Genomic DNA, 69,873 nt, shown 5'->3' with positions numbered 1-69,873 from the left:
TGCGATCAAAAAAAAATTACACGCAATGTTTTACGGTGAAAAAAAGACGCGTCTTTTAAATGCATTTTTCTATACACAGGTATACGGCGCACAAAGTGGAAGCAACACGTCCTCCATTCTATTCTAACCGCAACACTGTGCGTCCCTTTCGATCCTTATCTACAAACCATTCGCGTACACGGGCCTCAAACATTTCCTATACGCGTTGTTCACGAGCGAATATTCCATCTTCGAATTTTTCTCCTAATAATATTTTTCTCCTTGAACGCGTTTCAATAAAAAATTCACACAAACGAAACGATTTGAATAACACAATATTTAAAAAAAAAAAAAAAGTTTGTAATGAAAATTTCGCAGAAAGCGAGAAATTATTATCATCATCATCATCATCATCACTTACGACTAGGTTAAACAGAATCACGTTCACAGGGGTCCAGAGTATCTGCGCGTCCTTGACGATCACGATCGCCACCAAGAGATTCGCAGTGAACCCGAAGAATCCTATAAATCCCAACGCGATCGCGGCACCAATGTACATCACCGGACTTACTTGATCCTCGTAAATAACATGCTCCATTGTGCTCCGGTTCAAAGACATTCCTTCTCTCCTTCCTTCTCTCTCTCTCTCTCTCTATCCCTTCCTTGCCACCTTGCTTGCGCGAGTAGTCGAATGTGTATCGAGGCAAATCGAAAAAGAGAACAAAGGGAATGGATGGGCACCACGTGTTTTCCCGTGATTGACACCACACCAGTAAATTGGAAGGTATTTTCGTGTTCTGTTTTTTCTTTTTATCTCTCTCTCTTTGTCTCTGGGCGGAAGAGCAGAGATCGGCTCAATCAAAAACAAATGTATGGCCAAGTTTGAAAGTCTACCTACCCTTATATAAAGCCCGGATGAAACTACCCTCTTTCCTCCGACCGCACTGGTAGCCGCCTCCTCCTCTACCTAGTTCACAGCTGCCGGCTAAAACCAAGCGTACAGAGAGAAACAGCATGCGCGGCAGACCATGCCACTGTATCGTAGAATACCCCCCGTTTGTACGCCAAGGGCGTATAGTAGATTGTGATTCCATTGTCGAGAAATCAACGAACCACGTGCTGAGATATATATATATATATATATATATTTCTTCTTCTTCTTTTTTAATCCACCAGATCAATTTTCTCCCTATATTCCTTTTTCGATTATTCGATTATTGTCTCTTGGTTCAAGGATATTCCCTTTTGAGGATAGTGATAATGGAGTGTAAATCTGATCAGGCCAAGCGACGTTGGCTTTTACGTAAAAGCGGTGAAAGAATGGACGATACTTCTTCGAGTTTTGGATAAGTGTTTTAGAATTTGAAATTATTCTATGAAAAAAAAAGAAAGAAAGAAAGAATGAAAAAAATTATGATTCGATTTATGTAATGCATGTTTTCGGGCATGTTTCAATTTTTAAAGAAATCGTTTGTCGGCCAGCTGAAAAGTTTGTAAATCCGATTAATCTCGGTAAAGGGGATTATATTCATTATTCGTGGATTATTGCGAACACTTGGAAATTTTAACGTTAAATAAATCGATATGATAGAGGATCGCATCGATATAACACAAGGTTTGCAGGTTTTTCTTTTAGCGGATTAAAAAGTTACGTCATAATTCGGAAAAAAGATCATCTTTTTGTAACGAGACGAAATTGTACGAAACGAGAGAAACAAAAAAAGATTGTGGTGAAAAAAAAAAAAAAGAAGAAAAAAGAACGATATAATTTGGCAATTTTATAAAGAACAGACAATATTTTTTTTATTTAATCGAGTCGTGATGACAATTATTTTGCTGTAGCAATTTGTATATATTTAAATTATAACTTACAATATAAAAAGTATGTTTAGTACTATTCGAATCAATTTACATGTCTTCCGTATCACTGTCTGAATCTTCTGCCATTGCTTGCTTCGCTTTTGCCTCAGCCTCAGCTTTTACATTCGCTGGTATACGTTCGTGTTTTCCATTGGTATGCTTACCAACCCAACTCATTTCAAGTTCAAACTGCTTGTCTTTCAATTCGTCGTGAACTAAATAGATTATACGCGCAGCTTCTTTTACCAATTCATTGCAAGTCATCTCGGATAATTTTAATTTTTCTATTTCCGTTTTTGCGGACTGTTTCGCTTTGCCTGTGAAACAATATTTTTAAGCAATAGAAATATATTTTAAAAAAATGGAGAAAGATTAATTATTTAAACGTATAAATTAATTACTCACCAACAGCGCAACCATAATATCCGTATGAAACACCAGAAGGATCTATCATGTACATAGCTGGACCGTCGTGTTCATAAGCACCAAGAATTACGGAACAGCCATACGGTCTAACTGCCGAATACAATGTATAAGCGTGCATATACATGGAAACTCTTTCGTTTAAATACTTTAAAGGGATACCAATCCCATATTGGGATTTATAGCTAGATGCTTCGGATCTAGCGATTTCTACAATTTGTCTAGCATCGGAAATCAAACCAGATACTGCCATGCCAACGTGCTGGTCTATATTAAATATTCTTTTATTTGTTCCAGCTTCGTAGAGCTTCGAAGTAACTATTTTTTCTACTGCAAATACAATGCCATCCTTTCCTCTTAATCCTATAACTGTTCTATAAAAACAAAAAGTATGTAAATATGATTTTCAAAGAAATGAATGGAACGACGATAACAAAATGACGTAAGAGAAATTTAGAGATTCTTTGTTATAACGATATTCTTAAAGATTGAATAGATAAATTGATAAAGTAAATCGATAATCGAGAAATAAAAACTCACCCTCCATTTTCGACAGCTTTCTGTGCATATTCTACTTGAAATACGCGTCCGTCCGGTGAAAATTGAGAAGCAGACAAGTCATACTGAAGATCATAAAGAGGTTAGCTTTTATTATCGTTATTAATTAATTAATTTTCGAAATTTTATTCGAAATTATATTTTAAATATTTACCCCTGTGCCTATAGAGCTCATTTTTCACTCGGTCGTAATTACAAGTACTTCAATACTTTTAAGTACAAAAATTGTTTATACACTTTACGGCGTGAATAGGCGAAAATCAAAACTTGATCGTCAGCTTCGTGTGTTTGGTTAGGTATCAAACTATCGGTACCGACATCTGACGGCGATTACGAAAACTTTCAGTAATTTTCAAACATTCACAGTGATGGCACACGATTTCTTTGAAAAGTGAATTAAAAGGGGGAAAAACGGATAAAATAATTGTTTCTTTATTAAAGTTTTAAACGTACGTGCCGTTTAAGATAAGATTTTTTCCCTCATTATCTTTCGTCAATGTGTTTTTTTGAAAAAGTATGTTTTATTTACGGAAGAACATCAAAACATCATTAAAGAACATAAAAATGGCGCATAAGTAAAAAATTCGAAATTAGAAGAAAAGAACAGGTAATGAAATTTATAATAAAATATTAAATTATAGAAACCATTTATGACCTTTATTCTTCTATTCAAGTAATATTACAGGTTCTTTCGAAATATTAAAAATTATTTATATATCCCTATACTTTCACTTTCTATTTTCTTTCAAGAAATTCTTAATATTCTCCTTTTTACAAGTATATTCAGGCGGACAGCCATCTGTAACACCATGTTCGATGGCTTTTCGAATTTCTGCCAATGTTTTCTCGTGCGTTCCTTCAATTGACAAACCGCTAAAAATATATTCAATTATTAATAATAAAAATTAAATTACTTTGTTTAAAAACATTCACACTAATTATTAATTAGAAGAAGGAAAATTTAATTTAATTTAACAATTATTACTCCAAGCTACGTACTGCGGCAACAATTTCATTGTTTCGATGATTATTTCTGCAGCTCTTAAATATTCCTTCGCAACGTGAGGTTCTTCACAAGCTGCTCTATACAGGCAAGTGTCTCCCATCAAATATCCCAGTGCAAGCGTAACCTCACTTTCGGACACTACGTTTTCTGAAAATAAAGTTGTTAATTTCAATACATGAAAATTCGATTATTCGATCCCGATTATTTATTTATAAAAGACCTTCTTCCAATTCACGCCCTTTGTAACCATGATTTCCTAAATATCCTGCACCGAAAACTACCGCTTTCAATACCAAAAGCAATAACAAATTCGATAAATTTAGATTCAACACCTGAAACAATTATATTGATTAATACTTTATTTATCTTACAATTTCTGACGTGAGTTTATTTTTTTTTTCTCATACATTCTTTCAATAAATTTCCTACATCATCTTACCTGGCTGCTTGTCGAAGATCTTTGCACGAGCTCCTTCGCTATTTCCATCAACATAGATCCACCATGTTTCTTGTTACTCGTCTCTTTAAGGAATTGAAACTCACGATTGCCGTCTGCATTTCTGGCAAAAACTCCGTAAAAACTCACCAATCCGAATATAATCAAAATTCTCGCGTTCAACATTTCTTCTTCGTCGTTTTAATATAAGACTAATTAAATTATTCTCGTTAAAGAATTTAAAAAAAAAAAAAAAAAATTCTACGCGATATTTCAAACCAAATTGTTCATCCTACGAATATATCGTGCAAAAAAGTTTCTTTTTTTTTTTTTTCCAATTTCTTATGGAGAGAAGGATACCACGACACGATGTATCGAAATGGCATCGCGCTCGACGGGGACGGTAATTTTTATAAGGCCGCATTTTGTCTCGCCGTCAAACCGTAATAACTCTTATCTTATTGTGTATCGAGCAAACAGTGGCTCGTGCCACTCTCTTTTCTCCCATTCTTGATGCTTTTCCGCACAGAATCGTTTAATAACGTTTATTAACTAAACGGACTTTCTTTCATAAAGATCGACGGAAATAAATGGTGAAAGCTTTACGACTTTTACTTTATCGAGACATCTTTTGCGAGACGTTTATTTAAGAAGAAAAAAAAATATCCTTCTTGATGTTGGGGTTCAGAAATTTCAGCGAATGTTTTCGTGACGAATAATATTTGTAATGAAAATAGATGGGTAAAAGTAAGTAGTTTTTAATCGACGATACGTAGATTCGTTTGATATCAAGTATTCATCATGGCGTGTCTACGGTTTATCGTACGTAAACGATCGATTGAGAGTCGTTCAAATATTCGTCCAAAGTTTATCGAGAAGAAGAATAAGAAAGAAAGAAAGAAAGAAAGAAAATTATATCTTCGAGCTTCCTCGAGAGAACGAATTTTATTACTTAAAATATTCGTATAATAACATCATTGAATGGATAATTAAAAATATATATTTTTCATTCAACGTTTTATTTTATCTTTTACCGCGTATAGAACGGAAAGATAACGCATCGAAGTTTTCAAGACCTGGAAATAAATACAAAAATGTTCCCGCGACACAACATATTGATTCTTTTTTCTTTTCTCAAAATTGCGAAATTAAATTAAATTATAATAAATATAGTATAATAAATGTTGGTAGAGGACGACGTAAATGTGTACGTTATGTAGACGTGTTTCGTTCGCACACTCACCTCGGAGAACAGTTGCAGAGTGAAGGAACAAAATCTGCCCGCTGTTACGGTTAACGGTGACTTGGCACGGCACATGACAATAATAAGCATTTTTGTGATATTTGTGGGCAGAGTGTACCATTCGGTATTGTACGCGGCGTTAACTATTTCCATGCTCTGGAATCGCAAATTTCCTATGAATATTCTAAACTATAATACTCGTACACTAGGTGTCGAATGATTTTTGTAAATTATTAAACAGGGAAATGTCGATTTAATTAATTTCTTTCCCATTAGGAACGTGTATGTACCTCGACTGAAAGTCTCTCGCCCACGTAACAATACAAGTATAATTGCAACATCACGTAAAATACATAGACGAGCAGGAACATTAATTGGAAAAATAAGTATTCTTGCGCCTCTCCACCGCCAAATGACTATAAGTGAAATTAAAAGAAAAAAAAAAGAAAAAGAAAGAAATATGTTATTTTACAATATTCAATCACTTTTTTTTCTTCTCGTATCAAATTATATATTTCTCTTCGTACCATAATAGCCTGGAAACATTGAAAGCACAGTTGCACGGTGCAACCCAGTATCTGAATCAGAAGCATCACGTTGAAACAATTTTCTATCGTTTCTGCGAACCTTGACGAAAAGCAATAACATATATTCTCCTTATATATATATATATAAAACTTTCAGCAATAACCTTATTTTTTTTCTCTTTTATATAATATAATTTACTAATTTGAAAAAAAAGAAAAGAAATTTTCTCAAAACTTTTTCCAATAAAACGAACCTATTAACATACTCGTGCTTCTGAACGATTTCTTTCAATCTCCTCTTCAAATCTTTTTTATCGTATGTCGGTAATCGGCTGAGCTCATTTTTTATCCCCGACAGTTGTCCGCACACGTGCAAAATCAACATGGCCACGAAAGTATCAACAGCTGTATACGAAGTGGCCGCGTAAAGGGCGGCCACGAATTGGCCGAGTATTGTCAACTCGTAATTCGGGCTTACTGTGGTGTCGTAAGGGAAATATGCACGGAAGAGTAATTTGTTTTCGTTGTATTTCATGGAAATGTATCGTAGGAATACGTAAAAGGCGACTACGGTATGGCACATCACTGTACTTTTTATTATAGTGTTCCTAGTGATGCTCGCGATCCTCGCCATTGTCTCTTGTTCGGTTTTGCTTGTAACTTTGATCCAATCGTTGGCCATACAATTTAGGAGAGATTTCAGTGCTTGAAATATAAAAGAAAAAGTGGTGAATAGAATATACCTTGTCATGTAAGTTTTATATATATATATTTATATAATAATTTTGCAAGAATATTAACTCGTGAAATATAACGTGAAATATAATACTTACGTTTACCATTGATCCAAAAAGCGATAGTTTTTAAAAGGGAAAGCGTGATAGTAATATTACCCATAGACAGATTCTCGATCACGAGATTAAAGTCGTTCGAAATTATCGTGAGATTGATGGTTTGTGGGGCGCAAATGAAACAAAGTATCATTAAGAACGGTATCAGAACGAGGTAATTCGACGCTTGATTCCATTTCCTCTCTTCTGGCCAAATACCGATGAACTTCATCGTGTAATAGTTCCATCCGTACAAATACTTTAAATCTAATCGTAATATTTGAGAAATAAAATTTTGAATTCAACTTTCGAATCGATTATATAAGATACAATGATAAAATGAACAAAATTTTTTTCGTATGAGAGAAAATTTACAATTTTTCTCTCTTTTCTTTTTTTCCCCTGAATATTTAGCTATCAATTAATATGAAAAGTTACCTTTTTGAATATTCATCGAAGTTTTTTCCCGTAAGTGAACCATATTCTGCTCTCATATTCAAAAGGTACTCTGTCGCCGTGTTTCTTAGCACATATCCCCTTCTCGCGTTCAGAAAATGCATCGGGATATCAATTATTCATGAATATCTAGTTTCCAACTGCACGTTTAAATCGAATTTATCGTCATAACACGTTTGATCGTTGCAAATATTCGTTCGTAATTATTCATAAGCTTGTACCTTGAAGTAATAATAATAATAATGATAAAAAAAAAAGAGCATTGCTCGCATTTTTTTTCAACTTTCTTAGTCCAAATCGTTCTCTTATCTTGAACGAGCTTTCGTCGTCGATGGAAAATGATCGAACGTAAAATATTTCGATAGAATTACTTTTCAAGTTAGCGATATTTTAAAGAAATGGAAAGAAAGGAAAGAAAACGATATAAAAGAATAATATAATTTTTTTTTTTTTAAGCTTTAAGTGGTTCGAAATAAGAAAAGGTAATCTTTCATAATTTTAAATGTTATACACTTTTTTCACTTTTTCTTTTTTTGCAGAAGCAAAGATTTAAAGATCGATTAAAGACGATGAATCGATCGAACGAAGAGGAATCCTTTAAAAACATTGTTATTAAAATGTGAGTCACGTTTCTTTTTTTTTTTTTTTTTAATATACGAATCATATTTATAATTATTTCAATACATATCAAAATGTTTATTTTCATATAATCAGAGTGCTGTGTTTTTTTTTAATTATCGTATAGAGACAAGAAGAAGCAATCGTTTCGTGTTATTTTCCCTCAACCAGCCTGTCTTTCATGGCCAGTAACACGGAAAGATATCCAGCGGATGTTTTCAATACCTGAATGAAAAACGTTGATTGAAATTGAAGATTTGAAATTTTCAAAGAATCTGAGGAATTTTTTTTTTTCTTTTTCTTTCCACTCACAGCGTTGAAAAATTCAAGGGAGAACGGGCTGAATTTTCCAGCCGTTATTTGAAACGACACGTTCGCACGGCGTATCACGATCATTAATAAAACCGCTCGCCTCGACGGTAAATCGTACCAATTGCAATGATACGTAGATAGGCCGATACCCGTACTCTGAAAAACCAAAGTATTCCATTTTTTCTTTTTTTTTTTTAGAGAATACCAAAAATACCAATTGGACAACTCGGTTTTATGAAACTCGAAATCGAAACTCAACTTGGCCGAGAAGTGTCTCTCCCACGTAGCAGTAGATGAAAAGATGAAGCATGGTGTAGATCACGTGTATGATGAAAAATATGATTCCGACTATCGGCACGTCCGCCTCGTCTTCCCGGTCCACGGACTGGAGGAAGGGAAAATTTTATAGGTAAAATTTTGTAGGAAAAATTTGAAATTATTAAACAATTAATGCGTACGGTTATCATGCGATATCCGGTCAAGCAGAACATCGCCGTGCAGATCAACGTTTGCACGAGCAACGTGATGTTGAAACAATCCTCCACTATAACGGCGAACCTTCGAAACGAATCGTTTCCTTCGTAACAATCTTTCGAACTTTGTTAATCGAGGGACAAAGATCTCGAATTTATTATTATTATTAAAAGACTTGGAAAATTTTCTGAAAGTTGTGGAATCTCTTGCGCGATTTTTTAGAAGCTCGCACAATTATTTAGAGCTTCCACTTGCTAATTCTTTAATTTTAATTTAATTTAATCTCTTAAACAATTTTATAGCAAACCTGGACAAATGGTTATGCCTGTTCACGATGGAACTGAGACGTTGCTCGAACGTTTTATAATCGTTCCTCCTCGTGGCGTTGACCAGATCCTCGAGAGCGGTTCCAAGAACGGTTAATTGGCCGCACAAGTGTAACACGAGAACCGCAAGGAACGTGTCGAAGCAGGAATAGCATATCGCGGTTAGAACGGTGCCCATCAATTGGCCCAGCCAGGTGATCTCGTAATTGGGGCTTTTGCTGGTCTCGTAGGGGAACGTGGCCGGGTGAAGCAACCCCCCAAGATCCGTTTCCGACGCGTTCTCCGCGTTACTCCATACTTGAAGGGAGACGAAGGCGAGAAGCATGAAATACGTGAGGGTGGAGCAGACGATAGATATAGCTCGACTGAGTCTCGCGTTCCTCAGCATCGTTTCACGATCTTGGTCGCCGATCGGCCCGCTCCAATCGGCCAACATTTCGCCCAGCAGTTCGGTAAGAGCTGAACAAAATATATCGTTTCGATATATCCGAAATACGTTTCCGGTTAAACGTTGTGAAACGTTGTTAAAATTGTTCGATTGCGCAATAGCTGATTGATGTTAATTTGTAAATAATTTTTATAATTTATAATATTTATAATATTTATAATATTTATAATATTTGTAATTTTGAAGAATTTAATTAAAAAGTTAGAAAATAGAAAATTAAAAGATTTAATCAAATTATCGAGTTAAATTAAATCATTAAATATGGTATATTTTTATTCTAATTAGAGAAAAGTTTATTTCGACGTATCCAAGATATTGGTTAAACGTTGTGAAACGTTGTTAAAATTGTTCGATTGCGCAATAGTTGATTGATGTTAATTTGTAAATAATTTTTATAATATTTGTAATTTTGAAAAGTTTAATTAAAAAATTAGAAAATAGAAAATTAAAAGATTCAATCGAATTATCGAGTTAAATTAAATCATTAAATATGGTATATTTTTATTCTAATTAGAGAAAAGTTTGTATCCAAAATATTCCCCGTTAAACATTGTGAAACATTGTTAAAATTGTTCAATTGCGCAATATTGATTAATGTTAGTGTTAATTTGTAAATATTTATGATATTTGTAATTTTGAAGAGTTTAATTAAAAAGTTAGAAAATAGAAAATCAAATTATCGAATGTTGAATTAAATTAAATCATTAAATATGGTATATTTTTATTCTAATTAGAGAAAAGTTTGTATCCAAAATATTTCCCGTTAAACATTGTGAAACATTGTTAAAATTGTTTGATTGCGCAATAGCTGATTGATATTAATTTGTAAATAATTTTTATAATATTTGTAATTTTGAAGAGTTTAATTAAAAAGTTAGAAATTGAAAATTAAAAGATTCAATCAAATTATCGAATATTGAATCATTAAATAGTATGATGGTATATTTTTATTCTAATTAGAGAAAAATAAACTTGGATATATCTAAGATATTTCTGATTGTAAAATTGTTGTTAAAATTGTTTAATTGCAGAATAAATGATTAAAGTTAATTTGTAAATAATTTTTATAATATTTGTAATTTTGAAGAGTTTAATAAAAAAGTTAAAAAATAGAAAATCAAATTATGGAATGTTGAATTAAATCATTAAATATGATATATTTTTATTCTAATTAGAGAAAAACAAACGTTTGCTTGGATATATCTAAGATATTTCTGGTTGTAAAATTGTTGTTAAAATTGTTCAATTGCACAATAGCTGATTAAAGTTAATTTGTAAATAATTTTTATAATATTTGTCAATCAAATTTTTTTAATCTAATAATAAGTTTTCTTGGATTTATCCAACATATTTCTAGTTAAAAACTGTTCAAATTCGTGTTCAATAAAATTTAATTTATAAATAATTTTTATAATATTTACAATTTCGAAGAATTGATTAAAAAGTTAGAAAATTAAAAAATTTAATCAAATTATCGAACATCGAATCATTAAATAAATAATACAGTGGTATATTTTTATTCTAAATTATATATCAGAGAAAACAGTGATTGAGTCAAATAGCGGGTCAAATTGTATAAAGAATTTGACAAATGAACAAATTTAATTATCGGATGGAAAAGATCAACACTCACCTTTTTTATAGTATCGCAAAACAATCTGCTTGATCAGTGCAAAGACGATCGGTATATTGATCGACAGATTTTCGATTACCTCGTCCAAAGATGTCGATTTCAGTATCAAATTGGCCGTTTGGGGGGCGCAGATGAAGGTGAACGTAACGAGTGTGGTGAACCAGAATATCAGACTCGACATCAATCGCGAGTTTCTCGACATTTTCCTCGGTTCCGGGTACACGCCCAGCAACGTCAGATTGAAACGGTTCCATCCCATCGCGAAGTCCATCCTTACTTCCTTCCCTACTTTCAACAATCTTCTTCTAAATCTATCGAACGATCAAAACCAGCTAACCATATCTTCACGAAAGAGAAGAGAAAAGTTAAAAAAGAGAAAAATCTTCACGAAAATTTCTTCGCGAAAGCTACAAGCTGCGAAGTTCGTACAAAGTTCTCCCAAATTGCGAAAATCTTCGAAAATAGTCACGGAAGGGTGTATCGTTCGCCACGCTTCGACGCGAACACGTTCATTGGCCGAGCGAATCCTCCGCGCAACCCTTTCGTCTCGCTCATTACGCATTCCCGCGATCCGAAAACCTTTCCCCTTTCTTTCGAAACTTTTAATAACTGGTAATCTGCAAGTTTTGTTTCGAGACGATGCCTGTAATTCGAACCGTCTTTTCGATTCGACGAAAGAAAGTGAAAAAAAATGAAAAAAACTTCGTCCATCTTACCTTTGTTCTTCGAGACGCGCAGACGAAACAGGAGTTGGAGTTTCGCGTCGAGAGATTGATTGAAAAGAAGAAATTTCGGAGAGATAATTTTTTATTGGAATTGATGAATTTCTCTATTAAGAAAGAGATATTGAATTTCTCAAGGAACGAAGAATCTTAAGGTATTTGTTATAATATTTCTGTTTCATCTATCTTGCTAAACAATATCTCTAATCAGTATTTGATTAAAAAAAGATTCGCCCTATCATTGTTTTCAGGATCTAAAAATTAACAAGATTCGATCGTTGCTCTCTTAATTCGTGCGAATTATTTCGAAAATGTGTACAACGCTGAATATTTTCATGAAAAAAGTGGTGAATTTTGAACTCGCGAGATGAAGTGTTCACGATGAACACTTGGCTTCGTATGATGGAATTCAATTCGTATGTGCAATCGTTCATTTCTCTGCTCTGAAAAATTAATTCTTTTTTTTCCAGCCAATATTGATTAAAATTTCCAAATCGAGAATATGAAAATTTATCCGAATTTCTAAATATTAAAATATTTTCTTTTCGTTTAGAACAATCGGCTGTAAAAAAGTTGAACAAAATCATTGAAGACATTCATCAATTGAGACACTCACGATCAGGATACAATTTCTTTTGAAACTCGTTTCAATATTTTGAACCACTCTACTTCTCAAAATCTGAAATTGGCCGCACCATCAACTGTGGTTCCACTTTGGTGTACTTGAAATCCCGTTATTTGACTAACAGAACAAGGTTTCATGGAAAGTATCCATCAGGATACATAACGACTTCCCTCTCAATGTTGTGCACCATCTTCAACATCGCAGTATCCAACCCAATCTTACATAGAACAACTTTATGACAGGCTTGAAAAACACGAAGATCTTGATCTAATATTGAATATTCGATTCGAAACTATATTTACCAATCTTTATCAAGCTTCATCATCAGCTTCATCATCACACTGTGGACAGATTCTCAATAGTCAAGATCCTTTCATATGAAGAGAAGATTGGCTGTTCCAAACAAGAATATGACGGACAGGTAGGTGAAGGGTCAAATCAGACCCGTGTTCCATCAATTTTTAATTTTAAAGAACCGTTTTTAATCCTGTGAATATGTTTCGCTCTCTCTTTGATACTCTTCGAGGCGATTACCTTGATCAATCGCAGCCAGGCTCGTTGAAAACTGCAAAGAAACTCACCCCTCGTGGAAAATGTTGCAAACTATTCGAGTTTCAAATTTCTCCCTTTTAATCGACCCAACGAATGGAATGTCTTTGATACCGCTTATTAAGACTTGTTGTCCGAGAAGAGAGTTGTAATCTTGGATATTTAATCGAATAACTTTTACTACAACTTCTCTTTCTTTTCCTCAAAGCAAGAAGAAATTTGGGGAAATTTATTCCCTCAGAATTGAACGAGGATAGAAATAGAAGTTGTTTTTATTGGAGAGAAGAAATTGAAGAAAATGGAGATATTTTGTGTAATATTATAAATTAGTTTATTCGATAGATATTGAAAATTGCGTACAAAATCGGGTAAAGTTTCTTTCTCGTATACGATATAATATTTATCATTTATAATACCATTATTGAATTATTTACAATCGAAGAATTAAAGAATTAAGTAACGAATCTTGGTTGATTGGAGAGAGGATGTGATAATTTATTTTTTTATCACGCGGATTGGAAAAAAATGGATGAGTAAAAAAACGTAAAAATAAATACGTCGCTTAAGATGATGCACTACAAACCGTACTTGCCCGTCGATTTTCTCGAGAGATCGGATTTCTCGGTCCCTCGAGAAAAATCCGTAGTTTAGAAAAAGAAAAAAGACAAGATCTCCAAAAGTACTCAAGTACTCAAATTTGACCTAAACAAAAAGGATATGCGATATAATAATATGAGAAATACATATCGAAATGATTTCGTTCTAATAACGTGTGTAATAACAAGCAGAGAATTTAGGTGAAATTTGAGATAACTTACGCGATCAGGTCCTCCGAGTAAAATGTATCATTTAATAAACGTTTCTAAAAGTCTCTTAAATTACACAGGATATTTATATTAAATAATATAAAAGTGGTGAATATGTACATATTTTGGCTGGTGCGATTTCGACTCCGTTTTGCCCCCACGAATTTTTTTTTTTTTTTTCCAAAAATTTTCTTGCGAAACGAAAAATCCTGCGATTCTTTGCGATCGAGGAGAAAAATTTCGACGAGAAATTTTCGAGAACGGCGATCTGGAGAGCAGGTCTGTCCAAGTGTTCGACGCTTTCACCGAACGCGTTCGTGAAATCGACGATTTATCATTTCCGCTTTCCTCCAGGAGGTGGGAGAGTCGAAGATCTAGAAGAGGGATCTAGAAGAAGACGTTCCCTGGCCTGGCCTGAGGGCAGAGGAAGCTGGAACAATCGTGTCTTCGCACCGCGTCCATCACCTGTTGGAAATGGCTCGACACTTGGACGGCTGCGCCTGGTTGAATTCTGCGAAAAAATTCCCATCGTTCAACGAATTTATTGATAATGGCTGGTTGAGAAAATGTTGAGAAAAAATTCATTGGAAAAGGAGAGAGGCATCGGTATTCGAGGTAATGGAACGAGGATATGTGATCGATATTCGATGAAAAGATGTGTTATATAAATAGTTGGAATCGAAAGTATTATTCACTGTTAAAAAGAAGTCTGACAAGTACAAGAAGAATCCTTTTCTAAGATCGTTTATCCCCATTTTAAACGCTTTGTTGACAATTCTTTGTTGACACCACACGTTACACGAATATTAAAAATTATTTTCATTTAAAACTAGAAACTGAAACTATCTATAGTACTATCTAATTTATTCGTACGATTATTATCTTATTAATTAATACTTATAAATTAATAGAAATTATAGTTTATAAATTAAACACTCATTACGAATAATAATTCATCTATGCTAGTCTGAGATTATGAAAAAATAAAAAAAATTTTTATATTATATCGACATACCTTAGAATATTCTGGATTCTGTGTCTACGCTAATGCATCGACGTTTGGATAGAAACAATGATGGGGAAAATTTAATAGTGGAAATTACGAATAAAGTTACTTGGATAATTTATCGTTCGAAACATAATAATAATTGGAAATAATTATGTTATTCAAGCATTTTAATAAGTAATTATTCAAAATAATTTTATTTGAAATTTTTAACGAGTTTATTCTGGAAAAATATCGTCGATTGTGAATTAGACCTGTGACGAATATCACATGTAGAGACAAAAATGCGTATGAAAATAGGCCTTTTACGTTAACCAATCAGATCCGCATTCCTTCCGCGAGACTTCTTTTCACCAGTGAACAGTAGTTATTTCTAGAACCGTAACGATAGGTTAGAATTACATCGAATCGTACGAAATTGGCGACTTGAACGTACTATTTTTCCATAAATTCAAATCGTCGAAAAATCAATTCAAAAATTAAATTTTTCGATAATATATTATCGATAAATCCGACGAGAAAGAAACGTTAATAAGCGGTTAGAGTCGAAAATAATTATTTCTCGAATCGTGACGGGTCAAAGTTGCATCGAATCGTATGAAATTGATAAATCGAACATCGTTTACATCGAGTGTGTGTGAGATGAATGATTCAAACGTAATTAATTCTCCTCAGAATTTTCGATATTGATAAATCCGACGAGAAAGAGACGTTAATAAATAGCTGGAATCGAAAATAGTTATTTCTCGAATGGTAATGATAGGTTAGAATTGCATCGAGTCGTACGGAATTGATGGTTTAAACGTAACTACCTTTTTTCGAATTTTTCGATAATATATCATCGATAAATCCGACGAGAAAGAGACGTTTATAAGTGATGGGAGTCGAAAATAGTGTTTTCTCGAATCGTGAGAATCAAAGTTGTATCGAACCGTACGAAATTGATAAATCGGACACAGTTTACATCGATGTGAAACGAATCTCGGCGATGATTCGTACGTAATTACTTTTTCTCAAATTTTTCGATTTCTCCTGTTCACACGAAACTCGAAACTCGAAGTTTGAAGAAAGACAGTATAGGCAGACGTGTGCGGTAGTGAAGGAAAGAAGAAGCGGTTGGTCGGAAGCAACGGATAACTTTCTTCTCAGCTTTCGCCGGCGACGTCCTACTGACTGATTCGACTTTTACCTCTTAGCACAATTTCACTTTGTGCATATACGCGTGCACGCGTGTCGTGAATCTTCGTCGTGACAGGTGACGCGCGTGTTCAGAAAAAACTAGAGAAAGAGTACGATGATAGGAAACCGATCTCGAATTTAAACGTCAAGTCTCGTCCTCGAAATATCGATCATAAAATGATTTCTACTCGAGCACCGAGGTTTCACCATGAATCTGCAATCTACTCTCGTCGAATTCGCGATTCACCTGTCGTTCTTGTCCGAGATTAAATTTGACTAGATTAGATAGGAGGTGTATTTACAGATACGACATCTTACAAAAAAAAAAAAAAAAGAAAAGAAAGAAAAAAAGAAGATTACGAAAGATAAAATGCCGAACGTAGTCGACCAATGCGTAACGTAATGTGCTAATCACGTGCATTATTATATCACACGAGTGAACGAGTTCCCATGTGTTTTGTAACCGTACAACTTTTTTTCAGGGAGGAAAACAATTCTTGGAAAGTATCGGTTGCCTCGATAACTCGTGAAGTGATACTCACAGGCCCAAAAGGGCGGCCATTTTCTTCTCCATCGTAATAACAGCGTCAGGCCCTCTCTGGATCATGGTATCGCAAAATATCCTCTTTGCACAAGGCGTATTCGTCCAGTCTCCATCTATGTGGGCCACCTCCGCTATCTCGGCGTTCTCCAAATTCTGAAGCGCATCCTCCAATTCCTGATCGCTTTCTACGCTCCTCCTCCTCCTTCTCCTCTTCCGTCTCTCGTCCCTCTCGTCCACCGAATTTCTCGCCTCCACAGAGTTCTTCGAGTCCGAATCTTTCGAATCGTTGCTGGACAGAAATTTAGCCAACGTGGATCCATTGTCGATTATCAAAATGGCGGAATCCTCCTCCTTCCCCCCGTTGGGGGAGGACTCGATCTTTCTCCTCGGGACGAGAAATTCCGTCACGTCCACGCTTCCCTCGCGCGCTGGAAGATCTATCTCCACGATCTCGCTGATCGAATCGGCTCCCTTTCGTTGAAGACGTTTGTTCCTGATCAAATTTTTCAAATTTCCCTCGGCCTGGAACACGTCCAAGTAATTGAGGCTCCGTCTCCTTCTTAAACTCCGTTTCGAATCCATCGTTTCGTCCCCGTTCTCCCTCCCCTTCCCCCCATCCTCTTCCTCGACGATCAACAAAACTCCGTTTCGATCTCCGTTTCCAACCTTCTCCCCCTCGCCCTTCCTTCCCCCCTCCTCGAACAAGTATACGCCCCCGTCGTACGTCGCTCCGCTCGAGCTCTTATCATCGTTCCCTCGCTCCCCGCCCCCCATCGCCTCGTCCAAAGCTCTTCGATACTCGACCTCGGTCCCGGCCAACGCGTCGCCCGATCTTTTCAACACGTCCACGTCCAGGTATCTGCCGACGGCGACCGCCCCGATCCCGAGTGCAGCGCCCGATGCGACGAGGCCAAGCGCCGGTATAAGGATGCTCGTGGTGCCTGATGCGACCGTGCCGACCTTGTCCTGCGCCTCCTTGCCCCGATTCGAGAGGCCCAAATTTTGGGAAATTTTATGGGTCGCCTCCACCAGTGGATCGATCACCGGTTTCGTGAATTGCGACATCTTCTCCACGCCGTTCGAGAATTGATTCTTCAAGTTCTCGGAGATTTTCACCCAGAACGGCGCGTCGCTCGGCCTCTTCAACCCGTAGAAATGTTGATTCGGATAATAGTTCTTGGTCGTGTAAGTGTCCACGATATTCTTGTCGTTCAACACGTATTTCTTCTTCTGCCTTTGCTCCGTGAACGAGTATTGATTCTCGGGGAAATTGTCGGGCCGTTTCTTCTCGTTCTTCACGATCTTGGCCGGTTGGACGCCCAGTTCCGGATGGGCGTATTGGAGGACGGGCGCCCTCGCGCCCGGCTTCAACGCGATCGGCGCTATCTTCTGGCTCTCGGGCGTGTACAGTTGGGACACCGGGTAGACGGACACCCCGTCAGGGTGGAGCATCCGTTTCCGACCGTTGCTTCGATAGGTGTCGGACCTCGCCTCGTACACCTCCGCTTTCAACGCCTCGTTCTTGTAATTCTTCGGATCCCACTCGAAGAACACGTTCTTCCCTTCCTCCTCGTACTCTTTGCCGTACCTGTCGGTCCATCCGAGATTACAAAACGATAAATTATCCTTTCGTCTCGATTTAATCTATATTTCTAATAATTGTATCTATGAAAAATTTCTATGATCCGTCGTGGAACAAATTGTTTAAATTTATCGATAAAGAAAAAAGAGAGAAATTAATATGTAAATAAATAAGTTAATAAAATATCACTTATTACAGACGTATTTTATTAAAATTATGTAATTATTTAGAAAATTAATCTTCAAATGGTATTTAAACGCGTATTGTAAAATTAATTTCATTCCATAAAATTCAAATTTTTACGCGCTTGAATACATTGATTTATAGTGGGTTGTTTCTGAGAGTAATTTTCTTTTCTTCACGCGAGTGTCGCTAGTCGAACGTTTATCCGGCCAACTTCATTGTAGACTGGAAATTATTCGGTTGGTCGGAGAGTAATTTTCTTTTCTTCACGCGAGTGTCGCTAGTCGAACGTTTATCCAGCCAACTTCATTCGAAACTTCATTCGAAACAGTATTATTATATATTTCGAGAATTGACATTTCATAGTTTATTTATAAGAAAAATTGGTTCGATTCTGTGCAGTTGTGTGTGTTTTTTCGTGTGTGATAACAAGATGCAAAATCAAAAGAAACGTTTGTATATTTTTACGTTAAATTACATTTTTATTGTTACGGAGAAGGTAAGAATGTCGTTCAGGCAAGAAAAAAGTTGTACGAAGTTTATGAAGAAGGTATATTAACAGTGTGAAAAGTAATTTTCAAAATTTCTGACAATTTCAATGTTAAAATGTGTTCTGATCGAAATTGAAGACAGTTGAAGAATAAAGGCATCTGACTTTCGTTCGTGATTACGTGAAACGACTTTCGGTTTCGTTTCGAACAAAATTATCCTCCGAACAGCTCAATGTAATGTAAAAATTTTTAATTCATCGAAAACAGGTACGAACCTATTACCTTTCGCAAGTTTACAAGTGTGGACAATATATAATCCGAATTAAACGATCTAATTAAAAACTGTACCTTCTATTCACGTTCTGGAAAAACCTCTCGAACCTCTGCCTCTCCAAAACGTTCTCCGTCGGATAAAAGTTGAAACTAGGATCCCCCATCGTCCCATCCCCTCCGCTAGCTTCCCCATCGTGGACCAATTTATTGTTGATCACCCGAGCGTTCCGCCATGTTTGAAGCTTGTCGATCGGCTCGTCGGGGACCCTTTTCCCGTGGATCACGGGTGTACCATCCCCGTCCAACGTCATCGCCGACCTCTTCGGGTTCGTTTTCACATTTATCTCCGACCTGACCATAACTTCCGCCGGCACGTTCTTTCCATCCCTGTTCTTGGACGCGTTCGCCCCGATGTTGGTCCTCGACGAGCGTATCTGGTGCGTCAGGAACGCGTACCGCGCCCCCTCCTCGCTCTCTCCCCTCTCGCTCAACTCCAGCTTCCTCTGAGACCTGTCTTGAAAATGACGCGACAACAGCAATCCACCGGCAGGAAAGACGGGATCGAACCTCGCGTAGTTCGATCTCTCCTCGTTGGTCGCTGCTGTGGTTGCGGCGGTGCTCGTCTTCGAGTTTGCTCGAAGTGGTTTCCAATTCTGATACTCCTCGGTGCTGCTCGATTCCTCGAGACGGACCACGGCCCTTCCGTCCATACCCAGGGGCGTCCAGTTCCCGTAATCGATATTCCTCTCGCCGATAGGCGGCCGATCGTTCTCGTCCGTCTCCTCCCTCGCCGATTCGTTGCCAGCTTTCGACGAGCTCCTCCGCCCTCCCTCCGCCCCTCCGTCCGACAGTTTCGCCCTCAGTTGCTCTATCTGCGCGTCCTCCAGCCTCTTCACCTCCTCCTTGCTCCTCGCCTCGGATCTCGTCGTCCCGTTCTCCGCGTTTTTTGTCGCTGTTATCACGTCCGAATTGCGGGAATTTTCGAGATCCTCCGCGACGCCGGCCCTCGTCTCGTTCGTCGCCGATTTCTCCCTACGTTTCACGATCAGCGTGGCCACGTTCCCTTCGCTCGTGCGCACCTTCAACTCTTCGGTCTCGCTCGGAAGGCTTCGCGACACCTTCAGCATCGTCCTGGCGTAGCTCGGCCTCGGTAGATCCGCGGTATCGGTGCTCGAGGCGACCAGCGTCATCGCCGTCAGTATGAACGTTATCTACGATAAGGAAAGAAGAAATTTTATCGCTCGAGGGGAGGATAATCTTTATTCTCGATAAATTGCATCTCTCGACTCATTTTTTTTTTTATTCGATTGAGGCGCTCGGCAATTTTACCGAGCGCATACGAATAGACCAATGAACGCGCGAATTTATTCCGGCAAGGTTTTCGAAAGTCGATCTCTGTGCACGTTCCTCCGTGCAAAAAAAAGAATCGATTCTCTATCGCGAGTGAAATTTCACACGCGTGGAATCGATTTGAAAAATAAAATGCGTGTTACGAGGAAAAAGACGAGGTTAGCGGAAGTCTATCGTGCCATGAAACTATTTTTGAACGCGTACGTGCGCGTTCTATTTAGAGTCTTGTGCAATTGCAAGGATCAACGAAATATCGCGGTTTGTGGATTTGGATTTTTTTAAAGGAAATGTGTCTATTTTGGGGTGGAATTTCTTCTCAAATGTACGTTTAGTGCAGAGATTTCGAGGACTAGTTTTTTAGTGATTTTCAAGTAGGTATGAATGAAAACTTGTAGAAAGTTGAATCCAATAAGTGGATAATTGTTAAGATATTTATCTTCATTATCATGATGAGCAAAATTTAATAGTTGAAATTATGAATAAGTTACTTTGATAATTTATCGTTTAAAATGTAATAATAATAATTGGAAATAATGCCAACTGTAACAGTTACGAATAATTGTTACTCAAGCATTTTAGTAATGAGTAATTATTCAAAGTAAGTTTATTCGAAATTTTTAACTAGTTATTTGCCCAATTCTGGATACAGATCATCCGTTTTGAATTATACGTGGCGAATAGAGACAAAAATCCGTGAAAATAGGCCTTTTTCTTAATTAACCAATCAGATTCACATTTAATAGTCGAATAAAATTATTTCGATAATTTATTTAAAATGTAAATTACAAAAATAAATTGGAAATAATTGCCTGTCAACTATATTTATTCGAAATTTTTAATTAATTGATGCCCAATTTTTGATATATATTGTCGAGTTTGAATTAATATACGTGATGAACGTAGATAAATTCTTTCTGCGAGATCTTTCTTTCCGTCCAGTGATGGGGAAAATTTAATAATTAAAGTTACTTCGATAATTTATCCAAAACATAATAATAATAATAATAATTGTAATGACAAACGAAGTTATACTATAAAAACGGATCAACTGTAATAATTAAAGGTAACTTCGAAATTTTTAACCAATTATTTATATAATTTTTCCAACTGTGATCGGTCACTAGATAATAACACTAGAAAATCACCAATCGCCCACAGATGTCGCAGGCGACGTCGACGAAACGTTCGAGATAGAGAGACACTAGGAAATGTATTCTGTCAACAGTCACTTTGAATTACGCGAATTTCGAAGAAAATAAACTCGCGAGGTTTAATTATTAAAATACGAAATTAAAATTCTCCTCGCGTTACAATTCTTTGACAAGAATATTCGAGATTTTCGATACTACTTTTACAATTATTACAATATATTACGGTTACTTTTTTTATAGGTTAATTAATGCCCTCTGCGTGCATGCAACGTACCAGCATTGAATATCGAATTTCCGTCAATTTCAACGAGAAGCTTGGATACTCGTATAAACTTGAATCGTATATATCCGTTATTGAAAACGAAAGGTTGGAGAATTTTTCGGCTCGGCTCGATGTTCGGAATGATTTTTAGGGTCGCTTTCACTTTTCGTGTCGCGTCGTCGGAATACTTTATCGGTGAAACCCGATCGAGAAATTGGTGTGGCAAAAGCGTACGAATGATAAAAATCGGTGAAACCGCGGGATCGAGGATCGAGGAGGAAGATTTTTATCTCGAATTCCCAGACTCGTTTCGGGGAATTAGCATTGTAAATATTCGAGAAGAATATTTAAGAGAACGAGAAGTTCCACCCCTGACATTTCCGTGAATATTCGTTCGTTTATTGAGAAAAAAAAAAAACAGGAATCCCGATATTTTCCATTCCGTTCATTCTTATTACAAATTGAAAATCGAATATATATATATATATACATATATTATGCCTTTTGCGATCGCCTCTCGTGAAACTAACTAACTTTCGAGAGGAATACCTTCTAACCTGTAAAAAAAAAAAAAAAAAGAAAAACCCGTTTAATTGCACGGAACAAAAGAGGAATAACGCGCGATACATATTACACACGATGAATCATCGAAGTAACTTTCTCCTCTACGCTTCCTCTTTATTTCCAAGTAAGATCAAACCCGTCTAAACCCGTTTAAGGTTTTAAACGTCGAGTTGCAGTCTCGCGGAACTGGAACGAAGATTTTCTCTCTCTCTCTTTAAAATACTTCGGTGACATCGAGAAACATTTTTTCATTTTTTCTTCTTTACGTAGTAAATCGTAGAGAGTAAGTAGTTTGTAAGTCGAGCAATTTTTTTGGAAAAAAAAAGAAATTAAAATCAACGATTATTTAAAGCGAATGAAAGGACGGAGAGGAAGACCGTGGCTCAACGCTTGAACGAATATTCGTACGACCTTGCGATTAATTATTCCCGCAGGAAGCGTGGCGTGCCGCGCTAAGGTTTCTCTCGAATCGAATCCGACCGTCGAGGCGGAGGTAATAGGCGGCGAGAGAAATTTAATGGCTCGCAGAAATCTCCGGTATTCTTGGCCCGAGATTAGAAAATAGCGATGCAGTAACCCGGCTGACTACTTTCTATTATTAATCCAATGATTATTCATATTTACAGCAGGGAGCAAAAACGCCATTGTCCAACTTCCATTGCTGTTTTATTTTTATTTCAGAGAGAAGAGAGGAGAAATTTCTTCTCCTCCCCCCTCCCCCTTCTTAAAAAAAGTTAAAAAATCGCGTTCAAAGAGAAGATATCACGTATGTGTGTATCTTGTTGTTATCAGAACGGAACGTTAAAAATTTTTCTTTCTCTCAGTGAAAAGAACGAGCGAGTTTAATCATTCCAACTGATATAACGATATACGATATATAATTCGAAATCTAGTTTCCTTTTCGAAAATAATTTTTTTTTTATCCTCCCTCCCCCAAGTTAAATGAGAAGAGGAAATATTCTCGACGGGGAGAGAGAGAGAGAGAGAGAGAGAGAGAGAGAGAGAGAGAGAGAGAGAGAGAGAGAGAGAGAGAGAGAGAGAGAGAAATGATATATTGGACCGGGGAGTCTAGTGTCTCCCTCGACAAGTGAAATGGAACGACATGCTTTCGCGCAATACGCACGCGTCAACGACGCGACGAGACGATCCACTTTTTCCATCCTGCTGACTTTCCTTCGTCATCCACGCCCGATTACGAGAAACCGCTAATCGATATATCTTCCTTCGTGGATTCCTCGCTATTTTCAATATCTCTCTCTCTCTCTCTCTCTTTGAAATAGGCTACGAAATATAATCGATTCGACTGCTGCACGTTTATCATTGGATTCGAATGAAAATTTTCTTGCATCGCAACGTTAATCGCGTGGTAACAAAGTAAAATTAATCGAAAGGAAACGCGCAGCTGATTTGAAAATCCTTCGTATCTTCCTTCCTGTTAAATGTAATAATTATTCTCTCCGCTTTCGAAACTTGCAAGATACGTAAATGAGGAGGTGTCTGTGAACGATGAATGAATATTTTACCAATGGAAACCAGATATATATATATATATACATATAATTGGTTAATCGGTTTCCATTCAATTGTTGAGAAAAAACGGCGAGCGACGAATAAATTGTAGCAGGAAAGAGCGTAAAGGTAAATAGCGAGAGGTTAAGTCTCGTCCACGGTCGTTGATGCGTGAAAAGATTCCTGCATTACCGAGCTCACAGGAACGTGAAAAATTGCAACCAGTTCGACTAACGAACGACGCGCGATTTAATTTCGTTTGTTGGATAGTGGCCCCGATCCATCAGTGTCGCCGCCGTTTTCCGCCCCAGAAAACCGGTGGATCGTGCATTCGTTCTCTCTCTCTGGTAATTAACGATCATTCTTTTGTCTCTCAACTTTTGTCACTGAGACGTGAAATGGCCGAGTCCGGGGGGAATAATAAACCGCAATGTGGGCGTTGCGAGATTATTACGCATAATGGAAAAAGGAATCAGTGCATGCGAATACGACTTCCGACTAATTCTTCGAACCACTTCCAAACACGGATTTTTTTCAACTAACCGCCGATACCGAAATTTTTAGGGTAAGGATAGAGAGCGAGAATAAAAGAAAAATGTTACATAAATACCTTGAATATGTCCATATTTCAGATAACTTCGGCGCAGTTAACTTGGATCCAGTGTGTCGATCCAGAGTGGTCCAGATCGAAGATTCGATTCGGTGTCCAGTCACGAAGTAACAAAAGAGACAGAAAATATCACAAATATATATATATAGATATATATATACATGTATAATAGAATCAGATCAAATCCGCATGATAGGCGGGAGAAGAGAGACGCGCGTTTTTCGTCGATCGTGCGGATGGAAGGCGAGTGTTTTATTCCTTTCTTTTTTTTTTTTTTTTTTTTTTTTTTCCCCTTTTTTTTTCCCCCAAAGGAAAACGGAGAGAGGAGGCCTGCTCCTACGCACCTGTTGACTCCCGGAATATCTTGGCGAGACTGAGGAAGGCGCTCAGTCGGCGGCTCCTCGTGTCTCCGACGAAGGACCGGCACTTCTCTCCGACCTACTTCCCGCGTTCGCCTTCGCCTTCTTCCGTCCCCACGTTCTTTCGCGTCTCTCTCCCCCTCGATCCCGATTTTTCCAAATCGGTCCCCGATCGGCCGATGGAAAAATTCGATCGACGATCATCCACGAGTTATTCTTTCTTTTTCTTTCTTTTTTTTTTTATTCGCGATTTTTCCCAAACTAAAAACTGGAAAAGTTTCGATTTTAACGAAACGGTCAAGAAATTTTGGAGGGATAAGAAGAAATCTGTTCAAGATACCAGGGACAAGAACAGAAAATTAGGAAATGGAAAGATTTTTGTATTTTGAGTGACGGAAAGATCGTCGAATTTTTTTTTTTTCCTTATCAATTCCTTGTCGATTTTTAACGGAGGATGAACGAAATATCGAAGGATCGGAAATTGGAAAATGGAAAGGTGATTTTTGTATTTTGAGTGACAAAAAGATCGTCGAGATTTTTTTTCTTTTTCTTTATTTTTTTCTCTATCAATTCCTTGTTTTTTTAATGGAGGATTAAAGGATGAACGAAATTAAAAATAGAAAGATGATTTTATATTTTAAATGATAGAAAGATCATCGAATTTTTTTTTTCTCTATCAATTCCTTGTCGATTTTTAATAGAGGATTAAAGGATGAACGAAATTAAAAATAGAAAGATGATTTTATATTTTGAATGATAGAAAGATCGTCGAATTTTTTTTTTCTTTTTTTTTTCTCTATCAATTCCTTGTCGATTTTTAATAGAGGAAGATGAACGAAATTAAAAATAGAAAGATGATTTTATATTTTGAATGATAGAAAGATCGTCGAATTTTTTTTTTCTCTATCAATTCCTTGTCGATTTTTAATAGAGGATCAGAGGATGAACGAAATTAAAAATAGAAAGATGATTTTATATTTTGAATGATAGAAAGATCGTCGAATTTTTCTTTTCTTTTTTTTTTTTCCTTATCAATTCCTTGTCGATTTTTAATGGAGGATTAAAGGATAAACGAAATTAAAAATAGAAAGATTTTATATTTTGAATGATAGAAAGATCATCGAATTTTTTTTTTTCCTTTTTTTTTTCCAATCAATTTCTTGTCGATTTTTAATGGAGGATAAACGAAATTAAAAATAGAAAGATGATTTTATATTTTGAATGATAGACAGATTGTCGATTTTTTTTTCTCTCTATTAATTCCTTGTCGATTTTTAATAAAGGATCAAAAGATGAACGAAATTAAAAATAGAAAGATGATTTTATATTTTGAATGATAGACAGATTGTCGATTTTTTTTTCTCTCTATTAATTCCTTGTCGATTTTTAATAAAGGATCAAAAGATGAACGAAATTAAAAATAGAAAGATGATTTTATATTTTGAATGATAGACAGATCGTCGAATTTTTTTTTTCTTTTTTTTCTTTTTTTCTCTATCAATTCCTTATCGATTTTTAATGGAGGATCAGAGGATAAACGAAATCTGTTCAGGATACCGAAAAACAGGAAATTAGGAAATGAAAAGATAATTTTTATATTTTAATCGAAAGATATAGTTTTTCTTTTTTCCCTATCATTTTTTCCCTCAATCGATCGTGTTTGATCCAATTCGATCCGATTAATTCCATCCCTTGACACGATAAAGAATCGAAATTTATGAAAATTAAGGTTCGAAGTTTGCTTGAGCCGCCACTTTCTCCGTTTCGATACAGACACGAAAACGAAACGTGAGTGTACGATGGAAGGAGAGGAAAGGAGTTTCGAGGGGCGAGGAGAAGGAAGGAAGAAACTTTGCGAAACTTTGAGCCGGTCTGGTTTTCAAGTTCACGAACGGCCACGGCGAACCGGAAGAAACGTGTCGGGTTCAGGGACCCGGCAGTAAAAGTCCATCGACGACGACGACGATGACGACAACGACGACGACGAAGAAGAAGAAGAAGAAGAACGAAGTTGGCGTCGAGTTTCGTGAAATTTCTTTTCTGAATGGCCGATCGTTGAAGAAACGTTACCACAACTTCCTTTGTGCTGTGTCTATCATTGCTAAATCGTTAATTAACGCGCTAGCTTCGTGAAATTTCCTTTTTCATGAATGGAAATCGATTGTGAATGGAACGATCGATATTTTTTATAAATTTTCTCCTCTTCTCGTCGATTTTAATTTATTTTTTCTTCAAAACAGATTCGATTTCTTTAATTTATTTCTTTATTTCACAAATTGAAAGATTCGAAGAGGACGATTTGCAAGCATTTAAAAATCTCGACGCGTAACGATTCTAGCGATCGATCCATTAGCCCGGGATCGTCAATCGTGCCGATTTGCATATCGACAGAAGAGATTGGTAACGCGGATAAACGGATAGGAAACGGCGACAACAAATTCGATTAACGCGAATGAATATTCAATATACTTATTTTACGAGGAACATATCGAGACCTGGGGTTAAAAACTTAATTATTTTAAAATTGCTCAATTATCCTCCTGCCTCGCTTTCTACCCGATCATCTTTTTCGAGTGCAAAAAAGGGGAGCAAAACACGTTGAAACCGTGAATTATTATTACTGTTCCAGCCATTAATGATACCATAATGAAACCATAAATCGCTTCCGACCAATTTTTCCTAATAAATTTAACGACTTCCGCTCCTCGCAACGACTCTGTTTATACTTTCCGTTTATTATTGAATAGATCGCTATTAAATCGAATATCGAATCAGAATCAAGAATGGTTGAAGAAAGTTGGCTTGGCTAGGTAAGCATCATCAGACAAGTTTTATCTGATATACGTAATAAGGAGATAAAATCGTGAATTTGGAATGGAACATTTGCTTCTCCTCGTTTTTGAATATTTTGAGACTCGACAAATTTCCTGCTCGTCGAGATTTTTATAGATAGTAGTTTCTTTCATAATCGAAAGGAAGTTTTTATAGTTTTCATACCAAAAGAAGTGGTCTTTTAAGCGGCGTTCATAGTTGAGAAAGTAACCAGTTGAAAGTGTAAAGTTGCTTCAATTAATTATTTGTTGAAATGCTCTGATTGTTTTGGCATTACAATTATTATTATCGTTATAAATTATCGAGATATATTCTATTCGTAATTTCAATTATTTTGAAGAAATCTCGCGGAGGAAATGGAAAGATTCGAGAAAAAGTATTAATTACGTTCAATCTCGTACGATTCGATTTTAATCTATCTATCCTCGTCGAGATTTTTATAGATCGTTTTCATAATCGTATCAAAAGGAAAAGAAATGGTCTTTTAAGCGGCGTTCATAGTTGAGAAAGTAACCAGTTGAAAGTGTAAAGTTGCTTCAATTAATTATTTGTTGAAATGCTCTGATTGTTTTGACATTACAATTATTATTATATTTGAAGGATAAATTATCGAGATATATTCTATTCGTAATTTCAATTATTTTGAAGAAATCTCGCGGAGGAAATGAAAAGATTCGAGAAAAAGTAATTACGTACGATTCAATTTTAATCTATCTTCAGGAAATAAATTTCGGTTCTAATCGATTATTAACGTTTTTATTTATAACGGATTTATCGATATCGAAAAATTTGAGAAAAAGTAGTCACGTTCATCGATCTCGATCAAACTCGAGAAATAACTATTTTCGACGGTAGTCGCTTATTAACGTGTTTTTCTCGACTGATTTATCGATATCGAAAATTTTGAAAAGAAGTAATTTCGTTTGAATCATCGTCGAGATTCGTCTCATACAAGTTCGATGTAAACGATGTTCGATTTATCAATTTCGTACGACTCGATGCAATTCTAACCTATTTCTTACAATTCGAGAAATAACTATTTTCGACTCTCTAGCTTATTAATATCTTTTTCTCGATAATATATCATCGAAAATTTGAGAAAAAGTAGGTTCGAATCATCAATTCCGTATTATTCGATGCAATTCTAACCTATCGTTACGAGAAATAACTATTTTCGACTCCAGCCGCTTATTAACGTGTTTTTCTCGTCGGATTTATCGATAATATATTATCGAAAATTCTAGAAAAAGTAAGTACGTTCGAATCATCAATTTCGTATTATTCAGTATAATTCTAACCTATCTTTACGATTCGAGAAATAACCATTTTCGATTCAGGCTTATTAATGTGTTTTTCTCGTCGAATTTATCGATATCGAAAGTTTTGAAAAGAATTAATTATGTTCGAATCACTTGTCTCAGACACATTTGATATAAACGATGTTTCATTTATCAATTTCGTACGATTCGATGGAATTCTAAACTATTCTCACAATTCGAGAAATAATATGTTCAAATTATTCGATGTAATTCTAACCTATCTTTACGATTCGAGAAATAACTATTTTTGATTTGCCTATTAACATGTTTTTCTCGTCGGATTTATCGATATCGAAAATTTTGAAAAAAATTAATTATGTTCAAATCATTTATCTCACTCGATATAAACAATGTTCGATTTATCAATTTCGTACGAATCGATGCAATTCTTACTTATCCTCACAATTCGAGAAATAACTATTTTCGACTCTAGTTTATTAACATCTTTTTCTCGTCGGATTTATCAATAATATAATAATTATTTAATTCGATAATATATAATATATTATTTAATTCGATTCGATGGAAATTTAACCTATCGTTACGATTCGAGAAATAACTATTTTCGGCTTATTAACGTCTTTTTCTCGTCGAATTTATCGATATCGAAAATTTTATCGAAAAGAAATAATTTCGTTCGAATCATCATCGAAATTCGTTTCACACACACTTGATGTAAACGATGTTCCATTTATCAACGCATTTACTTCGCACGACTCGATGCAAGTCTAACCTATCCTCACAATTCGAGAAACAACATATTCAATATTATTCAATGCAATTTTAACTTTCTTCACGATTCGATAAAACTATTTTCGATTCAGGCTTATTAACATCTTTTTCTCGTAGGATTTATCGAAAATTTTGAAAAGAAGTAATTTCGTGCGAATCATCGTCGAGATTCGTCTCACACACGTTCGATGTAAACGATGTTCGATTTATCAATTTCGTACGGCTCGATGCAACTGTGATCCATCACGATTCGAGAAATAATTATTTTCGATTCTAACCGCTTATTAACGTGTTTTTCTCGTCGGATTTATCGATATATTTGATTTTTCAATTGATTTTTCGACGATTTGAATTTACGGAAAAATAAGTTACGTTCGAATTACGACTCAATTCTAACCTATCGTTACGATTCGAGAAATAACTACTGTTCACTGGTGGAAAGAAGTCTCGCGGAAGGAATGCGGATCTGATTGGTCAATTTGAAGGGAAATTATTTTTATATACGCATTTTTGTCTCTATGTAATATTCGTCATAATATTGATCCAAATCGACGATCTTTATTCAGAATTGGGTATTAACTCGTTGATAAAGTAACTAATTAAAAATTTCGAATAAAGTTAAGCAATTACTTATTAAAATTCTTATTAAAATCGTTTGATATTACAATTATTTCCAATTATTATTACATTTTAAAGGACAAAATGTCGTAATTCGATTATTAAATTTTCTCCATCAAAGGAAATCTCGCGGGAAAAATGCGGATCCGATTGGTTGATTCGAAAGAAAACGCCTATTTTTATCTCTATCATGGTATTCGTTACGCATATTAATCCAAAATCGACTATCTTTATCCAGAATTGGGCATTACAGTCGTTGTTAAAAATATTGAATAAATGTAGTTGATTCATTTGGCATTACAATTATTTCCAATTATTTTTGCAATTACGTTTCGAACGATAAATTATCCGAATAACCTTATTCGTAACTTCGATTAAAATTTTCTCCATCATCGAGTTAAAAAAAAAAAAAGTCTCGCGGAAGAGATGCGGATCTAATCGATTAATTCGAGGAGAAACGCCTATTTTTCTCTCTACTCTGTTAGTATTCGTACTCACATATATACTAATCCAAAATCGACGATTTATATCCATATTTTTTAACTGTGTTAAAAAATTGGGAATAAAGTTTCTTCGAATAATTAAAATTAATTTATTAAAATTTATTAATTTATAAATTTATTAATTTATTAAAATTGAATCTAACGTAATCCAAAATCGACGATCTATATCCATATTTCTTAACTGTGTTAAAAAATTGGGAATAGATTGGGAAATTGGGAAGTTTCATCGAATAATTAAAATTAATTTATTAAAATTTATTAATTTATTAATTTTTAATTTATTAAAATTGAATATAACGTAATCCAAAATCGACGATCTATATCCATATTTTTTAACTGTGTTAAAAAATTGGGAATAGATTGGGAAATTGGGAAGTTTCTTCGAATAATTAAAATTAATTTATTAAAATTTATTAATTTATTAATTTTTAATTTATTAAAATTGAATATAACGTTTATTCTGTTATAATTGATCTTGTTACAAATTATCCCCAATTATTATCAATCAATCGATGAATTAAATCGAGGCAACTTCATTCGTAACATTAAATTTTTCGATCCGTTAAATTTTTCCCGCCACTGGCATCGGATTCCGGAAGGTCGAGGAAGGTCGCAACGCCACGTTGCCGGGAGAAGACGATCGGCCACTTTCTTTTTCTCGCAACAACCGTTTAAGTAGTCTCGGAAGCTGGGAATGATTTACTTTGCTTTCTTGCCCATTTTACACGGCACACTTTTTTTTCTCTCTCTCTCTCATCCGTATATTTATTTTTCTTATGAGAAATTTATGCCTCGTTATTATCGCAATGTTCTTATGATCGATCAAAAAAAATTATAATATTTCCTATTAATTTCTTATTTTGCAAAATTCACTTTACAAATTTTTCTAGCGATTCTTTTTTGAAGAATAAATAATTAATTAAATTTTAAGAATAAATAAATAAAAAATCGAATAAATAATTCTATTCTCTCGTGATAAAAAAAAAAAGAGAGAGAAACAATATCACTTATCGAAAAGAAAACCGTTTCGTGTTATGGATATTCCCGCGGACAACGTCCTTCGATAGAATTCAGCGACCTCTCGGTATCGTTAGAGAATAATAAACGCGCGTACCCATTGTTCTCGACACGATTCGCGAAGGCCTCGTACGTACGTTTTCCAATATCGTTCAGCTCGTCGCGCTCGTTTTCCTTGACACACCTCGGGAAGACGAGCCCACGCGTCCTCATACACGCCATTCCAAGGATCGCCTCTGCGAAATAATCAGTGGAAGAATAAAATTCGCAAGGAGAAGGAGAGGAGAGAAAATCGGGGAAGTTCGCCGGGGAAGAGAAAGCGGAGGTACGAAAATCGAAAATTATTCGAATCCTTCGAACGATGTTAGCCAACGTTCTTTTCATCGTAGGAGGACGATTATATTGTTGGGAAACCACGTTTCATTTTTGCATAAATTAATAATACTTTTTAATCGTTTAGTTTTTTCTTTTTAGAGATCGTTTAACGTCTCGTATATTCTTTCTTAATAAATCGATTCGACCTTCGATTCATACCGTGCAATGCATCGAAAATTGCACCCTTTTGATGCAACGAACGTTTAAGCGTGCAATCTTGCACGAAGGGAACGGAATGTCAAATAAAGAATGGAAAGAACGACAATAGTTGGATCTAATTCCTTTCTTCGATTTATATTTGTACTTGTAAAAACTTGTTATTGTGTTCTACGAAAGGAAAAATCTAGATCGATTCGATTAATTCGTTAACTTAATATTCTTCCAAGTAACCGATTTTTAAAACATCGATCTTTTTCAATAAGATGACTCTTAAAAAGTGTTCCACGTGTAAAAAGAAAGAGAGAAAGAGAGAGAGAAATAGAAAAAAAACTTAGCCCCGTAACGTTGCGCGAGCCCATAGAAATCGTTTCTCCAATCGTTTATCGCGCAAAAGCCATTTAAAGTCGTCTCGTTAACACAATTCCCGGGACGATAAGAAGTTGGAGTACGCTGCACATCTGCATCGTCGAGTTGATGGCCGGAAATCCCAGCTTATTCTTCTTTTTCTTTTTCTTTTGCCATCGCATTATTATAGACGGAGGATCTAAAAGTGGAACGTCGACGATCGTCGATAAAAAGTGGCTCACTTTCGATGCTCACGTTCGAAACTTTCTTATCTTATCCGCCATCTAAAACCGATCTTTATCCACCGTGTCGTCGTAAAAACAGACGCAGGGAATTCCGCGAAAGTGTGTTTATTATTGTAAGGAAGGACGAGGGAGGGAAGAGAGGGGGGAGGGAGGGACGGAATAGAGGATAATTAGAGATAAGTGGGCGTAATTGGCAAACTTTTCACGTTCCACGGTGTGTTCTTCTTTCTTCCCGAGCGGGAACGTTTTATTTTCGTTTCTTTCGATCGACAACTGCGACCTCTTCTTTGCCTTGTTAATTCCTTTGTCGACCGCGTGGCGCGTGCGTAGCATTTAATCATCGACGAGACGACGACTCGTGGGAATGGGAAGATCGATCCCGCTCGTCTCGTTTGGTGGTTCATTGAAACGTAATTTTTAAATACGTCGTCGATCGATATTATAGTTTTTCTCTCATCGAGCGGATGGCCGCGTGAAAGGATCGATCGAAGGCGACGAAAGAACGTATCCGGAGAAGTTTACGTGTTCATTAATCAGGAAAGGAGGAGAAAATGGAGAAATGAATCGTTCGTCTCGAAGTATCCAAGATTTTTCTCTCTTTTTAATAACGCCACCGATGATGGAAAGTCAACTACTTTTCGCGTATAGCTTTCGCGAAAAAACTCGTCCTCGATCCGTTAAAACCTGTGTCTGTATTTAATCTGTTTGGAAAATAAACATCTCTTATCGGGAGATTGAGGAAAATGGAGAACAAAGATCTCTTTCCAAAGAGACGGATAATTTTTCGATTTTGATCTCGTTGAAAGCTTGGTCGATAAATCCCTTTGTTTATATCCCGTAAAGAGACATAAAATTCCCGAACGTAGAACACGTGTATATATATATATGTATATATCGCGTCGACCTAGTTGCACGCAAGTGTGACTACTTTCGCTTGTGTGTCGGGCAGAGGCGAGCACGAGGCGAAACAGAGATGCCAGAGGATAATCGTTTCATCGATAATCGGTCAAAGCTGCTCCCTTGTTCGCTCGATCTTTCCTCACTTTCCAACAACAACAAGAGTCTCGCACAGACTTTCGATAGAATTCGATAGAATGGATACAAACTCGTTCGCAATTGTGGAAAAAAAAAAAAAAAGGTATGAATGAATAAATAAAAAGTTGATAGCTACTTTTACGCTCGGAGTTTCTACGCTTCTATTTCCTCGCCCTTTTTTTTTCTTTTTCTTTTTCTTTTTTTTTTTTTATTATTATCCTATCGTTTAGAGAAAGTTGAACGTTGGTAGTGTAGCAGTTGGCTTCAATTTTTCACCGGGGAAAATTGCTCGCATCCGTGTATTTAACGCTGTTGCCGTTGTCTGCCGCCATGTTTTTTTTTCTTTTTTTCTTGATTCAAGATCAGAGGGGAGATTGGCAGGGAACGCTGGCGCAATTCCTCTTCTTCACCGCCTTGAAAACTTCGTGAAGACCGCTCTTCTTCGCCGTTGCGATCGACGTTCTAGCGATAAATAAAAAAAGAAATAATAATAATAAGAAAGGAAAGAAAAAGAAAAAAATTGAAAATTTTCCGTCAAAGCGAATATATTATCGATAATAATCATAAGGTGAATAAGTGTTATCGTTTTTAGAAAATTAGAACTGTTTCTTAAAAAGCAAAATTGTCCTCTTTTCTTTCTCTCTCTCTCTCTTTCTTTCTTTTAATCACGTGTAACAAGAAAGATGATAAAAGAATCGGCTTTAGACGGATCATATAAACGCTTTTAAACACTGCCTTCGTTGTTCCACTTCTGTAATTGCAATAGACGGCAATCGGTCGTTAAGCCGTTAAAAAAGTGCTCTTCCGACGAAGTGCTCGACTGTGAACGAACGCCGTTTTAATAAGGCGATTTTAAACGTTCCATTTAACGTCAATCTTCATTTCTCATCTAACTCTAACCGCTCTGCGTTCGTAGGAGAACCCATTTTTCCATCGAAGCAGAAAGTTCAAATCAACCGATTATTATTATCATCATCATTATTGTTACTACATTTTTTTTTAAAACTCTATCCTCGATCGTAAGAGAGAGATAACGATTACCTCGTTGCCAAATTCCACAAGATATTCTGCAACACGGTAGATCCGGCATCACCGCCGGCAAGGATCACTCGGCAAACGGATCTCTCCTCGCAATCCTCGGCCCGCGTATCCACGGATCGCGCCTGCTTATGCTCGACCGGTAGGTCAGCGACCCTCCATTTCGACAGGACGATATTCGGCTGGCTGGGATCATTTTTTCCCCCGATTAGAGTACGGAAAAATTACTTTGCGAATGTGCTCGCTCACAACTCACGTAGCGTTGTCAACCTTGACCACGTTCGGTGTGAGGGCAGCTATGAGCAGGCCAAGGGGCAGAATCGTCCCGATCAAGTGCAAAATCTTCGTCCAGGGTGACTCCCTATAATGAGACACACGTCGAACAGAATCGAAAATGAAAAACTTCTGTGAGGAATGAATGAAAGAGATATATATATATGGATAGATAGATAGATAGATAGATAGATAGATAGATAGATAGATAGATAGATAGATAGATAGAGAGAGAGAGAGAGAGAGAGAGAGAGAGAGAGAGAGAGAGAGATGGATAGATAGAGAGAGAGATACATATATATATGGATAGATAGAGAAAGAGAGATACATATATATATGGATAGATAGACAGAGAGAGAGAGATACATATATATATATATGGATAGATAGACAGAGAGAGAGATACGTATATATATATATATATGGATAGATAGACAGAGAGAGAGATACGTATATATATATATATATATATATATATATATATATATATATGGATAGATAGACAGAGAGAGAGAGATACATATATATATGGATAGATAGACAGAGAGAGAGATACGTATATATATATGGATAGATAGACAGAGATATATATATATATATATGTATCTAGACAGAGAGCTAGACAGAGAGAAAGAGATACATATATATATGGATAAATAGATAGAGAGAGAGAGATACATATATATATATATATATATATGGATAGATAGATAGATAAAGAGAGAGATACATATATATATATGTATCTAGACAGAGAGCTAGACAGAGAGAAAGAGATACATATATATATGGATAAATAGATAGAGAGAGAGAGATACATTATATATGGATAGATAGACAGAGAGAGAGAGATACATATATATATATATATATATATATATATATATATATATATATATATATGGATAACTAGATAGAGAGAGAGATACATATATATATGAATAAATAAATAGAGAGAGATACATATATATATATAGATAGATAAACAGAGAGAGAGAGATACCTTTTCTTAACGGGATACGGACGCAAATCGTTGACGAGATCGATCTGTTGGTATCCTACGTGCGGCTGATGAACGGTGTAAGGAAACGTTCTGGTCCTGGTGAACGAGGATTCTTGCACGTAAACCAACCCATCGCCCGGCTTCTGAAAATCGTTCCCCTCTTCACTTGGACGATCGTGAAACACCGCCGAATAGGAGAACGGCGCGTTCGACAATGTCGACTCGGTAATCTCTCCTTTCAACGAGTCGCCCTGAAACTTGGACGGTTTACCCCAAACGTAACTCGCCCCCCCCTGATCGAGAACCTGTTGATCCTCGAATGATCCTCGCGTGCCCCCGTCTTCCTCCCTGTTCGGGTGGAGCCGTTGATGGAACCGTGCTCCATCGTTCCTCCCCTCCTCTCCCAGGTATAAATTCTGACGGAGAGGATCTCGAACGAGCTGCAAGCGTTTCGAGTCGTACGATTCGTCCCTCGTCGCCTCGTCGAGGTTGAAATGGCTCGGTGCATCGAACGGGTTGCCGATCCTGGACTCTTTAATCTCGCCCAGATGAAAGCTCGGTCGAAATTCTTCCCTGGTCACGTTCTCCTCGTTCACGGACAATGTCAGCTTTTCTCGATACGTTTCCATGGTGGTGGAATTCGATTGCAAAGGGAATCGGTGGTCTTCGATCTCGATCGAGGAGGAGGAGGAGGAGGATTTGTCGAGAGATTCTTGAACAGGAGGTTCCTCGTTGTTTCGAGTTGCGTTTCGCGTTTCGAGAGTCGGGAAGCTGGGGTTCGGAAACAGGGAGAATAAGAGGAATAAGAGTTTGCTGCACGTTCGACGATTCATGGCGTTGCTCGGTTGCTCGACTAAACGGGATCTTTGGCGTATCGCCGTTCTTTAACTCGGCGAGGGGCCGTCATTAACGCGAGTTTCTCTAAAAAGCGTGAAGGCGAAATCGTGAGGTCTCGTTAATCGTGAAGCTTTACTACAATTGTTCGGGAGACGAATTGGACAATTTAGTTCCATCAGGTGTTGGAGGAGGAGCAAGATTTTGATTGTTGCGTTTTATTGTTCGAAACAACGAGAAACGGAAATGGAATTTGAATATTGGACAGAGTTATTTTGTCGTAGAAAGATTGTTTTGTTAATCGGTTGAAGAAGTTAATTTTGTTAAAAGTTAGTGGAGTAAAGTTATTTTAGATAATTGTTACGATTTCTCTCGTGAATAATTATTTTTAGAACGAAGTAACTTATTCAATTCACGCGTGTCTTTTGTCTCTATCATGCTAATAGTATATTAATCAAAAATCGATCATATTTATTCGGAGTTAGATTATTAATTAATTAAAAATTGGGAATAAAGTTTAATTTTAAATAATTATTCATCGACGATCAGAGTTGGATTATTAATTAGTTATTAATTGAGAATAAAGTTAGCTTTAATAATAATTAATTATTTATTAAAATACCTGAAGAATTTTTATTCGTTTTGCATTACAATTATTTTCAATTATTATTATGTTTCGAACGATGAATTATCGAAATATTCGTAACTTCGATTATTAAATTTTCTTCATCAAAGAAATCTCGCGGAAGAATCTGGAGATCTGATTGGTTAATTTGGAGAGAAACGCCTATTTTAATATTTTTGTCTCTGCCATAACTGACGATCCAAAATTGGACATTAACTAGTTAAAAATCTCGAGTAAATATAATTGATCCATTTAGCATTGTAATTATTTCCAATTATTATAGCAATTATATTTTAAATTATCCAAGTAACTTCGACTATTAAATTTTTTCCATCACTGAGAGGAAAAACGTCTCGTGGAAGAAATGCAGATTGGTTAATTTGGAGAGAAACATCTATTTTAATATTTTTGTCTCTGCCATAGTATTCGTCACATATACTAATTCAAAATCGACGATCTATATTCAAAGTTGGGTATTAACTCAGTAAAATAAAAAATCTCGAATAAATATAGTTAATCCATTTAGCATTGTAATTATTTCCAATTATTATTGCAATTACATTTTAAACGATAAATTATCCAAATAACTTTACTCATAAATTCGATTATTAAATTTTTTCTATCACTGAGAAGAAAGAAATATCGTGGAAGAAAACACATTAATTTGTTGAAAAAGTAACCAATTAATGAAGAAGTTATTTCCATAATTACTATATTATCCAATATAACATGAATAAATTATCCAATATAAAGATATAATTATATTCGAGTAAGTTCGATAATTAAATTTTCCCCATCTGAATGGAAAAAAGTCTCATGGAAGAAATACAGATCTTTATCCAGAGTTGAAAACATTAATTCATTGAAAAAGTAACCAATTAATAAAGAAGTTTTTTCTACAATTACTATATTATCCGATATAACATATGAATAAATTATCCAATATAAAAGAATAATTATATCTTTATTCGAATAAGTTCGATTACAAATTAATATTAAATTTCCCCATCACTAAATGGAAAAAAGTCTCATGGAAGAAATGCAGATCTTTATCCAGAGTTGAAAACACATTAATTCGTTGAAAAAATAATCAGTTTTTTTCACAATTATTATATTATCCAATATAACATGAATAAATTATCCAATATAAAGATATAATTATATTTGAATAATAAATTTAGTAATATTCGATTATTAAATTTTCCTCGTCACTGAATAGAAAGAAGTCTTATGGAAGAAACGCGGATCTTTATCTATCCAGAATTGAAAACACATTAATTCGTTGAAAAGGCAACCAATTATAATAAATAATAAATAATTTTTTCCACAATTATTATATTATCCAATATATATTATATTATCCAACATATGAATAAATTATCCAATATAAAGGAATAATTATACCTTTATTCGAATAAGTTCGATTATAAGTTAATATTAAATTTCCCCGTCACATGGAAAGAAGTCTCATGGAAGAAACGCGGATCTTTATCTATCCAGAATTGAAAACACATTAATTCGTTGAAAAGGCAACCAATTATAATAAATAATAAATAAGTTTTTTTAAATTAAAAATTATTATATTATATTATTATAAATTAAATTATTATATTATCCAATATAAAGATACATCATACCTTTATTCGAGTAAGTTCGATTATAAATTAATATTAAATTTCCCCGTCACTGAATGGAAAGAAATCTCATAGAAGAAACGCGGGTCTTTATCTATCCAAAATTGAAAACACATTAATTAATTCGTTGAAAAGACAACCAATTAAAGACTAAGTTCGACAATTAAATTTTCCCTAGTACAAACACTAATATTAAACGATTATAAGTACGATATAATACGATTACTATTTCTTCTACTGGAATAATTACCGAATTATCGTCGGGAAGGAGAGGTGTGTTTTCACCGTGGCGCGTATTACGAACTCGGGTTAACGCGTAAACACACGGACGGAGAGGTCGGAACGAAAGTGGCCGGAAAAATAAGGAGGCAAGGATACAACCGCGAAAGGGGATAGCCTAGATGTCGGGGACGATATTCACGCATCGACGGCCAGTTTCCATGGAAAGTATCCGTCCCGGGGATAATGAAACCACGTTTTTTTTTACTATGCCGTCGCGTTAACGCGAGAAGTCACGAAAATGCATCACAGAAAGCTGCTAATCCGACGCGTTTTACGCGTTCGGATTTCTCGGAGAGGATTCTGGGACACTTTTCACGCTGCCCGCCCGTGTAAAAGAAAAGAAAAAAAAAAAAAGAATAAAAAAGGAAAAAAAATCCGCACCGACAATAGAAGAATAACCGTACGACCAGATTTCCCAGGCCAACTTTTCCCCTCCCCTCCCCTCCCTTCCTTACCCTTATCCGGAAAATTTCTCCATTCTCGTCGCGAAATTTCCCAACAAATCTTTTTTTTTTCCCAACCTAGAATTATTTTTATCGTCGTTTCGAAGCGTCGTTCGCGAGATCGTCATCCACTTTCGTTCGAAAAGTTCGAAAGATTACTCTAGTTTCGTCCAACTTCCCAAAGATTAAGATATATACATATATTCTTCAAAGAAGTTGAACCGATAAACCAAAGAAAGAGAGAAAAAAAGAGAGAGATGACGAATCGTCAAGAAAGAAATGGATTTCTTTTACGAGGCAGAGAAGAGAAAAAGAAAAATGTTTTAATTTCGAAATCAATTTCTTTTATCATCAACCTCGAATTATTGTTATTTTAAAGCGTTGTTTATGAGATCATCGAAAAGTTTGAAAGATTACTCTAATTTTATCCAACTTTGCAAAGATTAAAAAAAATATATATATATATATTCAAAGAAATTGAACCGATAAGCCAGAGACAGAGAGAGAGAAAGAGAGATGACGAATTTCTTTTACGAGGCAGAGAAGAGAAAGAAAAAAAGAGAAAAAGAAAAATGTTTTGATTTCCCGATAATTTCTTTTATCGTCATTTTAAAGCGTTATTTATAAGATCTAATTTTATCTAACTTTGCAAAGATTAAAAAAAAATATATATATATATTCAAAAAAGTTGAACCGATAAACCAGAGAGAGAGAAAAGGGGGATCGTCAACAAAGAAACGGATTTTTTTTACGAGGCAGAGAAAAGAATTAGAAAAAGAAAAATATTTTAATTTCAATATGACAATTTCTTTTATCGTCAACTTCGAATTATTTTCATTGTCATTTTAAAGCGTCGTTCACGAGATTATCGTCGAAAGATTAATTTTGTCTAACTTTGCAAAGATTAAAAAATATATATATATGTTTTTATTCAAAGAAGTTGAACCGATAAACCAGAGAGAGAAAGAGGATCGTCAAGAAAGAGACGGATTTCTTTTACGAGGCAAAGAAGAGAATTAGAAAAAGAAAAATGTTTTAATTTCTCGATAATTTCTTTTATCGTCATTTTAAAGCGTTATTTATGAGATCATCTAATTTTATTCAACTTTGCAAAGATTAAAAAAAAATATATATATATATATATATTCAAAGAAGTTGAACTGATAAATCAGAGAAAGAAATTCTCTGGTTTATCAGGATTTCTTTTACGAGAAGAGAAAAAGGAAAATGTTTTAATTTCCCGACAATTTCTTTATCAACCTCAAATTATTTTTATCGTCATTTTAAAATGTCATTCACGAGATCATCATCGAGAAAAGTTCGAAAGATTAATTTTATCTTAACTTTGCAAAGATTAAAAAAAATATATATATATATTCAAAGAAATTGGACCGATAAACTAGAGAGAAAGAAAGGAGGGATCGTCAACAAAGAAACGGATTTCTTTTACGAGACAGAGAAGAGAATTAGAAAAAGAAAAATATTTTAATTTCAATATGACAATTTCTTTTATCGTCAACCTCTTATTTTAATTTAACTTATTTTTATTGTCATTTTAAAGCGTCGTTCACGAGATCATCGTCGAAAGATTAATTTTATCCAACTTTGTAAAGATTAAAATATATATATATATTCAAAGAAGTTGAAAATAATATCAGAGAGAAAGGAGGGATCGCCAACAAAGAAACGGATTTCTTTTACGAGGCAGAGAAGAGAATTAGAAAAAGGAAAATGTTTTAATTTCTCGATAATTTCTTTTATCGTTATTTTAAAGCATCGTTCACGAGATCACCGTTGAAAAATTCGAAAGATTACTCTAATTTTATTCAACTTTGCAAAGATTAAAAAATATATATATATATTCAAAGAAGTTGAAAATAATATCAGAGAGAGAGAGAGAGAGAGAGAGGATCGTCAACAAAGAAACGAATTTCTTTTACAAAACAGAGAAGAGAATTAGAAAAAGGAAAATGTTTTAATTTCTTTTATCGTTATTTTAAAGCATCGTTCACGAGATCACCGTTGAAAAATTCGAAAGATTACTCTAATTTTATTCAACTTTGCAAAGATTAAAAAATATATATATATATATATATTCAAAGAAGTTGAAAATAATATTAGAGAAAGAGAGGGGATCGCCAAGGAAGAAACGGATTACTTTTACGAGGCAGAGAAGAGAACTAGAAAAACGTTTTAATTTTACAAATTTCTCGACACTTCTTTCCCCAACCTCGAATAACCTTTATCATCATCATTCTCAATCTGTCACTATTTTAAAGCGTCGTTCACGAGATCATCGTCGAAAAGTTCGAAAGATTACTCTAGTTTCGTCCAACTTCCCAAAGAATAAGATATATATATATATACATATATATTCTTCAAAGAAGTTGAACCGATAAACGAGAGAAAGAAAAAGAGAGAGAGATGAGAAAGAGACGGATTTCTTTTACGAGGCGGAGAAGAGAACTAGAAAAAGAAAAATGTTTTATTACACGAACGGAATATGGGGAGAGAGGGGGGGGGGGGAAGGGGGTGAAAAGACTTTCTAAGGCGAGTTTTATCAGCGAGCGGCGAGAGTCTGGCCTTGTTTCGCGGAGAGGTCAAGTCGTGGCTAGGAGAGCCGAGTCGAGGCAGATGTCGGCTGATTCCAGATAAACGATGCACAATACCTCCTATTCGTGACCGAACACTCATCGCTTCCGTCTCTTCTCTTCTAATTATCCACGCTTTGAAATATCTTCGAATCTTTTCTTCGTTCGCAGTTTCTTCCTCGTCTCTCTCTCTCTCTCTTTACAGAGGAAGAGTTGTCAGAGAACGATATTCGTCCCGCGAAGAGCGTACCATCTTCTTTCCCGTTTCGGATCGGCCGACAACGAAAGTAGACGTTCCCCGCGCTCGACCCGACTCCCCGCCTCTCTCTCTCTCCTTTCCAGTTTACGAGTTCTGGTGCTCGTTTTCGCGGTTATCTACGCCGATGGAGAACGACCCAATTCCGGTTTCGAGTAGGCCACCCGACCGCATCGTCGCACCGGAAGGGAAAAATCCATCCGTCGGAAGTCCATCGAGCTCTCCCTTCTTCTCGCCCTCCCTCCTTGATCCTCAAATTTTTCGTCGATCGTCGATTTATTTCGAATCGATGTATATATAAAGAAAGAAAAGAGGAAAAATTTATTCAATCAATTCTTTTTTCTATCTTTCTTCGATCCTCGAATTTCTCGATCGTCGATCTATTTCGAATCGAATGCTAGATCTATGTAAAGAAAAAGAAAAGAGGAAAAATTCTTTCATCCAACCAACTCCTCTCTGTCGATTCTCAAATTTCTTAATTTATTTCGAATCGATTTATAGATAAAGAAGAAAAGAGGAAAAATCCATCCAATTCTCCCCTTTTCTCCTCTTCTTCGACCCTCGAATTTCTTGATCGTCGATTTATTTCGAATCGATTTATATAAAGAAAGAAAAGAGGAAAAATCCATCCAATTAATTCCTCCCTTTTCTCCCCTTTTCTCCCCTTCTTCGATCTTCGAATTTCTTGATCGTCGATCTATTTCGAATCGAATGCTAGAATCGATTTATATAAAGAAAAAGAAAAGGAAAAATCCATCCAATTCTCCCCTTTTCTCCCTTTCTTCAATCTTCGAATTTTTCGATTTATTTCGAATGCTAGAATCGATCTATATATATAAAAAAAAGAGAAGAAAAATCTATCCAACCAATTCTCCTCTTTTTTTCCCCTTCTTCGATCCTTAAATTCCTCTATCGTCGATCTATTTCGAATCGAATGCTAGAATCGATTTATATATATAAAAAAAAAAGAAGAAAAATCTATCGATCGGAAATCTATCCAACTAACTCCTCTCTGTTTCTCAAATTTCTCGATTTATTTCGAATCGAATGCTAGAATCGATCTATATATATAAAAAAAAAAGAAGAAAAATCTATCCAACCAATTCTTCTCTTTTCTTCCCTTCTTCGATTCTCAAATTTCTCTATCGTCGATCTATTTCGAACGTTAGAATCGATCTATATAAAAAAAAAAAGAGAAGAAAAAATCTATCCATCGGAAGTCCATCGATCTACGAACTCTTCTCCCCCTCGATCTTCAAATTTCTCGATCGTCGATTTATTTCGAATGCTAGAATCTATATAAACAAAAAAATAAGAAAAGAACATAAAAAGAAGAAGCGAGAGAGAGAGAAATTGCGGAATCATCGAACCCGGCCCGAACGAATTCCTCCGCGAGGAGGTTTGTGGGTCGAGGATGCAGAAAAATGGGAAAAATCCGGGACCCGCTCGGTTCCGGAAGCTGCTCGTAAAACTGGACGGAGGCGTTTTATTATACGCGAATAAGAAACGTTTCACGGGGAAACAAAAAGGAAGGGAGTTTCTGTGCCGAGAGAGAGAGAGAGAGAGAGAAAAAAGCGCGGAACGATCGCGACGATTCATCGATGTCATCCTCGTCCCCTTTTATCATCGTGTCCTTAATCGATGAACCGAAATTCGTTTCGACCTAGCGCCTGTTCCCCGATCCCAACGAGATCCATAATCGGGGGATAAAGAATCGTTCGACCGTGTCGCTCCTTTTCTTCCCCCTTCTTTTCTCTTCTCTTCTCTTCTCTTCTCTTCTTCTTCTTCTTCCTTTTCTTTTTTCCCTTTGCAAGTATCGAATGCGGCAGCGTCGAGTGGCAACCGGTTTTAACGGGAGGAATATTGGGGGGGAATATCGAGGAGGATGTCGTCGCCGAGGAAAAGCGCGTGTGGGGAGGTGTTGAGCTCTGGCTCGCGAATCACGGGCGGAAAAAGCAGCGTGCAAACTTGCCGTTGATTGTCCACGGCCGCCTCGCGGCGTGAATTAGCGCGTGACGGGACCCTCGCTTCTTCCAACGCGTCCAACCGACGATATTTTTTTCGTTTCGACCCTCGATCGATCGGGACGATCGATCTCCAAAATTTTAACTTTTAATTTTTAATTTTTCCAGAGGAAAATAAACTAAAAGAGATCTAAAGAGAGAGAAAGAAAGGACAATGGAGGACGATGTGTGTCAGTGAAGAAGCCCTCGCAGCCAGCTGACAATTATATCAAAGACGAGAGACGACGAGAAACATTGGAGAAAAGAGGAGGAGGAGGAGGAGGAGGAAGGAGCGCGTTCTCTCCGTTCTCCAGGTGGCCAAGCGTGGTGCGTGTACACCGTTTGTTACACGGTTTGTCGTACACGTTGAGCAGAGCACGTGGCGGCAAGAGCGAGACGCAAAATGGACCAAGTATCCAGGAAGTGGGGACCTGGATTAAAAGCGAACGAGGGCAACGTCTCGGCGACAGAGCCATCTCGGACCTTGAACGTGGTGGAAGTGGACGGTACCGGCCCCGTTCACCACTCCTCGTCACGTTGCCTCGCTCCGTGGTCTCCTATAACGGGTTCCTGGCTTGCCCTTCGTCCCACCCGAACTCCTACATACCGGACTACGCTTGGCCGCGTTCTGCCAACAACAGATCTGGAGATCTTGCAAAAGTTGGAAAATCTTTCGAGGTTGGCTTCTTCCTTCCTTCCCTCCTTCCTTCCTTCCTTCCTTCCTTTCTTTCTTCATTCGTTTCTTTCTTCCTTCCTTTCTTCTTGGAAAATCTTTCGAGGTTGGCGGGATATCTCTTCCTTCCTTTCTTCCTTTCTTCCTTTCTTTCTTTCTTCTTGGAAAATCTTTCGAGGTTGGCGGGATATCTCTTCCTTCCTTTCTTCCTTTCTTCCTTTCTTCTTGGAAAATCTTTCGAGGTTGGCGAGATATCTCTTCCTTCCTTCCTTCCTTCTTTTCTTCCTTTCTTCCTTTCTTCTTGGAAAATCTTTCGAGATTGGCGGGATATCTCTTCCTTCCTTTCTTTCTTCCTTTCTTCCTTTTTAGATGGAAGAAACTATTCACTTTCTTTCCTCTTCTTTCTTCCTTCGTTCCTTTCTTCTTTCCTTCCTTCTTTCTTTCTTCCTTCCATCTTTTCTTTCTTCTTTCCTTTCTTCCTTTCTTTCTTTCTTCTTTTCTTCCTTTCTTCTTTCCTTCCTTTCTTTCTTTCTTCTTTCCTTCTTTCCTTCTTTTCTTCTTTTCTTTCTTTCTTCTTTTCTTCCTTTCTTCCTTCCTTCTTAGATAGAAGAAACTATTCACTTTCTTTCCTCTCCTTTCGTCTCGTTACAGATGCGGACCTCGGCGCTGATCTGTCTTATTCTCGTGGCATCGAGGCTGAGGGAGTCGCGATGCGGGCCGAGATACCCTTCGAAGGCGGCCGAATTGTTCAGGACGAAGGGGGAGGGCTTGAGGGGGGTGCGAGCGGAGGGGTCGATCATGGCAACCCCGAGCCCGCTGCGCCACGAGACGACGAGGGCCGACTCGGTGTTTCGGGACGGAGACGGGCCGAGGAGGATAAGCAAGGATGACTACACGACGACCGAGGAGGACGAGTCGAGGAACGGATTCGAGGCGTCCACGTTCAATCCGGACGTGTTGAACAAGTTTCTGGAGGAGTACGCGAGCAAGATCAAGGGAAGCACCGAGAAGTACCAGAGGTATCCGTTCAGGATCGTCAAGCCTTCCGAGCCGCTCCCCCTCGAGGTCGACGAGCAGCAGACCACCGTTCGATCGCCGATCATCGATCATCAAGAACAAAATACCAAGTACGAAGAGGAGGCGATCAATTCCACGTCCACCGAGGATGGAGTAAGAAGTCTTTTAACATCTCTTTCGTTTTTCTTCTTTTGTTTCTTTTCACTCGAATATTTAACGATTTCAGTTGGCCGGCATTCTAAACGACACGATAAAGAGGAACAAGTATTACGGGGCGAACTCGTACGACGACAGGAACGGTTGGGTCACGTTGGAGGCGATACCGTGGTCCAAGAGCAAGATATCCAAATGGCAAGCGACCCCGAGCACGCAACGGCCGTGGCCCGAAGTGAATAAACCGTGGGATAAACCCGGCAAACCTTGGACCTCCGATTATTCCGTCAGACCCATCTACGAGAACAACAAACCATGGTAAATTAATTTGTACCCTCGCATCCTTTTTTCGTATACGTTAAAATACGGCTAAAACGCGTGAAAGTAATTAGTAAGTTAGAATAGAAAGTATATATAGAAGAATTATATATAGAAAGTATATATAGAATATATAGTAATATATAGAATATAGTATATATAATATATAATATAGAATATAATATATATAGAATATAGTATATATAGTATAGAAAGAATAGAATATATAGTATATATAGAAATATATAGTATATATAGAACTATATAATATATATAGAAATAGAAAGTAAATAATTATTTAAATTTAAAACAGTTATTAAAAATTTTGAAAATTAATAAAAATATAAAAATTAATATAAATGATTGAATAATTAGAAATTCGACGTGTAAAAGTAATTAGTAAGTTAGAATAGAAAATATATATAGAAGAAGTATATATAGAAAGTATATATAGAATATATAGAAATAGAATATATAGTAATATATAGAAATATATAGTATATATAGAACTATATAATATATAGAAATAGAAAGTAAATAATTATTTAAATTTAAAACAGTTACTAAAAATTTTGAAAATTAATAAAAATATAAAAATTAATATAAATGATTGAATAATTAGAAATTAATTCGACGTGTAAAAGTAATTAGTAAGTTAGAATAGAAAGTATATATAGAAGAAGTATATATAGAAAGTATATATAGAACATATAGAAATAGAATATATAGTATATATAGAATATAGTATATATAGCATATATAGAAATAGAAAGTAAATAATTATTTAAATTTAAAATAGTTACTAAAAATTTTGAAAATATAAATGATTGAATAATTAGAGATTAATTTTAATTAACTTAATTAATTTAAATTAAGAATTCGAAGAGGTAGATAAAAACGTAATCTGACGACCAATGTTTCTCTATCCTCCCCCCCTCCCGCCTCTCCAGGTACGAGAAGCCGAAGCCGAGCTGGCCGGAGAACGGTCAGAACGACAAGCCCGCGTGGCAGAAGCCCAACCGACCGAGCCCTTACTACACGGAGAAACCGGAGGAGACCCAGGCACAGAAGTGGCCACCGGAGAGGCCCTCTTGGAACAAGTACACGGACCGTCCGAGCCTCAACACCGATATAATTACGGACAATAGGCCGGCCAATTTCCCGAGCAATTGGAACAGGCCGCAACCGACGAAACCGAGCTACCAATATCTGGACAGGTATCCGGATAAATATCAGGGGGAGGAGGGGAACGATTGGCACGATTTTCCGACGAGGCTCGAGGATCGTCCAACGCCGAGGCCGACCACCACCGAGAGGCCGACCGCCTTCTCCCATTATCAATACGTGAACAATCATCCGCAGAGTTATCCCGGGAACGGGGACGGCCAGTGGGTGCTGCTCTCTACCAACAGGGGCTATTCCAAGTCCAGGCAGAGGTCGATAAAGATAGACTCGATTGGCCAAGTGGGGAACGTTACGAGGGACGTGGGCAGAAAGGAGGAGGAAGCTGATCCAGCGGTAGCTGTGATGACGTCGAAGAGACAGGTTAGGCTAGATGATCAAAGAAGTTTGATATAATATATATATATGTAAAAGGGGGAAGAAAGTTGAAAGAAGGAGAATTTTTGGTGAAATTCCGCTTTGGAATTGGAATCTTTCTACGTATAATGGGATTTATCGAAAAGAATTAAAGTTTAAGTTAGAATAGAACAAAGGAATAGAGCGAGGAGTGAATATTGCGTAAACGAATGGTGAAAAGGATCGAGATTTCATTAGAAAAACAAAAGAGAAGAAAAGATATAATGGGAGAAATAATGGGAGAAAAAAATTGGCAGTCGCTTGATGAGATATTATATAACTAGGTTAGATTGACAGTTATCGATCAACGAGTAAGTTGTGTAAACGAATAATGAAAAGTATCGAGATTTCACTAAAAAAACAAAAGAAAGAAAAGAAAAGAGTAATCGTTATTAGCATTTTGATCGAAGAATATAAAAAAATAATGGGGGGAAAAATTGGCAATTGCTTGATGAGATATCGTTTAAATAGGTTAGATTGGCGGTGTTACAGTCAATGAGGCGTAAGTATTGAGTAAACGAATGATGAAGAGTATGGAGAATTCATTAGAAAAACAAAAGAAAAGAAAAAAAAAGAATAATCGTTATTATCACTTTGATCAAAAGAGAAAATGGAGAAAAATAATGGGAGAAAAAATTGGCAGTCGCTTGACGAGATATCGTTTATTAGATTGGTGGTGTTATAATCGTTCAACGAAGCGTAAGTATTGCGTAAACAAATAATGAAAAGTATCGAGATTTCATTAGAAAAACAAAAGAAAAGAAAAGATATGGAGAAATAAGAGTTAGATTGACAGTGTTACCATCATCAACGGCACGTCGTAATGAAGCGTAAGTATTGCGTAAACGAATAATGAAAAGTATCGAGATTTCATTTAGAAAAACAAAAGACAAGAAAAAAATAATCGTTATTATCACTTTGATCGAAGGACGTAAAGAAATAACGGAGAGAAAAAATTGGCAGTCGCTTGATGAGACATCGTTTAAATAGGTTAGATTGGCGGCGTTACAGTCGATCAACGAGACGTGAGCATTGCGTAAACGAATGCTGGAAAAGTATCGAGATTTCATTAGAAAAACAAAAGAGAAGAAAAGAATAATCGTTATTATCACTTTGTTCGAAAGATATGGAGAAATAATGGAGAAGAGGAAAATTGGCAATCGCTTGATGAGGTATCGTTTACCTAGGTTAGATTGACGGTGTTACCGTCGATCAACGGCACGAATACGACCACTTCTCACGGGGGCCTTCTGGAAGTAGAGAAGACGTTCAAGAGCGTGGACCAGAGCCAAAAGGAGTACGAGATGGAAAGGCAACCGTTGTTATCGACCATCCTGAAAAAGAGACCCATCAGAAACACGTTGGGAAATAAGGCGTCCAGCTCTGCTGTTCTAGCTGCTGTCAGTGCCGGTCAGCGTTCAATTCTTTCATTATTCTTCGATAATGAAAATTATTGTGTTAATAAGATCGAATCTTTATTAATTAATCGTTCGGAAAATTTAATAATTAAGAGTTAAAGATTGAATTTGGAGTTAAAATTCGTTTTTCTGTAGGGATACTACCGGCAACAATGGCAATGATGATACCGATGATTCTTGGTCGTCGAAAGAGGGATCTAACGACTTCGGGATTGGGCCTGTTCGATCACGAGACTATGATAAAGAAACTGATCCCGGGAAACAAAGTATTTGACAATTCGTAGAAACGAAGAAATGGAGACAAGATTTAGAAAAAAAAAAAAAAAATAGGCACAACTTTTGAAATATATAAAAATGAAATTAGCAAATTATTAATGTTTAAGAATATTGATGGTGTACATGACAAATCTGTATAGTTTTAAGTCTATCTATTCTCTTATTTACATATATCGATCGATACATACGGATTCGTTTGGCAACGAGTTTAATCGTTAATCGTTTCGTCGAAAAACAAATGTGTTCTACAGATAGGAAAAATAGATTTTTATTACAAGTTTCTTCATATATTTATACACATGTCAGGATAACACGTAGACATTTATCTTATTTATTATTTATTTATTTATTTATATATATTTATATATATATATATGTATGTATTTATACTTTACATTTCGATGCTCGGTCTGAATACTCAATAAAAGGCATAAATATATCGACAGATACCGATCGAAACAAAAGAATCGTTCGAAAAATAAAGGAATAGAATTTTTCGCTGCTAGTCTTTCGAAACCTTTTCCTTCCCATCCAATTCGAAACTTTCTGGTGGTTTCGAAAAAACTATCATAGAATGCATATGATTTTTAGCACTCCGTGCGAGAAATCCTATTTATTGTTAAAGCTTCTTGTTCCTCCTGCTGTCCAGGAATAATCCAATCTTCCTTTCTCGATCCGATCCCGATGATTTAAGTTTAAACAATCAGCTTGCATATATATTGTAAAATTCTAAACGATAAAAACTACGTAAGATTATTTATAAGTTAAAAAAAAAAGAGAACGCAGAGAAAATGTAGATCTTCATCAGAGTTAGAGTAAAAACTGACAAAAGACGAGTCGTTTAGACGAGCTAAAATAACTTCATCATTTTCACCAGAAATATTCGTTCCTAACCTTAAAACGAATGTTAAAAATTACTTTTCTCGACGAAAATCATCTTTATCGGTTCAGAAACGAATATTTCTTTCCTGAAAAAAAAAAAAGGAAGGGAGAAAAAGGAAACGACGAAGATATTTCAGATTCGATCGAAAAAAATCCGCGTTGCAACGATCGGAAAGACATTCTCGGAGATTCGAGACGCGATTTTTTTCTTTTTTTTCCTTCGAAACGAGGTCCTCGAGGAATATAAGGTGGGTTACGTGCCGCGAGCTTAGCTGACGCTACGAATCGTCCAGCCGAGGAGAGAGCTCCGTCTCACTCCTCCCCGTTGATCCTCTTCTGCACGTGGCCGAGATATCTGGCGAAACCCTCGCTGGCGTGTTTAAGAAGCGTGAGACCGAGCCGAAACTTGATCTCGGCGATCTTCTTCACGAAATTGAAGAGATTGAAACCGTTCTGCTCGGCTGGCTTCTTCGTGGTCGGATCGATCGTCACGCTCTCGACGGTGCTCGTGTCTTTCGCCTCCCCCTCGGAATCGAAATTTTCCAAGGTGGAAGAGGACGAGGACGAGGACGAGGACGATTCGATCGTCGACGAAGCGACGGTGCTCGAGTCTCTCCGTTTCTCCAGTTCCTCCTCCACCTCCTCCTCTTCCTCCTTCTTCTTCTTCCTCCTCTTCTCCCCGTCCTCCTCGTAATCTCCCTCCGCCGGTAACGCGGAGTCGATGATGTCGAGGATCTCGTTGCTCAACTCCTCCTCCCTCCTCTCCCCCTCCAACTCTCGCCTCGAGGGAATCACTTGAATCACGGACGAGGAATCCCTCCTGTCCCTTCCCGATCTTTTAATCCTCAGCGACCTCGGCCCGTGCTCCACGGCCACAGCCGTTGGCGTGATCTCCACCTCCTCGTAACCCTCGTCCACCGGCCTCGCTGTTTTCATCTGCCCGTAATTCTGTATCACGGTGCCCATCATCTCGTTGAAAGAATTCTGCCTCGTCCCCTCGCCGCTCTCCGCCTCTCCTGCCACCCCCTCCCCCCCGTAACCGTTGCCCAACTTTCCACCGCTCGACGGAGGGGAGACGAGTATCTTCTTCTTCTCCTCGTAAGGGTACGGAACGCTGCCCACGACGAATTGGCGATTCGCCGAGCCTGGTGGAGGAACACCCGAGCCTACCACGTACTCCCTATGCCTGATCCCGTGGTACGAAGGGTTCGAAGGGGTGCTCGAGTAACGATAATCGGTGTACTTGTGCGAGGGGGCGGTGTTCTCCTGCGAGGGGTGATAGACGGGCGAGGAGGACAAGGTTGGGGAGGAATAACGTTGCTGATCGTTGCTCGATTGGCGGTGGTGGTCGAAGGACGGGTCGTAACGCTGGTACGCGTAGTAATTGTCCTCGAACACCTTCGACAACCCTTGATGGCCCTTCGTCTCGTCCGTGGTCATCCCCTGAAGCACCTTGGACAGAACCTCCTCCTCGCTCTGCCCGTAATTCCCCCCGTATTCCTCGAAACTGTACTTGTATTTCGGCTCCACCTCCACGTAGTTCCTCCTGGCCGCGGTCCCGCCAAAAGGGTAGAGGAAGTAGGAGGCGAGGCCCAAGCCGAGGCCCACCAGAGACATCACGCCGAAGCTCGGCATCACCTCTCGGCTCAGAAAGTTGTATATCTGGCTGCTGATCCCGGACGAGGAAGCGGGTTTCTTCTTCTGTCCAACCTTGGTCTCTGGGGCTATCTTCGACTCCTGCGCTATTCCATTCTCGTTCTCCTCGGGGACGTCGGTGCCTGGCTCGGTTTCCTCGGTCAAGCTTGGCACCAGTGACGAGCTGGGGACTGGAGTCGTGGTGGACGTGGTCGTGGAAGCGATCGGTTTCCTCCTTCTGTTCTTGTTCTTCTTTCTCTTGGGCCTTTTAGTGGTAGTGGAGGAGGAGGAGGAAGAATAGGAGGAGGTAGAGGAGGAAGGAGAGGCGGTGGAGGAAGAAGTGGAGGAGGACAGTTGGTTGATCTTGGTCAGTTCGGGATTGAAATCGAACTTCATCAGGTCTATCTTGGTGTCCTGCGCCAAACCCTCCCCCTTCTCCACCTTCTCGATCTTCAGCACGGGGGCGTTCACCTTGATCGGCTCGATCTCGATCCTCGTCTCGTCCGCGGGTTTCCTCAGCTGCACCTTCAACACGTTGTTCACCTTCGTCCCTACCGGTTTGAGCTTGGAGACGGGGGCCTCGGACGAGGGATGGTCGTCGGTCGAGGTCGGTTTCGAGGTCGTCGAAGCGACCACCACGCTTCCACTCGTCGACGCGTCGACGTGAGGGGTGGTGGTGGTGGTTGCTTTCTGATTGTCCATCAGGATCGACGCTTTGATCTTGGTCACGAACATAGGCTTCTCGGTGCTCTTCGGAACGGCGATCATCTGGACAGGTCTGAACGTCACCTTCTCTACCTTGCCGACCGGCACGCTCTCGTTCTTACCGACGTCCGGTCTAACGGTGGTCCGATTCCTGGTCGGGTGCTTCGGCCTGTTCTGCAGATTCGGCCGATTGGCCGGCTTCGAAACGGCGGGTTTCGAGGCAAGGACCGTGGTCTTCGTGACGGCTATCTTCGGTTTAGGAGTCGTTCGACTCGCCATCTGATTCTTTCTCGTCGCGTTCGTGACAAGTTCGGAATAATCGGTGGACGCGAGGGTCTTGGGTGTGCTCTGGACAGGAACCTCCGCCTCCTTCTCCGTTCCTTGCTCCACCACCTTCTCCAATTTCGACTCGATCTTGCTCGTGGTCGTCGGAAGGACGAAGGACTTCCTCGTAGTAGCCGCCTCTTCCCCCAGCGTTACGCCCTTCTCCGTCTTCTCCTCCGTTGCTGTGTCCACCGTCGAAGGTGTGACCCTCGCCTCCTCGCTTTCGATCGGTTGTCTCGTCCTCTTTCGATCCTCGATCGAGATCGCCTTGACGGTGGTCGAGGGCGGATTGAGGAGGATCCACGTGGATATCCCGCCGGTGGTCGTCGCGTGATTCTTGTACGCCGTGATCAGACGCGTGGACGCCATCTCCTTCTCGAGCTCCTCCTCGGTTATGGCCATGGCCTGGCCCGGATGGCTGGTCTCGAAGTAGCTGAACTTGGAGTTGATCGGCCTGCCGAATCCGATCGGGTGCCGATCGTTGGCCGCCGCCTCGTCGCTCGCCGCCGACTTTTCCATCCCCTTCTTGATCGCGTTGTCGAGGATCTTCGCAGGCTGTTCGCCACTGTTCGTCACGTTCAACAATTGGGTGGCCACAGTTCTTAACGACTGATCCATGTGCTGAAGATCTTTTATGCGGCGTTGCGTGTCGTTCGCTCGGACACTGGAAACGAAATTGGCTCGATTGAGTCGGTCGAGTTGAAGCGAGATTCGAAGAAAGAGAGTAAAATGATTTTAAAGGAAGGGAAGGATCGATGTTTCCTTACCTTTGCTCCGCGAAACTTTGGAAAAAACTTGGTTATTTCGTTTATCTTAATCATTCGCCTCGTTCATCTTTGTCATTCGCCTCCCAGCTTTTGGAACGAGGATATTATTTTTGGGAATAAATTTTTATGGAATTGACCGATGCAGTCAAGGATAATAATAATAATAGGAGACTGTGGCCGTCTCTGTATTAATTGAGAGAATAATACGTTGAATAATACGTGTTACGGAAGAAAAGAAAAAAATGCAAATTTGTTCGTTTGTCGCATATTGGTTTATTTCAGGTTACATTTTCACTGGCACAAGTACTAGCAATGCCCTAAGAAATTCTCCGCGAAGAAGTGATTCGAACAAAAAGTGATTGCGTTACATCTGTAATACTGTTCCGTGTTCAACGACTAAAAAACACTTTCTCGTACGTTTCTTGCTTGCTCGTAAACGCGTTAGATTTAAAGCCTACCGTTGGCGAGATTAATTGCCTGATACTAAACAAACGTTATTCTACACCAGTTTCCCCATCCTTAATAAATAATCGATAAACTATATATATATGAAATAAAATTTACGAATTAATTATTTAAAGCTTTTTAAAAGAATTAAAACGATAAATAAATCATCCTTGCAATCGCGCAGCATGTATACTTTCATCCAAGAGACCTTTAAAACCTCGAACGATCTTCGAGCGAGACAAGGAGAGAGAGAGAGAAAGAGAATGAGAGAAGAAACGATCCAAAGAAACAAAATATATTCGTTTCATCTCTTTCTCTTCTTCCTCTTGCTCTTCCACTCGTTCATCCTTCCGTACCTTTCCATGGACTGTCTAACCACCTCCTCGAAACCGGACCAATAACCGTTCCCCGCATTATCGTTGGCCCTTGCGAAACCGAACGAGCTAGGGAACAGCCAAGGATAGAGAAACGTGACTACGCCTAGGATACCGGCCGCAAGCGCCGTGAAGGGAGCAGCCGCCAAGCTGAAGAAGCCGTAATGCAAAGGATCGAACGTGAGATAGGCGAAGGCCGAGGTTATGGAGTCCATGATACCTGTTGGGGACAAATCGTAATCCTCGTCCTCGTCCTCGTCCTGGATTGGACGAGACAGACTGGCAGAGGGCAGTGCGTTAGCTGGAGAAAGGGAGGAGGATCCCGTGGAAGTGTCTGAATTGGAATTGACGGGTGGCGCCGCAGCCGGACGAACGAGGGAATTAACGGGTGGAGAAGGATCGTTCGCTTGGCCAATCGTCTCAGCGGAATCCGAATCAGTTTGAGCAACTTGGCCCGAACTCGTGATGCTGATCTGAGTGTCTTGCACCACTTCGAAGTCGGAGTTTACCGGGTTTTGTTCGAGGATCTGTACGTTCTCTTGTGGATCGTTTTGGGGAGTGGGGGGTCGGTAAATAGGAACGGGTCGATAATAATCGTCGACAACGGATCCAGAAGTACCAACGTATTTATCCACCTGATAATTCTGGTAATTTTCGGAATCGATCCTGTGGTCGGTGGTCGAGGGAGAGGGGGTGGACGACTTGTACACGTTCGAGTTAAACACGTGGGAATTGATGACTATGTTCAGATCCGTGCAACCCTGTTTACTCTGTATCGTGTTGTTGATCCTAGTGTACGAGTTTATGAGAATCGTGGGACAATTCTGGTCGTAAGTTACCACCGGAGTTTGAGGTTTCCGATTGGACAACGGATTGTTGCTCTCTTCGTACGAAGTGAAGCCTATGTGGACCCTGTTTGGACCGCCTGGCTTCGAGGTGCTCGAAGAAGGATACGACTGTGGAGGAATGGAGGGAGGAGAAGAAGACACGAAAGCATTGGAGGAGGAAATGGGGCGGACGTGTGCCGGAGGTACTCTCGACGCGTTGTCAGGCCTTCTCGAGTCTAGATTTATGAAATGAACCACGGTGTTCTGGGATACGTGGGTTTGAGGATTTCGAACGAGAAGATTTTCGCTCTTGTTTCTCGACGGATCGAAAACGTTTTCCAATCGATTCGGAATCACGTTATTCGTGACGTGGCTCGGACGATGAACGGGATAAATGAAACCTGGCCTCGGGATTTGAGGTTTATTCGGAAGGTTGGAAGGTTCATTCGGTTCCAAATTTTGGTAAAGGGAATCGAAAGCGACGCTGACGGGATTATCGATTTTCTCGACCTCTAAGATGTGGCTGCCATTCGTCACGAAGGCAGGAATCTTCATCCAATGGACTATTTCTTGGAGATTGGAGATCGGCCTCTGGGAAACAAGCGCGTGATGATCGAAACTGGAATTTCGGATGGGTGGATCGTGCGCGATCTCAAGTTTGATCGGATCGTGTTCCACGGGTGAGGTGTACTTATCGTAATTGTGAAAATCCTCTGCGTTCTGAACGCCTGTATTGGGCCAATTCTTCAAGCTCGAATCGAAGGAAGAATTATTCTTGTTGCCCGTTATCTTATTCTGATTGTTCTTCTTCTTCGAATTTGACTGAAGATGAGGCGAGGATGGGCGACGAATTTTCGTCCTGTTGGACCGTTTCGAGGTCCAGTAGCGATTGACGGACGATTGATGAGCGCGAGTGGGGGAAATGGAGGATGGGAGGGGAGTCTCGACACTGTTCTCATTCTCGCTGAAAGATAATTTGGGAACACCTCGAGCCAACAGCGAGTCGGTGATCTTTTTAATGGCGGCCACGTGATCGAACGGAGTCGTGGACTCGACCTTGGCCAAGAGAGCAGGCGAGAATCCCGAATTCTGGCCCAAGGCCGTGCCATCAACATCATCGAATCGTGAATTATTCATCGGGATTCGGTACGTCCTTCTCGCGAGAGAATTTCTCGTGGCCCTCTTCGGATACGAAATTCTCGAATTCGTAGGCGGAACGCGTTTGCGGATTGAATTTAATTCCTGGCTCGATCTTATTCGAGCATCGTTCGACGATGGGATTACAAAGCGGGGAAACACGTTTCCGAATCTGGTTAAATTATCGTTCCTATCGATCGATCGCTCGTTAACCTTCGAGTTTTGTTGTGATCGAAATTTCGACGAATTCCAAAGGTTATTCGAGTGGAGGAATCGTTGCTCGTCGTCCCTTAATTTTTCCCCCACCCTTTTCTCCGCGTCGCCAAAACGATCGATATTATTATCGCGGTGATAGTTAATAGTACTAGTTCCGGAATTCCACGTATACCTGCTATCTTCTCGAACGCCGGACGTTTTCCATTCCTCGAGGTTCGCCTTCGATGAACGAGCTTGAATCGAGCTTTCTGAAATTTTAAGAAAAAAAATTAATAAGATTCATATATTAGAAGATTTTCGATGTATCGAAAAAATTGTTCTTTGGTGGAAATGAAATAGATGGAAATATTAATCCGTTAAAAAAGTAATTAGTTAAAAATTTCGAATAAAGTTATTTTCAGTAATTATTGATTCGCTCTTCGACCGTTATAATTATTCGCGATTATTATTATTGTTTTGGATAATAAATTATCGAAGCAACTTTAATATTAAATTTTGCCCATCATTGTATTTAGATCTCGATTAGCGTAGAATCCAGAATATTCTAACGTGTCGATAAAAATTTATTTCTTATAATATGCGTAGGTTAATTATGATTCGTAATAATTTAATTTATAAATATAATTTCATATTAGATGATTATCTTTATTAAAATAACATTTATTCGTAGCTATTATAATTAATCCTCTTTTCTATAACTTTGGCCATTATTTGCAATTATTATTATAAACGATAAATTGTCCAAGTAACTTTATTCGTAACTTCAACTATTAAATTTCGTCCACAATGTCCGCATCTAAATCTCGATGCAATTAAGGTTATTCTAACCTATATCGATAATATAACTCGTAACCATAGTTTAATTTATAAACATAATTTCGTATGCGAGCAGTTAAAATAATAATTATTGTGTATATAGAAAATAAGTTATATAAATTATAAATAGTGTTTCAGCTTTTAAATGAAAATAATTTTTACGATTTTCAATATTCACATTCATCTAGCATCTTTTACTACTATAGTAACGTCTAGTGTCAAGTTTCGAGAGCGAAGGACCTCTCGTGCCTTTCTGGCGAAACTACTTTCCACCAGCGAAACAGTACGTTGTCCGTGTATTCGACTATCGTTCTCTTCTAATAAAGATCGTTATATTTCTTGCGGGATATAGCCGACTGTCAATGGATCGTAACACGTGCGTAATTGTCCAGAAAAATGAGGTACGATGGAGGGAAAAAAGGGGGAAGAAACGTTACGAAATGAAATTTTGCAACGAACAGAGGGAATCGATCGTTCGTTGAGAAAATTTTCGTCGTAAATTACGTTTCCTGGCGCAATCCAGACTTGCCTGGCTCGCGTAATCACGAATTGTACCGCGTTTCCTCGAAACCCTCGCCGATAGACGTGGCGAAACATCGAAATACAAATAATTTTATAACCTCTTTGGGGATTGGGGAAGGGAAAATTGGCCACAAAACGACTGTTCGAATATATATAATTCTCTTTCTAAAAAAGAAATGAACGATTGAATGTGATACACGATACAAAAGTTTCTGAAAGGAGAATGATCAATCTCGTACGAAGATAACAAAATAAAAGAAATTGAGTTCGATTCAAAAATCAGAGGCGAATAATCGCGTGGGATTTCGATCGATTGAGAGAGTTGGAACGTAGGGCGGGAAACGTTTTCATTATCTGATTTACAACCGAATAAATACACGGTTGGTTCGAGGAACGACGATTCGAATCGTTTTATTTCCATCCGGGAAGGATCCGCCTTTTCCTTTCCATTTTTTCCGCGCGCCCGCCATATTTCCCCGATAAAATATTCCAAGCTTTATACTGGCAAGACGAGGAAAGATTCTTACCGGTTCTTTGGGGCCTGGCGTCGCTCGATCCCAACGCCAACAGAACCACCACGATCTCCAACAGTTTCATCCGCATTTTTGCACTGAAAAAGAAAAGAAAATCGATGCTCGTAATTTGATCCAATAAAATCATCTACCTATATATATATATTTATTTCATAAATCATATGAGAAAACTTGTTTCGATAATCGATACGAAATATGATGACTTCCTCATCTTTCAAAGATTCACAACAGGAAACTCGCGGGACTCGAGCCGGTATTAACGAAACGTGCGGTGTTAACGATCCTCTGTATTTGGAGATTGGCCGAAAACGAAGGTGCACTCGGCGGCGCAGTGACGCAACTGCGGTCGAACGGCGTATTATTTTTCGAACGCGTAGAGAGAACGCTCGAAGGTCTCGATCGAGGTGATCGTTCGTATTCGATGGCTGGATCGTTCGCTCCGTGTCTTCGATGCCTGTCGCATGTGAATGAGCGTTCGTTCGTCGCGTATACGTGTATGCATATACGTTCTCGTCTCATCTTTTTTCCTTCTTTCTCTCTGTTATTTTTCCTCCCTTCGAAACCAAACGGGGAATAAATCTTCGAACATAAATATATCGTTCGAATTTTTTTTTTTTTTAAAAAGAATCTAGCAAAAGACTTATTCCACGCAGTGGCAAGACCAATAACCGCATATTCTTTCTTCCTCCTCCTCGACATTCGTCGCGTTCCAAGGCTGTTCGCTCGTCGCGCAGGATCGTAAATTTTCTTTTTCTTTCGTTTTTTCTTTTTTTTACTTTTTCGTTTTCATCCACCACCGTCTTGCTCGATCTTTTTCGTTCGTCGGTTATTCGCGTCCGGGTAACGGTAAACCGAGTAGTACTATCTCCGAACCTTTGATTTGCATGTAGGCGCATCGAGGAGAGGTGAATCGGCCATGTCACGAGTTGTTGTAGTATTGTAAATCAGTCGTGGAGGATATCGTCCCCTCGATTACGGCCAACGCGTGTACACGCGTACCGTTACACGTCGAAATACTTTTCCATCGTCACGCTATTTTTTCCCCCAATGAGGATCCTTCCAAAATTTTACCAGATGGATTTTATCCTATCGTCTTGTCGGCAATTGGAATTGATTGGTCGATAATACAGATTTAATCTCGCAGCATCGCGGGAAAGGTGATATAAAATGAAGAAAATAGAATTTTCTCTCCTGTTGATTTGAAATTTGATCGATCTGATCAACGTGAAAACTTATTATTATTTCTTAACAGTTTCTTGGAGAAATTGTTCACAAAATTTCTTATAAAATAAATAAACGTAATATACAAACACACCCCTTCTTACCTTCTGAATCTCAAAATCCTGCTGGAAGCCGCATTTAATCACCAAATCAACGATCAACGAACGAGAGAAAGAAAGAGAAGGAAAAAAGAAAAAGAAAAAGAAAACCGACACACAGCGATTAAATGTCAAAGACAAAAGCTACTAAAAACTGAAAATACACCATAGAGAGAGAGAGAGAAAAAATAAAGAAAAAAAACACTTCTCTTTCCTTCGAAATCGAGACGAAAAATGGGGCGGGAAAAAAACGCGAAAGAGAGAGAGAGGGAGAGAGAGAGAGAGAGCGTGCGTGTGAGTGCGTGTCCGGTATCGTCCAGGAGGACGACAATGTTTCGACAATGGTGCACGGCTGACTGAATCCACGGCTCGAAGAGGTTGGAGAAGCGAGCGAGCGGTGGGCCCGCGTGTGCACGCAGGTAATCGAAGCAAGTGGTGGAGAGGCGCCTCGTGCACGAGTCATCGGGAACCCGTTACTCCGCGTTGCTTACGAACGAGATCCGCTCGGGTTGAATAACCTTCACGGCTGTGCATGCTAAAAGCGTGCTCGTGACTACCTTGGCCGATCACCTCGGGAAATGGGTGAATCTGCGAATCCGATTCGCCCAGTGCGCAAAATCGGGGGAAGGACGCGTGCGCATGCGCGTACGCGCGCCATGCGACGGATCCACGCATGGATGACGTAACAGAGGGCCAGCGAAAAAAGAAAGAAAGAAAGAAAAAATATCTCTCCCTGACAACAGTTTTTGTTGATGTTGATGTTGAAGGTGATGAGGAGAACGATTGTTGACGTTTGGATCGTTCGTTCGTGACTCGCGATTCGATACGAGGATGAAGAATTTAATGGGTAAAAAGTGGAAGGAAAGTGAAGATTCGAAGGAATTGAGGTTAGGAAGGGGTTGAGAGTTTTTTTGAGGATGGAAGGATAAAGAGATACGTTGCAACAGTGTTTAGAAGAGATGTGTATATATATATTAGTATCATTTTTCTTTACGTTCTATGAGACGATAAAAGTGTGCTGAGAAATCACGCAGGTATTCTGTAAATAGTACGATTTATATTTTACGGTGAGTAGTGAGTAATGATCTTTTTTCTTTCTTCTTCTTCCGGGTATCGGGAGGAAATGTGGAACGAGGAAATCGATAGAGGATAATTTTGTATAAACGAAAATAGATTGCCAAAGTTCTAATAAAATCGAACAGGAAGTGGAGGTGAAAAATTTCTCGAACGAGATCTATGAATAAAATATCGGTTCGAGGAACGAATGAATTCCGTCTGAAATTTTCACCGTTGAATTAAGATAAAACGGACTTTTTCCTTTTCTATTCGCAACTTTCAATTTATCTAGCAATTTCGCATGTTGCTCGATAGTTCGCGATGAAAGTTCATTTTTCAGGGGGAAAGGATACGAAATGAAAGTGTTGAAGTCGTTTGTAAGAAAAAAAAAAATTTATGTGCGTAAAAAGAGAATCAAATATCGAAGATACGCTGTAAAAAAAAATTCATATTTTATCAAGAAAGATCGAGGAAAAAGAAAGTATGAGGAAGCGTTTCAAGGTCAAAAAAAATGAAGATCAGTCGAAGGTCAGGGTCACTTAAAGATCGGTGTGCAGATTATTTCAAGATTATTTCAAGGTTAGAATTCGTCATATCATTGACAACAATTTATTTTTGAACAAAATTTTTTTTTCGAGATGAATTTTCAAAAAAAAGTTTAAAGAATATCTAATAATTAAATTTAATTAGAAACGGAATATTCAATTGCTCGAAACAGGTTCTTTCAGCGATAGTACGTCTCGTCAACATTTTTCACGTTATTTCCATAAGAATTAATTAACGGTTCGTTTCCTAATTCCATCTTTGGCTTTTCTTAAAAACTCGAAAATCTGCTTTCTCCAGATTTATTATATCGTATCCTTATCGTTATATATTCGCATTTTTGAATTTGAAAAATTTCGAGTAAAACACATTTAGAACATAACAAACATTTAAATTCGTTCTCGAACAACAACGAGTAATGAGTTTCAAACATCGAATTTTATGGTATCCGAGAAAAAAAATGTCGAATGTACTTTTCCCTAAACGAAAAAAAAAAAAAAAGATTAATCGATTAGTTACGCGCGGATAACAGTAGTTTTACGATTCCACAACATTCCACGATATCCCTAAGAAACCGATTCAAACGCTTTCTCGGAAAATGGAAAAAAAGATGAGATTCGATTATTTGGAAGTTAAAAGGAATGCGAAGCTCGACGACGAAACTTTCGAATAAATTTTCAACGCGATTAACCCCGCTCCATCTCCTCCGCTTCTGCTTCACCTCTTTCCTATTCCTTTTTTTACAGTAATTACAGCCACGCGCGATGCATCTCTTAGCCCAGAATCGAGAGAAAAACGAATCACGATACGCATACCGACGCGCTTTTGTGATCCCGGCAATCAAACCGGTTCCAAGGGGAAGGCGAGGGAACGTTCGTCGAAGATAAAGATCGTCGAACACGTACGCGATCCTTTTTATCCTTTCTTTTTTCTTTTTTCTTGAACCATTAAACAGATTTAACGCATACCATGTCGATCCACTTGGTTCGTTAATAGCCTCGAGCCAATATACAAGAAAGCGCAAGAAACGCGACAACAGCTCCACGCGTGGATATATTTCGAACAATTTAAACATGGACGATACAACTTCTACCTTGTTCATCTTACGGAAAATTTATGTCGAAGTAACGTGTGTGTGTGTGTATATATATATATATATATACATATATATATACGGATAAGAAGATATTCGTTGTATAAATAACGTGGAGAAAACTTGTTCTGAACGACAAACGAGCATGAGTAGAATCATTGAGGTAAAACGAAGAACGCGTGAACACGACACATAGCGCGGAGAGGGTGGGGGGAAAAAAACGTATTTCCTGCACGAGCGCCATCGAGCGGATCGAGAGACGACGCTCGATTACTTCCTTTTACGGCTTAATGTATGAAGGAGGGAAGAGAGGGAAGGATATATTAAAAAATTATCGTGGAAACAAATTGGAGAAGTTGAATTTCTTTTTTTCGAGGTTAGAAATTGGGTAAAGAGATCGAGTGAAATTTGTATTCCATTTATTGTATTATAATTATACTTTAATAAATGATCGATTTTTAAGAATATTATCACGGGATAACGATCTCGAAAGAACGAAAAAAAAAAAAAAGAAAGATATCTTTCTTAAAATCAAAGAAGAGGAGAATGTAGCATAAAACATCGCCATTATTACATTTAAATCGATATTTTCTTGGAATAATAAAAAAAAGGATAGGAGATGAGCGTGATTACCCAACGAGTCGAGAATCTATACTATATAATTCATCTCTCTCGCTCTCGAGATAGTAGAAAAACGTATGGGCGAAGGGTGAAGAAAAAAGAAGGTTCTCAGGAACCACCTCCCGGAAGGTGTGCACGCGATATAATAAGAGAACGTGGTCACACCGACCCAGAATCATAGTAGGCAGCTCGATGTGGGACATAGCGGCACTTCTTACGGCCATAGATACCTTTCCCATCTGTTGGCAAACGACACAAAGCTTGTCGACCTCGCTTCGTTTCGACGCGTGCCCCTTTGAGCATCGCGATCGAGGAAGGAAGGAAAGAAAGAAAGAAATGGAAGGGAGGTAATTAATGCCAGCCAGAACAATCGCGATAACAGGTTACGTATCAACAGGTTTGAAATTATGATCGTGGAAAAAATTCATCGAGAGTTCAAGTGCTGTGAGTGCTTGAAATTCAAAGGCCTTCTTAGTGACCTTAATTTTGCATATCTTTCCCACAAGACGAATATTTGATATTGAAAACGTGTATATTTTAGTTTCGATGAATTTTCTCTTTGGTCAATTAGTCGATAAAATTTAAATAGTCGAATAAAGTTATTTGGATTATCGTTCAAAACGTAATTTTAATAAGTAATTACTTAAATTAACTTTATTCGAAATTTTTAACTAGTTATTTTTTCAACTAATGCCCAACTCTGAACGGACACTAGATAATAACACTAGAAAATCACTAATCGTCCATAGATGTCGACGTTGGCGACATTGATGAAACGTTCGAGATAGAAAAACACGAGGAAATGTATTCTTCTCTTTCCCGATATATATACAAGTTATAAAATATAAACAGATTCGAAGAATTATTCGCTAGGCTTAATTATTTAAAACGAATTAAAATTTTCCTCGCGTCCTCGTAACAATTCTCCGCGAGTTGCGTCATCGACTCGTAATAAATAATTAAGAGCAACGTTCGTGGACGGTTGAACGGGAGCGCTTCCGCAACGGTGCACCGTTACCGATCGAGAACGTTTTTTTTTCCAACGAGAGTACGGTCGACATCCACCCGATCTCGATAAATAGTTTTTGGTTTGCATGTCGAGCTGCGTTCTCGTTCTCCATCTTCGCGGAAATTGCGAACGAAGACGGCATCCAGGAGAAGAGAAATGGAGAATGCACGCGTTAATTAATTAAAATCTTTTGAAGTCGCGGTAGAGGGAGCCTCGGGCTGCGAAAATTCTCGTTCGACCAGATAAACGGGATATACGCATCCGGAGTCACGGATATATCTTTTTTTCCTCTCTCTCTCTCTCTCTTTTCTTTACTCTTTTATCAATTAGATACGCTATACGGATGTAAATTACGACAAATTTATATGAAAATGCGATAAGCGCGGTTGAACTTGAACGAATGAAAATCGAACAAAGTAACGTTATCTAATATTATACACGAGATATAATATTAATTCGTTATTTTAATTTTCATTGCGCGGAAATTAAAAACTAACCTTATATAATATATAAGGAAGCGTGTATCGATGGGTATATGAATAAAATGGGCGAATCTTGGAAGGTTATCGATCGATGAGAAGAGAACGAAAGTTTTCGAGGAAACGAGGAACGATAACCTCGAAGAAGGAAAAAGTAAACTCTGAATTTCTTGGAACTGCCACTAATTGCTCCGCTCTCGTGATAATTGACGAACGCGTGAAAAGTGAAGATAACTCTCGGCTCATTTTTCACCGCGAGTCCATCCACGCGATCTCGTTTTTTTACCGACCGAGTATTACGTGAAATATGAGAATCGGTCGAGAAAAAAAAGAAAAATCGATAACTTTAATCCGGCGAGCGGAAAGTAATGGGTAAAGTAATGGTATTACGAAAACGGTGTCGGTCGGTCGAACCAGTAAATTGTTACATCAAGCATTTTATTCGCCGCTCGCGAAAGTGCGCGTTAATTATACCATTAATTACACGGCGTGTAAAGGAAAAAAAATAGAAAATGTTTGTAAACAACGCCAACAACGTGGCATCATTCACCGACCATTTCCTGCATGAAATTCTGATTACCCTGGTCGTAATATACCACCTGCATTGCGTTCCACTCGCGATAAAATCGAATCGGTCCGTTCAGATCGAATTTTTCCATTCTTTCGGTTGTCAAGCATCTTTCTCTTAAATTCCTTAAAGTCTCTCTTTTTAAAAAAAAAAATTTTTCCATCCACCTCAAAGTAAAGAAAAAAAAATTCGATGAAACACGCCATTACTTCCACAGGATTTACTTACCCACTTAGGATTCTATTCTAGGTAGGAGCGTTTCTAGCGGAGCTCGTTTGGCTGGGCTCGTTTCGTTTTCAGATCCCGATTTATTAGATCGTGCAACGGGTATTGGCATCTCGATCGACGGACTTCACGAGTCAATGGCGGCGCTCAGTGGCGGCAACTTCCGTTTCTGAAACGTGACATCGATTCATGACATCGATTAATGTGTACACACGATTCGTCGCGGGTCGTTTGCGTGAAACGCGCGTGAAACGATCGAATATATCGATCCGTCGAACATCCACGCTGTTTAAAGAAAGAAAGTATATGAGAATCGGATGGGTTTTCAAGATTTATGTCCGTATCTGTTCTACGAGAAAAATTTCCACGAGACGTCCGTCTCGCGAATTATTGGCTTTCCTTTTCTATCGACCGATAAGAAAGATCGTCCGTCAAACTTTTCGCTCGATAATTTCTAACGACTCGCGGTTTGTCTATTGATTTTTCCTGCGACTAGATAAATAAATTTCAGTGTATTTATATCGAATCTTTACTCACCTTTCGAAATTTCTTCTTCTTAAAAAAATTATTGCTTGACTTGATCGTCGCTCTTCATTTCTTTCTTTTAACCAAAAAAGAAAAGAAAAAAAATTCTTGAATGTCAAAAATCTTCGTTTAAAAAAAAAAATCCTCCACATCAAGTGTTCTCTTCCCTGTTTATGATAAAACAACACGCTTCACTTCCCGATTTTCCGCAATCCTCTTCGTCGTAATAACACAGAAGTCTCGTCTGCGAGTGCTCCGCTAATTCTTTCCCGTCCACCACCTCTGAACGAATGTAAACTTCCTAAAAAGATTCCGAAGATCTTAACGATTTCACGGTTCATAAGCCTCGAAACGATTCACCACCCTTTTTGCGCTTCGAGCCGCTGCTTTCTCCGCTTGGAATAGAACTTCTTGCTTTTTCTTCGCTTCTGCCCGATCTCCGATTTCTTTCCTACTATTTATGCGATTTAATCATTGCCGCTTCTTGAGTTTGACGCATTTAAAGAAAAAAAAAGAATATCACACTTTCCAATTACACTTCTCCTCGAGAGGAGGAACAGTTTTTATTTTTATTTTTATTTAAAATGGTTTTATTTGAATTTTATTTAAAACGTTACAGCGAATCCCGTGCGTGTTATGCATCGATCCGGCGAGACCCGGTTCCGCTCGAGGATCGTCGTGATCTCGATGTGGACGACAACGAGGAGAGGCCGTTTTTTTAAAAGAGGCGAACGCTAATCGACGAAAGGATAAGTATCCGTCCTGTGTCATTGCGTGTGATCAAACTGGACTGCTGTTTGCGTTCGCATGTGTGGACGCGTTCGTGCTCCAGTAAAATCACAGGAAATGTTCAATTTAAAAAAAAAAAAAAAAAAAACAGGAGTCGAGGAAGAATAATATTCTCTGACCGAAGAACAGAACACTTTTTTTCTTTCACCGTCCACTGCTCCTCCATTTGCTTTCCTCGAAAAATAGGAAAAAAATTCGAACGTTCTCCTTCTCTTTTCTTCTTCTTCTTCTTCCTATTCTTCTCTCTTTTTTCCTCTTCTTCGAAGTAGTTAAGTGTCTCGGCAATTAGAGTGAAAATAAAGATAAGACCGCGTTGCTTTAATACCCGTAAAAAAACGATTCCACTGCTCCGTCGGTCGGGCAGAAATCGTTCGAACGGCGAATCGATTAGAGAGACAGCGATTCCTTCATTAGTTTCTCTCGCGACCAATCAATTTTTACGAGATGGGTTCCGCCTAGCTCTTTATATCTCTCGTCTCCTCGCGACACGTTTAACACGATTTTATCGCGGTAAAAACAATTCTCTCCGTTCCATTGTCCAATTTACTATCGACAATTATATTATATTTACGTTATTACACGCTTAGAAATCTATCCTCTTTTCGATTCCAACTTAACATCTCCAAGCTCTTCTTTATCTCTCTTAATTTCTTCTTCTCGTCTCCTTTCACACGTTCCTTTCCTCAAGATGGTATAATCGGAGAATTTTTAAAGCTGTTATATTTATGTCTTACAATTTCTTCTTTACAATTCCAACTTAACATCTCCGCTCTTTTCTTCTTCTTCTTTTTTTTTATATATATTCAAAACGACACGTTTTCTCGCGATTCAGCATTATCTCTCCTTCTTTTTTCTTTTAAAGAAATGATCTTTATCTCTTAACTTGTTGCTCGCTTCTTCCTTTCCTCAAAATGGAATATCTTCGTCGGAGAATTTCTTCCTTTCGACTCCGTTCTTTCTTTTTTTTTTTTCTTTTAAAAGCTACGAAATAATCTTTATCTCTGTTGCTCGCTTCCTCCTTTCCTCAAAATGGAATATCCTCTTCGAAGAATTTTCCTTTCAAAACTATATATATATATATATATTCTTCTTTCTCTCCCTCCTTTATTAATTTCCTCCCAATTCAAGGAGGAAGGAAACTTCTATTCCTAAAATTCCTCCGTCAACGAAGGAATCTCTTCTCCTCGATTCCCAATCCAATTCTCTCCCCCCCTTCATCACCCTCCGTCCAACCAACCCTTTCTCCCTCTCTTTCTCACCTTTCTTCCAAGACCACGTACGCAGATCCAATCTGCAATCTTGCAAAAGCTAAAAACTGGCTGCCAGACGAGTGTCGAAATTGCACTGAGGCTGGATAGCGTTCTACCGCCCCCGATGTAGCGTCTCCTTTCCGCGGTTACAGCTCGAGCCATTTTAATAGTGGGGACTCGGATCTATCCCTTCTTTCGCTGGGAGCCCGCGCTCGTCGCTGTCGCGGGCCTCGTCGTGTCCTTGCAGCAATAATCCTCCAAGTCTCTCCCCGAAGGGGAGACCCTTCTCCCCTACCGATCTTAATCTCTTCCTCTTCCTTCTCTTCCTTCTTTCTTTCTTTCCCACGATTCTCCCGTTTACACCGGTAACACCGTTCTCGCGGCTTAATACCGCTTGCCTTCGAAAGTGGAGATTCGTGTCAATATTCCTTCCCGTTTCCATCCACACGCTCGCTTCGAGACTCCGACTCCCCGCGTTTTTCAATTTCGAACAAGCGATACAACGAGGAGTAGTGGAGCAAGGAGTCGTTCGTACGTGTTTTTCATACGCGTCGGTCTTTGTTTCTTTTTTTTCTTCGTAGGATGTACTTGGGAACGGGATTTTTTTTTTTTTACTTCGATTACTTGATTAACAATTATATGGAAAGAAGGCGTTCGAGAGAGTTGAATTGTGGTAAATTATCGTTGATAATTTCTCAGAATCGAATTACGTTATTTCTTTT

General features: G+C 38.1%; 8 protein-coding genes across 15 annotated transcripts in view; 1 reads left to right on the top strand and 7 right to left on the bottom strand.

The window, feature by feature from the left end:
* LOC408985 (pteropsin) overlaps positions 1 to 859 on the bottom strand; it is a 10,292-nt gene extending 9,433 nt beyond the window's left edge. The window contains exon 1 of one of the 3 annotated variants that reach the window (XM_006567323.3): positions 551 to 859. In XM_006567323.3, coding sequence (XP_006567386.1) covers positions 551 to 598 — 48 coding nt within the window. In that variant the 5' untranslated portion in view covers positions 599 to 859. 3 annotated transcript variants of the gene reach the window in all.
* Positions 860 to 1,744: 885 nt separating this feature from the next.
* Positions 1,745 to 3,135, bottom strand: LOC408986 (proteasome subunit alpha type-3). Its single transcript, XM_392518.7, has 4 exons — positions 2,975 to 3,135; positions 2,803 to 2,885; positions 2,245 to 2,636; positions 1,745 to 2,156 (listed from the first exon to the last, which is right to left on the bottom strand). The coding sequence occupies exons 1-4, from the start codon at positions 2,993 to 2,995 to the stop codon at positions 1,888 to 1,890; spliced, it is 765 nt and encodes a 254-aa protein (XP_392518.1). The 5' UTR covers positions 2,996 to 3,135; the 3' UTR covers positions 1,745 to 1,887.
* Positions 3,136 to 3,485: 350 nt separating this feature from the next.
* On the bottom strand, positions 3,486 to 4,499 carry LOC100578732. Its single transcript, XM_003251016.4, has 4 exons — positions 4,266 to 4,499; positions 4,047 to 4,158; positions 3,820 to 3,973; positions 3,486 to 3,693 (listed from the first exon to the last, which is right to left on the bottom strand). The coding sequence occupies exons 1-4, from the start codon at positions 4,446 to 4,448 to the stop codon at positions 3,549 to 3,551; spliced, it is 594 nt and encodes a 197-aa protein (XP_003251064.1). The 5' UTR covers positions 4,449 to 4,499; the 3' UTR covers positions 3,486 to 3,548.
* A 3,590-nt stretch (positions 4,500 to 8,089) lies between these two features.
* Or115 (odorant receptor 115) lies at positions 8,090 to 11,400 on the bottom strand. Its single transcript, NM_001242989.1, has 6 exons — positions 11,130 to 11,400; positions 9,030 to 9,507; positions 8,707 to 8,806; positions 8,508 to 8,633; positions 8,249 to 8,404; positions 8,090 to 8,161 (listed from the first exon to the last, which is right to left on the bottom strand). The coding sequence occupies exons 1-6, from the start codon at positions 11,398 to 11,400 to the stop codon at positions 8,090 to 8,092; spliced, it is 1,203 nt and encodes a 400-aa protein (NP_001229918.1).
* A 2,123-nt stretch (positions 11,401 to 13,523) lies between these two features.
* Positions 13,524 to 24,918, bottom strand: LOC100578770. The gene is made up of 4 exons (XM_003251017.4): positions 24,536 to 24,918; positions 19,165 to 20,300; positions 16,559 to 18,148; positions 13,524 to 14,342 (listed from the first exon to the last, which is right to left on the bottom strand). Exons 1-4 carry the CDS (start codon positions 24,548 to 24,550, stop codon positions 14,219 to 14,221), a joined length of 2,865 nt encoding a protein of 954 aa, XP_003251065.2. The 5' UTR covers positions 24,551 to 24,918; the 3' UTR covers positions 13,524 to 14,218.
* Positions 24,919 to 31,927: 7,009 nt separating this feature from the next.
* On the top strand, positions 31,928 to 50,972 carry LOC100578345. Of its 5 annotated transcripts, XR_003305317.1 has the most exons (8): positions 31,928 to 32,240; positions 45,186 to 45,734; positions 46,381 to 46,899; positions 46,973 to 47,217; positions 48,168 to 48,762; positions 49,080 to 49,106; positions 49,267 to 49,625; positions 49,724 to 50,123. XR_003305317.1 is itself a non-coding variant. In XM_026442745.1 (7 exons), the coding sequence occupies exons 3-7, from the start codon at positions 46,381 to 46,383 to the stop codon at positions 49,306 to 49,308; spliced, it is 1,428 nt and encodes a 475-aa protein (XP_026298530.1). In that variant the 5' UTR covers positions 31,928 to 32,240; positions 45,186 to 45,734; the 3' UTR covers positions 49,309 to 49,684. The 5 variants fall into 5 exon arrangements, 4 of the variants coding, with proteins under 4 accessions (XP_026298530.1, XP_026298529.1, XP_026298528.1 ...); XM_026442745.1 differs by lacking the exon at positions 49,724 to 50,123 and having other exon boundaries at positions 49,267 to 49,684; XM_026442744.1 differs by lacking the exons at positions 49,080 to 49,106; positions 49,267 to 49,625 and adding an exon at positions 50,349 to 50,972 and having other exon boundaries at positions 31,942 to 32,240; positions 49,988 to 50,205.
* On the bottom strand, positions 33,613 to 37,613 carry LOC100578798. The gene is made up of 4 exons (XM_026442746.1): positions 36,389 to 37,613; positions 35,369 to 35,473; positions 35,116 to 35,298; positions 33,613 to 34,536 (listed from the first exon to the last, which is right to left on the bottom strand). Exons 1-4 carry the CDS (start codon positions 37,219 to 37,221, stop codon positions 34,437 to 34,439), a joined length of 1,221 nt encoding a protein of 406 aa, XP_026298531.1. The 5' UTR covers positions 37,222 to 37,613; the 3' UTR covers positions 33,613 to 34,436.
* Positions 50,805 to 67,167, bottom strand: LOC102654795 (putative uncharacterized protein DDB_G0281733). 2 transcript variants are annotated; one of them, XM_016914151.2, is made up of 5 exons: positions 67,125 to 67,167; positions 66,591 to 66,756; positions 59,669 to 59,751; positions 57,976 to 58,051; positions 50,805 to 54,699 (listed from the first exon to the last, which is right to left on the bottom strand). In XM_016914151.2, exons 3-5 carry the CDS (start codon positions 59,742 to 59,744, stop codon positions 51,684 to 51,686), a joined length of 3,168 nt encoding a protein of 1,055 aa, XP_016769640.2. In that variant the 5' UTR covers positions 59,745 to 59,751; positions 66,591 to 66,756; positions 67,125 to 67,167; the 3' UTR covers positions 50,805 to 51,683. The 2 variants fall into 2 exon arrangements, with proteins under 2 accessions (XP_016769640.2, XP_016769639.2); XM_016914150.2 differs by lacking the exons at positions 66,591 to 66,756; positions 67,125 to 67,167 and adding an exon at positions 61,000 to 61,523.
* Positions 67,168 to 69,873: the final 2,706 nt, after the last annotated feature.

This window comes from Apis mellifera, linkage group LG9, assembly GCF_003254395.2.
Source record: "Apis mellifera strain DH4 linkage group LG9, Amel_HAv3.1, whole genome shotgun sequence".
NCBI classification, from domain to species: Eukaryota; Metazoa; Arthropoda; class Insecta; order Hymenoptera; family Apidae; genus Apis; species Apis mellifera.
This window is presented reverse-complemented; position numbering and strand designations above follow the sequence as displayed.

Coding starts and splice junctions, on each gene's coding strand:
- LOC408986 (XM_392518.7), bottom strand. CDS start 2,995: ATGAGCTCTATAGGCACAGGG. Junction 2,886..2,974: donor TGAGCTCTATAGGCACAGGG/GTAAATATTTAA, acceptor TATGATCTTCAG/TATGACTTGTCTGCTTCTCA. Junction 2,637..2,802: donor AAAGCTGTCGAAAATGGAGG/GTGAGTTTTTAT, acceptor TTGTTTTTATAG/AACAGTTATAGGATTAAGAG.
- LOC100578732 (XM_003251016.4), bottom strand. CDS start 4,448: ATGTTGAACGCGAGAATTTTGATTATATTCGGATTGGTGAGTTTTTAC. Junction 3,974..4,046: donor AGGGCGTGAATTGGAAGAAG/GTCTTTTATAAA, acceptor CTTTATTTTCAG/AAAACGTAGTGTCCGAAAGT. Junction 3,694..3,819: donor ACAATGAAATTGTTGCCGCA/GTACGTAGCTTG, acceptor ATATATTTTTAG/CGGTTTGTCAATTGAAGGAA.
- Or115 (NM_001242989.1), bottom strand. CDS start 11,400: ATGGACTTCGCGATGGGATGGAACCGTTTCAATCTGACGTTGCTGGGC. Junction 8,634..8,706: donor CCGGATATCGCATGATAACC/GTACGCATTAAT, acceptor CCCTTCCTCCAG/TCCGTGGACCGGGAAGACGA. Junction 8,162..8,248: donor CCCTTGAATTTTTCAACGCT/GTGAGTGGAAAG, acceptor TTTTTCATTCAG/GTATTGAAAACATCCGCTGG.
- LOC100578770 (XM_003251017.4), bottom strand. Junction 18,149..19,164: donor TTCCAGAACGTGAATAGAAG/GTACAGTTTTTA, acceptor ATGGACCGACAG/GTACGGCAAAGAGTACGAGG. Junction 14,343..16,558: donor ATGGCCGCCCTTTTGGGCCT/GTGAGTATCACT, acceptor ATTTTTTCGCAG/AATTCAACCAGGCGCAGCCG.
- LOC100578798 (XM_026442746.1), bottom strand. CDS start 37,221: ATGAATCGTCGAACGTGCAGCAAACTCTTATTCCTCTTATTCTCCCTG. Junction 35,474..36,388: donor CCGTATCCCGTTAAGAAAAG/GTATCTCTCTCT, acceptor GTCTCATTATAG/GGAGTCACCCTGGACGAAGA. Junction 34,537..35,115: donor TTGTGGAATTTGGCAACGAG/GTAATCGTTATC, acceptor ATTTATCGCTAG/AACGTCGATCGCAACGGCGA.
- LOC100578345 (XM_026442743.1), top strand. CDS start 46,381: ATGCGGACCTCGGCGCTGATCTGTCTTATTCTCGTGGCATCGAGGCTG. Junction 46,900..46,972: donor CCACGTCCACCGAGGATGGA/GTAAGAAGTCTT, acceptor TAACGATTTCAG/TTGGCCGGCATTCTAAACGA. Junction 48,763..49,982: donor TGATGACGTCGAAGAGACAG/GTTAGGCTAGAT, acceptor TCGTTTACCTAG/GTTAGATTGACGGTGTTACC.
- LOC102654795 (XM_016914151.2), bottom strand. CDS start 59,744: ATGCGGATGAAACTGTTGGAGATCGTGGTGGTTCTGTTGGCGTTGGGA. Junction 58,052..59,668: donor CGCCAGGCCCCAAAGAACCG/GTAAGAATCTTT, acceptor TTAAAATTTCAG/AAAGCTCGATTCAAGCTCGT. Junction 54,700..57,975: donor GGCGTTCGAGAAGATAGCAG/GTATACGTGGAA, acceptor TTTCGTTTCCAG/TGTCCGAGCGAACGACACGC.